General features: G+C 44.1%; 3 protein-coding genes across 10 annotated transcripts in view; 1 reads left to right on the forward strand and 2 right to left on the reverse strand.

The window, feature by feature from the left end:
• LOC121301560 (histone-lysine N-methyltransferase, H3 lysine-79 specific-like) overlaps window positions 1-23,295 on the reverse strand; it is a 34,462-nt gene extending 11,167 nt beyond the window's left edge. The window contains exons 1-24 of one of the 6 annotated variants that reach the window (XM_041231054.1): window positions 22,814-23,295; window positions 15,828-15,871; window positions 15,232-15,306; window positions 14,306-14,369; window positions 13,161-13,389; window positions 12,629-12,723; window positions 12,181-12,243; window positions 10,984-11,039; window positions 10,324-10,420; window positions 10,047-10,089; window positions 9,514-9,582; window positions 9,291-9,397; window positions 8,778-8,819; window positions 8,172-8,264; window positions 7,582-7,828; window positions 7,005-7,118; window positions 6,187-6,278; window positions 5,754-5,855; window positions 4,909-5,046; window positions 3,695-3,820; window positions 2,084-2,514; window positions 1,643-1,769; window positions 1,037-1,183; window positions 377-500 (exon numbers count right to left, since the gene is read on the reverse strand). In XM_041231054.1, coding sequence (XP_041086988.1) covers window positions 377-500; window positions 1,037-1,183; window positions 1,643-1,769; window positions 2,084-2,514; window positions 3,695-3,820; window positions 4,909-5,046; window positions 5,754-5,855; window positions 6,187-6,278; window positions 7,005-7,118; window positions 7,582-7,828; window positions 8,172-8,264; window positions 8,778-8,819; window positions 9,291-9,397; window positions 9,514-9,582; window positions 10,047-10,089; window positions 10,324-10,420; window positions 10,984-11,039; window positions 12,181-12,243; window positions 12,629-12,723; window positions 13,161-13,389; window positions 14,306-14,369; window positions 15,232-15,306; window positions 15,828-15,871; window positions 22,814-22,894 — 2,806 coding nt within the window. In that variant the 5' untranslated portion in view covers window positions 22,895-23,295. Of the gene's footprint in view, window positions 1-376; window positions 501-1,036; window positions 1,184-1,642; window positions 1,770-2,083; window positions 2,515-3,694; window positions 3,821-4,908; window positions 5,047-5,753; window positions 5,856-6,186; window positions 6,279-7,004; window positions 7,119-7,581; window positions 7,829-8,171; window positions 8,265-8,777; window positions 8,820-9,290; window positions 9,398-9,513; window positions 9,583-10,046; window positions 10,127-10,323; window positions 10,421-10,983; window positions 11,040-12,180; window positions 12,244-12,628; window positions 12,724-13,160; window positions 13,390-14,305; window positions 14,370-15,231; window positions 15,307-15,827; window positions 15,872-22,813 lie in introns of those variants that run through there. The other 5 variants (XM_041231050.1, XM_041231051.1, XM_041231052.1 and 2 more) reach the window with 5 other exon arrangements.
• A 4,705-nt stretch (window positions 23,296-28,000) lies between these two features.
• ap3d1 (adaptor related protein complex 3 subunit delta 1) lies at window positions 28,001-53,722 on the forward strand. Of its 3 annotated transcripts, XM_041230585.1 has the most exons (34): window positions 28,001-28,247; window positions 32,412-32,507; window positions 33,218-33,298; window positions 33,434-33,514; window positions 33,647-33,754; window positions 35,183-35,312; window positions 35,744-35,883; window positions 36,083-36,156; window positions 36,964-37,013; window positions 38,206-38,255; window positions 39,140-39,188; window positions 39,332-39,477; window positions 40,073-40,221; window positions 40,409-40,639; window positions 41,126-41,357; window positions 41,582-41,727; window positions 42,199-42,340; window positions 42,611-42,682; window positions 43,068-43,134; window positions 44,194-44,396; window positions 44,547-44,620; window positions 46,187-46,343; window positions 47,490-47,603; window positions 47,886-47,939; window positions 48,990-49,061; window positions 49,677-49,829; window positions 50,221-50,268; window positions 50,502-50,534; window positions 51,001-51,190; window positions 51,665-51,753; window positions 52,075-52,160; window positions 52,288-52,409; window positions 52,556-52,635; window positions 53,193-53,722. In XM_041230585.1, the coding sequence occupies exons 1-34, from the start codon at window positions 28,152-28,154 to the stop codon at window positions 53,289-53,291; spliced, it is 3,714 nt and encodes a 1,237-aa protein (XP_041086519.1). In that variant the 5' UTR covers window positions 28,001-28,151; the 3' UTR covers window positions 53,292-53,722. The 3 variants fall into 3 exon arrangements, with proteins under 3 accessions (XP_041086519.1, XP_041086520.1, XP_041086521.1); XM_041230586.1 differs by lacking the exon at window positions 50,502-50,534; XM_041230587.1 differs by lacking the exon at window positions 47,886-47,939.
• Window positions 53,723-59,206: 5,484 nt separating this feature from the next.
• Window positions 59,207-60,512, reverse strand: LOC121301202 (Krueppel-like factor 16). Its single transcript, XM_041230346.1, has 2 exons — window positions 60,501-60,512; window positions 59,207-60,318 (listed from the first exon to the last, which is right to left on the reverse strand). The coding sequence occupies exons 1-2, from the start codon at window positions 60,510-60,512 to the stop codon at window positions 60,034-60,036; spliced, it is 297 nt and encodes a 98-aa protein (XP_041086280.1). The 3' UTR covers window positions 59,207-60,033.
• Window positions 60,513-64,797: the final 4,285 nt, after the last annotated feature.

The following is a 64,797-nucleotide window of genomic DNA, read 5'->3' on the forward strand; positions in this document are numbered from 1 at the left end:
ACAAACTCTGGCTACTTGCCCAGATGTCGGCGGTTTTGACTTGGTTGCTCACTGTTCGGTTTCCAACCCTAGTTTTGGTTCTCTCTCTCACGCACACACACTGTGCTGAAGAGCTTGATCATGGTGGATAAACTGTTAGAAATGATGTGTGACGGGTGGATACGCAACGGATTACTGTATTTAGATTCACCACCACTAAGATCAACTGAATAGACCTGCTCATATCTCCAAGCGAGACTCGCTAATCTCCAACAGCTAGCAGGTGATGGGGTCACAGGTCTACTGACATCTCTTTGAAAAACAACACCCACATGACAAGCAGCCAACCCAGTTACTCGGAGACCCAGCCCCCCCACCTCGCCCCAGGCAGCCTTACCTGAGGTAGGTGTGTGCAGCAGTTTCTGTCCCGTCGCGCTGCCGTTGGTCTGGCAGGTGGAGCTGCTCAGCTTGTCAGGGTAGCCCGGGTCTCGGGTCTGTGGGACCGGACTAGGCGTGCTCCTCTGTAAAACCGGGGCAGACAACGTCACTTACCATCTCAAGATCAAGTAAAGGGGATGATGCACTTTGAAAGGGAGGAAAGTTTGCAAAGCACACTGCAAAAGTTAGAGTGCTGCAGATAAGAGATGAGATAACAGCTGCATAGGACTAAGGAGCAAGTAGCAGCAGTGTGGTTCCAAGTTCTGTTGCCAATATATTTTCTTTTTTTCTCCCCCACTAGTGTCATCTCTACAACATTGCAGCAATGGAACTTGAGACAGGGAACAAGTGTAGGAAAAAGGTGATGGCGAAAAGAGAGAAACAGCCGTTTAAGCCATTTAATGTTTGCGATACCACGCTGCATCAGCGGGGTGGGCGTGGCTGGCAATCGAGTGCAGTGGCAACTCACCAGTTTCTACGCACGAGGGAATACAGACAAAATGAAGATACGAATGAGGGGGCTGGAGGCAGTGCAGGTCCTGCTCAAGTTGCTCTGGACAGAACCAGCGTTGCCAAGGGTGCAGGGAGTAGGGCGATGGGATGGTAGCGACACACTCACCAGTTTCTCTGCACGGCTGGGCAGTACCACACTTGCCAGGGGAATGCTGACTGGCAGCTTGCAAGGGTGCACCGTGCTCAAGGGGATACTGATGGGGAGGCTGGTGATGGTGTCGGCAGCTCCAGGGGGGATTCTCTCTTTACAGCCCTGAGGGGATGGAGGAGGAGTGGGAAGGGAGGGAGGAGGGGAGAAGGTGGAAGACACATGGAGAGAGACAGAGGAGGGTGAAATACACTGATAAAACATGAAGCATTTCCATCCCTGCAAAACCGTGTATAATTAAAAAAAAAAAAAGAAAACAGCAAGCAAGGAAGAAGATGATTTCATTGCAATCATAATTTCGAGTTTGTACGAGAGAGACAGATATGCATTCAGTGTAGAGCTTAAAGTGTGTGTGTGTGTGTGTAACAATTTTACTGAAACGATTGTCCCAATTTGATACGTAATTGAGTTACTAAAACTGTATTGTGAGAATGGTGGACTGTTATACTGAATGAGAATGAATTGCTGTCCCCTTGAAAAGAACAAGAACTGCAACATTTTCTACAATGAAAAGGAAGCCCGAGTCTCATACAGAGTGAGACGGGACAGGCGCTCAGCAGGTACCTTGCTGTCAGCAGTCTTGGCCGCCCCGCTCTGTAGGCTCCCAGGTGAAGGGGGCGATGGGAAGGTTTGCCCGTGTTTCAGTCCCGGGGTGAGTGGAGACAGAGCCCCATCCCTTCCGGCCTCGCCTCTGCAGAGAGAGAAACCAACAAAATCAGACAGACCCTCGCACGATGCTGCAACTCTAATGTGTATTCTGAAAGAGTCAGGGGTAATAAAACTATTAAATTAGAACTAATTATATACTAACAAAAAAGACAATAAAATGTATTTATGAATGTCATTAAACGGTATTACATTTTATTGTCTTGGTTCAAACACATATACAGACATTTACAATAATAAAGCAAAGCAGATTTACACTTTACACACAAAAAAAAGATACAAATGTACTGAAAGCCCTCTTAATACTGTCAATGAATACCCCTCCCCTGTGCACCTCACCTGTGCAGCCCCAGTGCAGCTCTCTGGCCCCAGCTGGGCTCCTGGTTGAGGTGTCTCCGCAGTGCAATCTTGGCCGGTGAGAAGCGTGTGTAATCGGGCTGGGCGTAACTGGGCAGTCTCTGCCTGGCTCCGGGGGTAGGGGGAACGATGTCTTGATCGTGAGAGGAGGGCAGGTACTGCGAGACGAGCTCTGCTTTGCCCCCCCTGTCAAACCCGTCGCCCCCGTTCATGGACAGCTCTGGGCTCAGCCCGTTGACGGTCGGCAGGGGCAGCTTGGACACCTCCATGTCCAGGTAGGGGGGCTGCAGGTCCAGGCAGGGGGGTCCCTTTCCTCTGTAGTGGGTAGGCAGGGTGTCCTCACAGGGGCTGTACGACTTGAGCTGCATCAGCTCCTGTTGGCGCTGGCTCTTCTCCAGCTCTACAATGCTGATCTGAAGACACCACAGCGAAAGTGGATTAAGTTAAACGTTTTGATTATAAAATAACAAGTGGTGTTTGCATTCAGGTTTAAAGCAGTGTTGTAACTTAAGGTTTTAAAATCGAAGATCTTTTGGTTATTTTCTAGTTCCATATACTGCAATTAGGCAGATGGAAACAGGACTCCCATTGCATAGCAGTTTGATCCATTCCTGGTTTTATTAGGGGTTTAATAAGACACATCTGATCTTGTTACCTATAATGTGGCTAATCAAGCTTGTATTAACAACTGCCACGGGTGAAACTGCTGTGCAATAGGGGTCCTATTTCCATCCCAGCAGACAGTTTAAATAGAACGCAGAAGACGAAAAGTTTGTCAACTGCCCTCATTGGAGTACACAGGAGGCAATAGCCAAAGAGTTGTCTTGATTTAAACGTTTAAGTTTTGACTATGCAATGCCCTCTGTTTTATGGCGACAGTTAAAGTTTTGCACACATGGCTTTTCTTATTACAAATCTCAGGCCAGGGATCCCCAAGCTCCTTCACTGCTACTATTTAGCCCTACCCTCTGGAATGAGTCACCTTGGCTTTTACATTTTAAACAGTGCTTCCCTGCAGCTAGTGCCATTAACCACATCTTCCTCTCTCTTTCCCTCTCCCTGACCATTCTTGTCTGGTTCCAATCCTAACCCCTGCAACAAAAAGAAAAGGCCTCAATTCTAGTCTCTTAATCTAGACATGCCAGGGATGAAAAGAAGACTCCCTCTGCATGGCACTTTGATCCATTCTTGGTTAAATAATCCATGATTTTACCTCTTAGTAGGACTAGCAGCACTATGAAAAAACAAGAATATAGAAGGTGATAGAAGGCAATAATAAAGATTGTAAAACCTTGGCTAACACTCCTGTAATGCCAGCCAGCTATCTTGAGGCAAAGGAGCAGACCTGTGATCAAATGTAATTATAATTCTGATCCTTGGCACACCTGCGTAATTGTAATCATACCATATAACTGATAACTGAATTGCTCACCTTTCCAAGTGCAATCATTCGCATTTTCATGTTGTGTTTTACATTGCGCGATCATTACTCTCATTTACTGACCCCATTATAAAAAACAAGTTACAGTGTATGTTGGTTTTGCATGTTTCCCCTCTAGCTGCAACGCAGTGCTTGGTGTGAGCGCCCCCTACCTGCAGCTCGAGGCAGTGCCGCTGCTTCTCTGATATCTGGCTCCTTAGTGCCTGCTTCTCCTTCAGGAGAGACTCCAGAGACAAACTCGACCAGTCTAGCTTCAGGTCCTCACACCGGTCCTTCAGCTGAGAGACAATGAAACAAATGAATAAATAAAAAACAAACATCAGCCTGCGATTCACAATGAATTCTTACACCCTTATCGGGCTTCAGTCTTTACTCCTTTACGAGAGTAACGTGTGGTGTATCCCACTGGATGGTCAACAACTGAAATCAGTCTCAATTACCAGCTAAAAATTGCCAATTTAAAAAAACGTAATAAAAATTGCGACTGTCACCTTTTTAACTCCCATCAAATCATAATCCTCTCTCACCTGATCAGACTGCTTCCACTGTAAAGATTAAGTATTGTATTAACTGTGACCATTTTACAATTCTCTCGTTATAGTAAGACGGAATAAATCCTTAAATTCTCTCTCCCCCTATGTAACCTCGCACACAGGCAACAGGTCTGTCTAACCCAGGATAAGATCAGGTCCTTTTGATCCTTCAAAATAACCTTTGTTTTTTAAGTGTTGTTACCACAACACCTTGAGCTGGTGCCTGCTTCTATCACAGACAAGATAAGAAACTGGTTTGTTTTATGATCTACAGTATTGTTACCTCAGGATGAGAATCCTTTGTTCTTTGTTAATTAAAATACCGATTATGATCACGCAAGCTGGCTTGATCTTCAAAGACTTCGGCTGGGCGACTCCGAGATGGGGGACTGGTTTTGCCTTCTACTTAAACCTATGTATTTCTGTACTCTATTTCTCCAAGCTGGCATTGAAGGTTTTTCAATTGACAGAGAGAGTCCTGTAGGATACCTACAGTACTGTTTTGCTTGAAGATTTGTTGGTGCGGTTCGCATGTGGTTACGTTCTGTACTGTGTATCATCGGATTTCCTTTTAGTTCCAGAATTAAAACTGTTTTTATTGAAAATTGCACCAAGAGGACTGGAATTATTATTTTTGATAAACAAATTTTTAAATTCATGGACAATTCGGTTGACTACAGCAAGTGGGGCTGATCCTTCATAGCTTTAGACGAGCATCGGGAATGGGATTGTCGATGACACCATTATTGATTTTTCAGTGCAATCAATCAATCATAAAGGCTACAACAATCTCAGGACTGCATTGATGAATGTTCCAGCCCCGACTGACTCACCAGGCACAGGCTCTGCTCCCTCAGCTCCGACGCATCGTTCTCCAGCTGCTTGGTCTGCTCCTTCAGCTGCCGGTTGTGGGCGGAGATCTCCTTCTGCGCCTGGACCAAGTCCTCGTACGTGAGGGCCTTCACTCCCAGCTGGGGGGAGAGAAACAAGTTCTTAACAGGGATGGAAATAAGACTCCCACTGCGTGGTAGTTTGATCCGTTCCTGGAGTTTAATAAGACACACCTGAGCTTGATACCTATACATTGTGGATAATCAAGCTTGTCGCTAAACCTGGAATACATGAAACTGCTATGCAAGCAGCCCTCCCCCCATCTCTGCATAAACTACAGAACACCGACGTTAAACTGGGACAAACTCAAGGAAAAGCAGGTGTGCAGACCGATGAAGGCACAAGCCAAAACATATCTCTACTCGATTTAGTTTTGCCTTATATTGCGCATTTTGCAAGTTCTGGATCATGTAAAAAGTAGACTATGGTTTCAGATACTACCTGCATCACAGCGCAATGGATGACCAACATGAAAAGGCATGCAATCATTCCCCTCTCCTCCCACTCAAGCAGGCCTTGATAAGCGCACAGTAAAAAATGAAATGACTCAATTGCCCTGCGATGGGAGTCCAATTAAGTTTGCTGAGAGCTCTCCATCCTTTTAGACTGAAAGAGCCATTTCTAATGACAAAACAATAGCTGAACTGCACAATACTTCTGTGTTGCAAACTGGCTAATTAACTGGCTTTGCTTTTGCTCTTAAGCTTCTAACAAAAACTACTGAATATCCAGCCTTCCCCCTGCCATGGAGTGGGAGCCTGATTTCAGCCCACATGGAGGAACGTACCTCCTCGAGTTTGTGCTGAAACAGCCCCTTGGTCTTCTCTTTCTGGGCCTGGCAGAGGGTGTACAGCTGCTCAACCCGGCCCGACAGCTCGCTGTTTCGTTGCTAGACAGAGAGAGAAAGAACAATCATTAAAAGCCCTCCAAGAGAGTTTATTTTAGGGTAGGGAACCTAAGCAGCAACAAATTTAGAGGGACAACAAATAAAGATTTAACTTATAAACGCTGAAAAAATTCATATTATGACCCCAACGACGTTTCTTATGCCACTCCCCATTACTGTAAATCCGAAATCCCCAATGCCTTACACTGAAGGCGGCAGAGGCTCAATCGCTTGTTTACAAATGTATTACAGGGTCACCTTACACTGCAGGAACCCCTCCCCTGCAGGCTCAGCTCTGTGCCCCATAGCGTTACCCCTGCGTTGTTTCAATCACCTTCTCCTGCTCTAAGATCTGCTGCAGGCTGGTCTTGTACTGGGGAGTCTTCATGTACGCCATGAACTGCAGGTACTGGACTTTGATGGAGTCTGCGAGAGAAAAAAAAAAATCAACCACAGAGCAGCGCGTTATACATCTTGTCCATCTCCCTGTGCTTTTAACATTAGAACCCCTTCTCCAAAACAAGATGGTGCCGGCGATAAGCTCCACAGATGCTGCTCTGCCTGCAATCTGACAAACATTCTAGTATTTGCAATGTGCAGAGTACTCAAATATGCTTTTATCTGTAGACATGAGAAAGAGTTCTAGTAATATAATGTATCGGTTTTCCATCAGCATTTCTATATTCAGCCCAATCATACCTAAGAACAGACTTGGGGTCAATTACAATTACAGCAGCTTTACTTGCTGAAATTACAATATTTTAACTACAATGATGCTGCAGTAATTACAAATTATAAACTACAATTATACTAAAAAGTAACTACACTACACACATTAACACTGTATTCTAAATAACCAAGCAACAACCACAGGTATGAATACAGAAACATGCTATACAGCCTTTTATTTCTTTTCATAAACAGGGTTGCTAAAAGTGGTTGAAAATACGAGAATATGTGAAACGCAACATAGAATTGCACATGAAGCTTGGAAAGGGGTGGAATTCAACTACAATTGATTACTTATCTGGTATAATTACAATTATAATTAAGCAGGTGTGCGAAGGTTCAACTATCATTGCAATTACAAATCAGAGAACTCCCATTGTAATTGAGTCCAGCTCTGCCTACGAATGAAAGCAACCCTCTTACCCAGGAGCTGCTGCAGTGCAGGGGGGGTGGGGCTGAGCAGCAGCTGCCCTGACGAACAGCGTTGCACTTTGGGAGGTAGTTGGAAGAACGGACTGCGAGGTGATTTGTATGCATCTGAGTCAGGCAAGAGAGAACAGGTTAGTTTCCACATAAATCTATTATTAACATCACTGAATACAATAAGAATACAGGAAGGAGGTCAGCTCTTTGTTTAGATACAGTAAGATAAACTAGACCCCTTAGTGTGGTAAAGCATGTATACTGAGGAATTCTCCCTTAATAAAAACTCCCTTTCAAACAAAGTGGATTGTGATGCACTATGAAAGGCGCTATATAAAAATAAAAGATTATTACCCTTTATATTTTACACAAGAACAGAGTTCAGATGACATGTGTACGCATGAATGCAACAAAAAATAACAATTGAAACCCTTAAAACAATATTTCTTCCTTTGTCAATCTTACAAAAACCCTGCTTGTCTGCTTTACAGTGCCCGTGTATGAAAAGCATGGTGTCACATGCTTCACGTAGCTAAGAACAGATTTAAAAAACGCAGTAGAAGTAAGAGAAACACACTCCCATGCTGACCCTGAGGGGGCGCTGTCTGGGACACGGTTTTGGCGTGGAGCAGGTCCAGGGCTGACTGGCTCTTCTTGGCTTTGCGTTCAGCGGCGGCGACGAGATTTGCCTTTTTGGGGCGGCCGCGCTTCCTGCCGGCCATCTTGCGGCCCTTGTTGACGATACGGGCCTTGCGCGGCTTCGCGGGGGACCCCTTCTTGAGCAGGGCCACAGACCCCGACTTCTCATCTTCACCCCCAGAATCCTGGCAGAGGGAGAGAAGAGAACTGAAATACAGCGCCACCATCTGCTTGATTAAGAGCAGGGGGTTCCAGTCCCAGTCCTGGATGGCCAATCCACCCCAGGTTTAACAGATACAACTATATAATTATCTACTTCAGGGTCTGGATTGAATTACTTTAATTAAAAACAGGGTTGGAACAAATACCAGGACTGGAAGGGCCAACTTTGGGCACCCCTGATTTAGAGACATGCCAACGGACAAAAGAAAAACAAAAGATACACAGAGGACCAGTGGATTGCTCCCCGCCGTGACGCCCTACCCCCACGCCCCCGACAGCACAAGGAATCTCAGAAAGTTCGCTTACCTTGTGCTCCTGGATCTTGGTCGGAGTAGTCGTGTTGCTTTTGCTCTCTTTAGTTTCTCTTTGTAGCCGACGTCTAGCTGCCTCTTGTTCCTCCTGAAAACATGCAACAAGTTGGAATCCCAGCCCATCGACTTGAATGGGAAGGCAAGGGCTGGACGTGAACCACAAACGGTTCAAAGACCAATGCCTTACCACTCAACTAAAGAGCAAGCCCTGTAGTGGAGAGGAAAGCATGGGCGTCTTGCTGACGCCAGCATTATGAACTGATCAGCTGCTAGGAGATTGATTACAAACAGCAACAAATCCTAAAACAGAACCCTATTCTTACACTACCAACTGTCACAACAGCAGCACATGTGGGCATGGAAAAGACATTGGAGACAAGTCATGATTGTTTTTATCGGCACCTATTTTTTAAAACATTATTTATACGATGTTGTTGAACCCTACACAGTGTCAATATACAGCCCACCCACACAAAAGTTTGAACAAAGGATTTAAAACAACCAACCCTAACACTTGCCAGATATGTTTATACTGTACTTTTCTCCCACGCCAGCTCCCCAAATAAGATCATTTAAAAAGAAAAAAAAAAAACACACTTACCCTGAGTTTTGGATTTCTGAGACTAGAAAAATAGTTTTCAAGCTGAAAGAGACAATGATCGAAGGAGTTACATGAGTGACACGCTCAGTATGGAGAGATTACTACAGCACAGTCAGAGCGCTCTCTGAAGCACACCGGACCAACAGCTACCCCATTCATACAGTCACTTAGCTGAAGAGCTACAACAGCCAATATTTCCAAAACAAAGGATCAAAGTTTCTTAGATGTGGAAACTGGTTTTGGTTGGGACACCAACCTTAAACACATGAACAACCTATACCCCACGTGTACAAACTGCAGACGGACTTCAGAACATTTTACATTGCCGGGAAAATCGCCTTGGATTGTGTCAACTACCTATCTGTGGTTATCCAGGGATTCCCCTAAAAATAAGCGGTTGATGCAATCCTGGGGGAATCCCTGGTGCTGTAAAATGCTCTACAATGCTGATCAGATATCCTTACTTTCTTACCGGCATTAGCACTTGATAATTAGTGGTTTCAGTATACTTACTATGGTGCGGTCTATTGTATGCAAGTAGTAAGACACTGGTTTCCCTGTCCAGGATACAGAGCCCCTCAGCGGTGATAACTCCACAACCCTCATTATTGTGCCTATGTCTGGAAGGGACAGAAAGAGCACAATATGAAAAAAAGCACAAAATAACCAAATTCTACATATTACACAATATAACCATACAAATTGGGTGTCTCTCTCTCTCTCTCTCTCCACCTACCGCTCAAGTTCCGACTGTTTATTCTAAAGTTTAGAGGTGCAAAAGGTTTAGAGGATACGATTTTGCCACCTGGAACGAAAACAAGGAGAGAAAGGAAAGTTAGTTATACAGTGGTCAGTTTAAACTTCAGTGGTCACACCGAAGACACATTATCAAGTGGACTGTATTTGTCCACATGAAACAGGGGCAACTCTGTTTTGACCTGAAGAACTGGCCACTGAGTTTCGGAAAATATCGCTTTGCAACACTCTCACGCATGGCAGGTCTGCGGTCAATCTGAATTACAATCACAATTCTGTTCAATCAGTTAGTTATATGCTGCAGTAATTACAATTATAATTTCCATTGCACCAAAAGTTGCATCAACAACTACCCACATAAACACGTTTACTCTGTTTATTCTACATAACCCAGCAACAAATCACAGGTACAAATCCAGAAACATACTCTAGAACTTGAAATGGGGTCATACAAATTGACCTCAGGGCTGACGCATTGGAGACAAACAGTAAAAGCTGGGACAGCACACGCACCTTCTTTCATGTTTGCAAATCGTTCCTTCAGCTGGTGGTCCACCTCGGGACCAAAGGCAAAGTTATTCACAAAAATCACACTGCAAGACAACACTGTGGATTATTGGTATAGAAGGGGAATGATTCAGAGAAACACAGAGCAACACATTTAACCAGGAGCAGGAGAGGATGGGCAAGGGAGAGTTTAACATGAAGTCTGCATTTCAAAATCGCTTCCTGGCATAACCCAAAACAAAACAGAACCATGCTATGTCTGTATATAATGTGTGCCACATACTGTATCTTGTATGGTTCTACTTTTTACTGCATCGGCACGGATGCTGCCGGCCAGCAAGATGTACTTGTAAAGGAGATGTTGCATCTCAAGCACACCCCTGTACAAACAGATTTGAATACATAAATACAAATATTAAAGAGACGCCGGCACACAAAACAATACATTTAAACTTCTACATATCAACTTCAATATAGATGAAAGCATCATAATATAATTAACAATACAATTAAAGCTTATTTTTGAAGTTTGCATTGAAATAAGCTTTTATTATAAACATTATTATTAGTTTATTTAGGAGACTGCTTTACCCAGGGCTGCTTACAGAGACTAGGGGGTGAGAACTATGCATCAGCTGCAACATTTCAACAACATCTCACCCAAAAGACAAAGCACAAGGAGATGAAGTGACTTGCTTGGGGTCACACAGTGAGTGAGCCAGGATTTGAACCCGGGACCTCCTGGTTACAAGCCCTTTTCTTTAAACACTGGACCACACAGCCTCCTTGAGCATTATTCTTAATTACTAAAAATACATATCTAAAAAACAGTGCAAGAGGAGGGGGAGGGAGGCCAACAAAACTAGCCCTGTGTGGTCCTGTGCATGGTTGTTTATGAGGACCGTTCCTCCCCCATCAAACATGTGAAAACCAGCATCCTTACCTTGTGTTTGCGATTCTCTCCTTCCACTCTTCAGAAAGGAAATCCCCTCTTTCCAACTAAAAAATGAAATGAAATTAAAAACAGCAAATAGATTTCAAAGCTTTTAATAGCGAGCCAAAAAAAAAAAAAAAAAAAATTATAATCTTTCCCAGGAGATGGCGCCGTCTGACGGGTGTCGATGCCAGCACCGCAGATGGCAGCTACAGCCCCCGCTGATCTCTCACAGACAGAGGCTGCGGGAACCCCAGCTGCACCCTGGGATAAGCATCAGCATGGTCAGTCATCCGGGGCAAGCATTCTGCCAGAACGTCAAAAGAACAATGGCAGCAGACCCCACCTAGAGCACTGCCAGGGGCTTTCTCACACACACTCGTCATTCCAGCCTTTCACTCATTATCTCTATCCTGTCAACGGCGGAACACTTTGTTTGTCAGCATTAAAAAAAAAAAAAAAAAAAAAAACAACCAGTAAGGAGGGTGGCTTTCTGCATGCAAGTAAAGGTTTGACGTTCTAGATCAGTGGTTTTCAACCCCAGTCCTCGGGGTTCCCCTACCAGAGAATCAGTTTTGAAAATGCTTTGTAAGTACACGCCCCCTCTGTGAATTCCATGTAAACAAAAAGCGAACACGACAGGCTTGTACTCCTGGCAAACAACATGGAAATAAATTAAAGAAAACTGATTGCACATAGTTTGCGCTTCTCTAGAGTTTCAAAATGAACCATTAAACCTGTTTTTTTACATATCAATGTATGTTTTATCACTGTATCAAACATTGATAAAACGTGTTTATGCCGGTTCAAACGTTCAAAGCTAGATTGCAGTTAATCACCCCTTGCATTCCATGGCTGTGCACAAGCTTCCACTGAAAAGCAATGACATTAAACTAATCACGCAGGTTGGACAGGGGGAACAAAATTCTGTGGGCGGTACAATCGATATCTTTGAACGATTTTGTGTGTCCAATTAATCGATTGCTATTTGGAGGCTTAACTGACAGTCCTATTGTCTGTACACTGTGGCTAATCAAGCTGGTATTAAAACCTGGAATGGGTGAAACTGCTATGCAACAGGAGTCTTATTCCCATCCCTGATATGTGATGGGTCCTGTTAAAGGGCTTGCATACAGCACAAAAGACTTTGTGTCTAAATGTCAGTCTAACTTCCTTCTTTTAAGACTGCTATTGTTATAAACTCACCGAATATTTGCCATGCTTCTTTCCGTACCATTTCATCCACTTCATAAACTCCCAGTCCATCGCCTGCAAATGCAATCCCAATGAAAAACCATCCCATACACACACACACCAAAAACTTAGGTCAACCAAATAAATGAATGTATCATCATGCTACAGCCTTTTTTTTTGCCCACTTGGGTTTGACTAGTTTAAATTATTTAAAATGTTTGTTTGGTTTTTTTGGGGGGTGGGGGGGTGATGCCAGTGATGGAAATAAGACTCCCATTGCATTGCAGTTTGATCCAGTTCTGGTTTTACTATGACATTAATAAGACACACCTGAGCTTGTTACATATACTGTGACTAACAAGCTCGTAGTGAAACTCAGAATGGGTGCAACTGCTATGCAATAGGAGTCTTTTCTAGCCCTGTTCTGATGCCATGGAAGTCACAACAGATCAGTGCGCACCTCTGCGTATTTGGATGGGATTTCTGCTTTCTCAACTCCGTAGTAGTGTTTGCAGTTTGTCGCTGCAGCCACCTGTAGCACCACCTGGCCCACACCTGCAATCAAACAGCAGGTAGACAGAGAGAGAGAGTCAACTGCATGCACGAAGAAAACTAAAAATCTAACACTGAACTAGGCACCTGTTAAACAATTACAGACTTCTGCAGAGCCAAGCGACAACGGACTAAAATAAAGGTTTGTTACGACCAGAAATAGAATTATAGGGAGGCGAGAGTCTATGTAAGGGTTAAATCTGCAATGGCAGTGTGTAAACAGCTTTCTTAAGGTAAAAGAAGAAACCAGGTCAAGTGGACAAAGGTTTTGGCTCCTGCCTTCTCCTTGCTAAACTGTTTGTCTGCTCGACTTAGCTTCTAGTTTATACCGACTGGGCATTTTGGATAACGCTGTTGATTTTGACATGCCCATCCTACAGCCCTATGATTATCCACCAGGAAGCCCCACGCCGATGCTCCTGCGGGCCGCAGGTACTGACCGCTGCCCAGGTCCACGAAGGTGTCGTCCTCCATCATCTCGATCTCGTTGATGATCTGCGCCACCAGGTTGAAGGAGGTCTCTCCGTACACCTCTGGGGAGAAGGGCTCATAGTTGTTGAGCTTCTCTGGGTCGGTGACCGAGTGGTTGTAGACCTGCTGCAAGATGTGGCGGAGCAGCCCGTTCGAGGGAGGAGTGTTCAGCTTCATGGGCTGCGTCGTGCCTTTCCACTGCGGGGGGGAGGAGAGACAAGGGTGTGGTGTCATATGTATGCATGATACACACATTTGTAATTTTTTAAAAAGCTCCACTGGGCTATTTGGACCTATTCACAAGGCTTAGGAAGGTTTTGCAGGGATGGACGTCAGACTCCAAGTGCATAGCAGCTTCACCCATGTCAGGTTTTAATACAAGCTTGATTAGCCCTTGTGCCTCAGGTGTGTCTTACAAAACTCAGTGAAACCAATAATGGATCAAACTGCTATGCAATGGGAGTCTTATTCCCATCCCTGTTTTGTTAAGGACAGCTTTGTTTTTGCAAATTTCCAATCTGATCCAACTATAAAACTCTCAATAGTGCCAAATGTAAAAGAAAAGCCTTTCTTCTTGTCGAAACATTTGTCATTTAATTTATTTAGTTTTGAATTTCTTAAAATGTCCAATTTCATTAAATAAAACCAAGTTCACAGCTTGAAGTCTTTTCCAATTGCTGTTTTTAAAAGCAATGTTTAACCTAAGATTATAAACAGAAGCCTTTTGTTTGCACATATCAGGAAGGTTAAAATGATATCATACCCCTGACTTGGGTTTCTACAGTTTATAAACAATTCTACCCAAGCGTAAAGTCAACAGGAAGCAGTACAGTCAACTGTTGAATAATTGACTCTGGTGAGTAACAGTGAACAAATGCCAGCTGTACACAACCACCAAATTTCTGCATTCTGGCAGGTAATCCCCCCAAAAGTCACTACAGCCAAGTGTAATCATGAGACAAGTAAATCTCTTGTGTGTGTGTGTGGGTGTATATATACATACACTGTACACAAACAGCACTGCACACATTATAGAAGCACAGCATGGGGATGGCCGCTGTGTATAACCAGTACTGGCCCCTGCAGAGTGGTGTCTATCTTGAGGAATACTTACCAGCTGGTGAATACTGTCAATGGCTCTGTTGTACTTGTCACATAGCCTCTGCATGCTCTCGAAGCTGCAATACACACAAGCACAGATACAACATGAGCCGAATCCAGGGCTGCACCCTCAACGCTCTGCTAAAGCTGGATTAGCACAGAGATCAGCGACTTTACATTACTGCAGTTTCTCGAGCGCTGTACTGTTCTCATACCAACATCCCTCGTTGCTCAGCACATTGCACCCACATCCCACCGGCAAGCCGCACCTTCTACAATCAGTCAAACCCCCAGCAGACACGCAGGGAGGAACACAGGTTGCTGTTTCAATTGCTGGGACTATATGGGGTTTTCAGGTTTGACTATTCTTTTGGTTTTGGAGTACAATAAACCCAATGCTACCTCCAACAAACTACCTCTTAAAGACAGCAGAGACATACTCTCCTGCACAGGAGAATGTATGGGATTTGTTTCAGACGCTGGCATGCATTGGTTTCCTTTGCATCATACCTTTATAAAACGTGGTTACAAGAGCGAATGCAAACATGCTCATTTCTGACTACACTTGTTCAAACATTTGTCCCAGCACTACCCGAGTAAAAATGGCAAAGATACGGGTCTCAATGCCAGGAGAGATCGTTTGATCGCAAGCTCAGCCATTGACTTTGGATGATGTGCGGGTCAACGGACCTCCCTCGGCGACGCTACTTAATAACAGCTGGGTAAGAACTGGAAAAACAAGGGCTGAAGAAACAAGTGGAGTCACAGCTGCTCCCCTGGAGAGCTTCCCCAGACAAAGCACAGCAATATTTCCAGCTACTGTCTTTCATTCTCTTTCGCTCGTTCTTTCAGTGGAGGGAAGAATTTCTCAACCTGGTGACAAACTCTTGAAAGGCTTGCTCCCCGTCTCCCATCCCTCTCTGCTGTTAAATTCCTCACCATTTTGTGTCGTAGTCGATCAGCACGTAGTTCTCCATGGCCAGCTTCAGGTCAGGTATCTCCTCACACACCCACCTGTAACAGGACAACGTGGGGTTAACACAGTGACTGTTCACCTAATCTCATGGAGATGGAACAAGCAGACAGTTTGATATTAACATTTGCTGACAATTTTGTATTTCCAGAAAAACGTTAAAAGTACACCTCTAACGCCATCTTATTCTTGAAACACAGTGTGTCATTAGAAGGTGTTCTTGTCTGTGGTTATGGGGTAGAATCCAGTTTGTTCTGTGTGGAGAGAGGGAATTTGCCTAGCAGCTGGTGACACTGTTTTGTAAGAGAGTGTAAGAGAATGTCTCTCAGACAGTTAATCAGTCTTGTTGACTTTAATCAACAAGACTGATTAACTGTCCGAGAGACATTTCCTACAACATACATGAATGATTGAATTACCCTGACCTAATGGGCGCTGCCTGGCAAGGGACACGTTTAACCAGGGGTGGAAACTAAGACCATTATTGCACAGCAGTTGTAGTGCCTGCAATTACAGCAGAAAGGGGATCATGAGCCGATCTGAAAGGTTTACTAGTTCTTACCTGATTGTTTCAATGATTTCATGAGCAGCATCATGGTGTTTATCCTGAATGGAGAAAAACAAAATCACTGTGTTAAAACAGACTGTGTGTGTGTGTGTGTATAAAATATCATATGGGGCACTGTACTATATACAAGCCTCAAGAGGGCTGGTGAATGGGTGTAGATTAACTTGTCTATTACACAACCCTATGCTGTATTTCTGAATATATAGCTAACTTACACAAGAATAACTTTAATTATAATGCGACGTCCTTTCTATCCATGTGTGAAGATCAGCTAAAATATCTTAGCTGCTTCACAGTCAAGCAAGCGTAGGTCTGATTATTCGAGCACTACAAACATTGTCAAAGGTACAGCACACAGTGAAACAGAGGGCGCGCAAACAACGCTGGACTCGAGAGAAGGCTGGCTTTGAATCAGCTGTGGAAAGTTACACACAATTCAAAACACCGACTGTGCAGCGGATCAATCAACAGCGTTCAATCACAGGCTGGAGCCAGCAGGCTGTGGGGCTTTTTAGAGGAATGAGCTGTAAATATTTCAGGTCACTGCTTTCAGGAGACCTTCATACAGGTGCAGCTCCCAGACTTGGCACACAAGAGGACAATTGTCTGAATACTCTACACTTTCAAGCTGTGTAATGCAATAACACGAATGACCTAAAAATGTGGAGTTTCAGGCGAAACAAAAATGAGATCATGCACAATACAGAACAAAGGAAAATAAATGCATAGACTCAACACTGATGCCTGAAGGAAGAGTAGATTGTTAAGCACATCAATAAATTTAAATAGAAATAGATGTGTAGCTGCTGTACCTGGGCATCAAAAGCATATACAGGCAAGCGCCTCCACTGTTTGTTATCATGTACACTTTCCCTGGACAAAGGTTTGTTAAACTTGCTTGGCTCTTTTGAGATCAAAACTTGCATACACAGACCTATACAGGGAATGACAAGAGTGTGGGTCATGTGACCGACAGCAAAGGAACCAGGCTGCAAAGTCTAATCTACAGTGTGTTGGAAATGTTTGCATACTGTAATAGAATACAGGGGAACAGCAACAACAAGAAGTCAGTGTGAATAGCAATAACTTTTAAAACAGCTAGAACAGACATGTAGCAGCAATGATGCTAAAACCAACACTGGTTATTAACCAATAACATGGCTTACATTCCAACAAGAAAATAAAAAAAGACATTATGGTATATATATATATACATTATGGTTATATATATATATATATATATAGGTTGCTATATATATAATATCTATATATATAATGGTGGGGTGGCTATATATTAAAGCATGGTTTATAAAACAGCTGGTATTGAAGACAGTAAAGAGGCCAACAGAGATAGATGAGAGGCAGTGGCTGAGACCAGCTGAACCAGCAAGGCATTCCACTCGTTACTAATACCACCCCACAGATCCACTTTTAGTCCTGTTAAACTTAGCTGGTAGATAGCAGGTAGAACCCACAGTACAGACACACGCAGCAGCAAACCACAGAATAAACAGGCACAGACAGACAAAACAAAACACAGACTCACAAAACAAACACTAAGAATACAAACGTATATGACAGCCTATCAGGTCACTCACCCCTGTGCTATCAGCAGGATCTTGCCTATTTGTAAACAGGGTGCCACAATCGCGTTTAGTTTTACAGTAATACTTTTGGGTCTGTACCAGATCAGGGATTGGTATAACAGCGGAGGATTGGACAACCAGTATGCTTAATAAAGCTCACAGTGAAATCTCCAATGGATCAAACTGCTAAGCAACGAGAGTCCTGTTTCCATTCTTCTACGGTTAGCCTCCAGCGCATTCCACATAAATCAGAAAGCCCAAAGCTGACAGGTTGCTTACAATCCCCAAAAGGTAGCTTCAACATCTGCCCGCATTAAAATGGGTAAAAAAAAAAAAAAAAAAAAAAAAACAGTCAATGTGTTCTGCACTTCGCACAATGCTTTTTACTTTTGTACACTGACATGAAAAGAGCACGATGCACACTGTGCTAAACCACCACATGGTCAATGCACTGGGCAAATTCATTATAAACTAAACACAAGGCTGCAGTAGAAAAGGGTCTTTATTTCAGGACGCTCCCCACACGCACAAACACACACCTACAAACACCCTACAAATAGCAGTGACTGTTTCCCTCCTGCTCTAAAACCATGAGTCTTATGTGCATCTCAGAAGAACGACATGCAGCCTCCACTGCTGTAAATAAACAGGCACGATTAGGCATTGTTTTCTTCTCCAGTGGGTCACAGCCGGGAGAATGACTCAGAAGAAAAACATTGTCACTGACTCAACCTCACTCGCCCTCGTCACATACCCACACCCACACCCACACGTATTACTCAAATGTTTTTTGGCAAGCTGCTAGGACAGATTAATTAAGTGTAAAACGGTGACGGCATCCTTAACCACACCACACCAGTTAAACCTGTAATCGTAGACCTTCATAGATTTCCACCCAAACCATCACATAAGCTTGCTGTCCTAGTCGATTTCAATAGCCTGGCTTACTGTCGTCAGGGATGGTATTACCATTGAATAGGATGCTGATCCAATCCATTTTAATACGGGATTAATTAGAAACACCAGCTTGTAACCTGCAAGCCCTGTGGTGAATTAAGACCATCAGCAAAAAAACTGTTTGAACTGCTCTGCAAATGGGCTTCAGTTCTTTTTAATTGTAAATCAGAGGCTTGTGTGAAGCAGTAAGGTGTCACTCAGCCTGACCCTTTCACCACGCTGTCATGAGAAGTCACGCAGGGAGCAGCTTCAGCAATCAGGCTTCGATATGAATTCTGTAAGTGTGTGCAGTCACACACTTACAACCAAACAGCCTAGACAAGAAGGCACTTCTCTGTTTTCTACTGCGGTACAATGTACAATCTACACTCAGAGCAGCTCTCTAAACTAAACTGGATCCGTTCCCAGCTGGTTGAGATTAGTGACAGTCTACTTCAGTGATTAATTGAGCTAGCTTCTGTTGTGATTCCAGGACAGTTTGAGGAGTATCTTGCAGTCCCCTTCCTGGTGTGTGTGTGTGTGTGTGTGTGTGTGTGTGTGTGTGTGTGTGTGTGTAGGTTTCAGCATGCGAGAATCATTTTACACTATCTCCTCAAACCAGCCTCCCACCCGCCCAGCTGCTTCCAATCAAACCAGAGGAAGGAATTTGTACCTCCAACTCTTTTAAAATAACTTTGCTTTGTTAACAGACTCTCCTAAAAGTACAGTTGAGTATATTTCCCTGGCTGGCAAGCACGGTGTGAAGTGTCAATCCCAATAAGGGACACCTTTAGCCTGCCCTGTATCACCATATGGATGATCTTGCCAGCCTAACAAACATTATGTTTTCATGGAGTTCGTCTTGTTGCAGAGTGACTAGTGTAAATGATCATTCCTAGTCAGAAACTGGTCCTCCCAATGACTTCCAACCAAGGAAGAAATGGAGATAGCGCTGTGTGAATGTGTGACTTGACGTCAGTCCTGTGGGAGCTCAGTGCTTAGAAGCACTCGCACTCTCTCTCATACACGCCAAGATGCCTGAAGGCCAGCAAGGGAAACACACAAAGCCCATATTAACACACAATCATAAGGGAAGTCCCTTCTCTTAATCACCGACCGACTGACAGCAGGTCTCAAAGCTGTTGCGGCCTACATTCAAGTTCAGTGTTAATCTGTACTGCAATCTGCACTTCCTCAGAAAAGCAGGCACTGCTGACATTCCTGGTCTGTTCGCCTTGAGTTTCAGCTGCAACAACACAAGCAGCTTCTCTCTCTCTCTCTCTCTCTCTCTCTCTCTCTCTCTCTCTCTCTCTCTCTCTCTCTCTCTCTCTCTCTCTCTCTCTCTCTCTCTCTCTCTCTCTCTCTCTCTCTCAGAACACGCCTGCTCGTGCATTGAATCCCACACGACCAACACACAGAAAGGGGAAATCTCTTGCAAAGGGTTACGCAAGAATGGCGTCCCTACAGAGCCTGGTTTGGAAATTTCGAGGAAAAAAAAAAAAAAAATTTGCAAGATTGAAACCCAACTTTGTGGAAGCGGTAAAAAGCAACTCATAACTGAATAAAATCAACAATAGAGAAAGTCCTGAATTTTACACAACTTGACGTGGTCTAGAACTTGCTGTGGAGTGTCCATACCAAAATACAGCAACATTAAAACATCAAAGGGGGGAAAGCAAAACCAGTTCAAAGCGAAACCACGTCTCTCACTTCCTAACCTTATCTCTTCTCTCCTAAACGACGTCACTGACGTGTTACTGCACAAACATTTACATGCACCAACAACTGTGAAGTTCTCTGAAAGACTGCCGAGCGGAAATTTAGCGGAAACACCCACCCCACACCCCCAACCACCCACCACCGCCACTCAAAAAAAAACACCACCAACTTTTCTGTTTGCGCGCTGTCTAGATTTACTCACACCCCCACACCTTAAAACAACGCAGCAGCATGCAATCTGATAACTGCGCCTGCCATTGGAGGACTCCTGTTCTGCGCCCACGGGAAGCCCACATCCGTACAGCCCACACACAGCAAGCTGACGTCAGTGCGGGATAGACCACTTATTCTTGCAGCCCCTGAAAATGACAAGCAGGCTTGTAGTGAAACTTGGAATGGGTGAAACTGCTATGCAATAGGATGACTGGGTCGTGCGGGCGGGTACGAACCTAACACCAGCTGTGGGCACCTACCCCAAATCAAACGTAGTTAACAAAATGCTTTGCCTTAGCCTCCTGAATTTGTAACATCAGTAACAGTAACATTTCCATTCATAGTCCACGTCTACATTGGAACCTATTCTTTTTATTCAGCTTAAATGACTTGTATGTTTAAGTGTGCGTTGGCTGCCTCTAATCAAGCTGACCGTATACATTCTCTTTCAATTTGCATTGCTCCAGATCTGACACGGCACAAGAAAATATACGCAGCTTGACCTGAGGCAGCCATCAAACAGCCCTCTCCTGCATGAGTGTGTGTCCCTGTCACAGAAATGACTGAACCTTCATTCAGCTGTCCCACGATTTCAGGAAAGCAGGAGGCCAGCACAGCATCTACGTGAAGTGGGAAGGGGTTCTAACTGGGAAAACGTCCTGTCAGGCAACAAAGCACTGGGGTGAATTCCAGCCCCTTCCAAACCACTCAATTTCACCATGTTTGTTTAAAATCTGAACATTTTAAAACACACAATCCTTCTGTCCCAGACGCACTCAAACAAACCGTTACCTGCCAGTTTAATCATTCTGCGCTTGCCTCCAGTTCAAGGCAGAGGCGCTGGAACGATTTGTACAGCGGGGGTGTGGAAAGCCATTGACACACCTGTAGCCCCCGTGTATGACGAAGCCACCCTGCCGCAGCCTAGTCCCATTGCCCCTGGTTCAAGCACTGTGCCTACGCCAACACGTTTGTGTGCAATATCCGATTATTCCACTATGATTGCATTATCGTCACCATTGTATTGCCCCGCTGACTAGAAAGCTGGGCTTTCCTTCACGTCCAGTGAACGTGCACAAAAACATATTTGAACACGCATCTGAAACAGCAAACACTAGGTTCAGCCTTAGTTATTTAATAAGGCTGCACGCTGTATTACACTTAATTGGCAGCTAACCTTACATGACCCCCTCCTCCCCCGAAGTCGAGGCTTTCATTCAACAAATCGGTAATCGGATTACTGTACAAACCTTAATTTAGTAACAAGCTCATAGCTGCAACGGCCATCTGGAGTGAACAGTTCTTTTTTTTTTTTTTTATACACTGCAGACTGAACTGTATGCGTTTTATTTGACGGACGGCTGGCACTGGAGCCTAGCTAAAGCCTGCACAGTTTACAGAAATAAATAAATAAAACAAATGAGTGCCTGTCTGCTGACGACACAGTCGGTCATTCGCGGTATTGCTTTGATGTTTCGGCTCTTGCATACAGCGCGCAGACAGTACTTTACTGCTTAAGAAACCTAAATGCCACATTAAAATCGCAGGCTAATTTTATTTGGCAGTGGCACAGTAAATGCTTAGCTTTGATGGTATGTACTGTGGTGTGAGCCACGTATCAATGTACAGAGTCCACGGACTGTACATAACAGACCCTCTGTCCGGCTACAGACAATGCCTGCGGAATTCCACAGTGTGTGTGTGTATTATATAACCAATATGGTATTACGGTAACCAATAAGGTATTAATCAAAAATACGTCTACTACAAAATACAAAATAAAAATACATTACAAAAAAACAAAAACCCATCCGAATAATTTGCAGCGACAAGGAGATCTGTTTTGAATTAAACGTCGCTACAGTTTTGACAGCCGCAGCACAAACTCGCTAACTAGCATCAGTCACAATGAAACTAATGAGTATACACGATGTAGCTGACGAAAACCAAAACATCTCGCTTTATTTGACCGTATTTATTTTTTAAACAAGCTTGTTTTGATCATAACAGTCCACTGTGTATTGTTAAACAACATAACTAGTGCTTGAATGGAAACTAAACTACACGCCAACAGTAAATACACGAGTGAAGTATGTATTAAAACGAAGGGGGGAAAAAAAACTAAGTACAAAGAGATAGAGGTTTTAATTTATAATATCTTGCTGCGGTTTTAAACTCTGTTTAACTGTAAAAAACATATTTAAAAAAACAGCTAATGAGCTTTTTTTTTTCTACTAGACATTCACATTAGAAGCGAGTCAGATTACATTTCTATACAGCCACTTAAACATTAACTATGTTATTTATTCATTAAATCACAACTACTGCTTGTGTTCCGACCCTTGTGAATTGTATCTGTGCTGGCTTTTGTTTGGGATTTTATTTCATTGTGGATCTTTGACCAATCTCAAAATAAAAACACAAACAACAGTGAAATAATACAAGGCAGCCCGTCAATTTCCCGGTATGATCGTGCGGTCGCTGCGGGGCGATTGTAAATCACATTATTTCAAATTATTCACTCACATATACAGGTAAAGGCCAGGGGTATGTAGCCGGTTCGGCTCCTGCCGGTGATTTTAACCGCAGTTCCAGCTTCTCTCCCATCTCAGCACCGCGCTCCGAGCCCAGAAAACGACGTTAGAAAGCAAGCATTACTGACATTAACAATAACAAGTTCGGCACGAATTCAGACGGGGTTTCTCCGGCTCTCTCAGTCCTAGCGGCTCCTATCCTCCAGCGCCGCCGCCATCTTGAACCGGCGTGACAAAAAAACCCAGCACAGCGCGGCTGCTACCACTATCCAGATACGGGGGGTGGCGGCTGTTCACAGTCTGATATTTGTTTGTCTGTTTGCCCAAACCGCGCGTTTTTAAAAGCTTCAGCGGAGCGGTAGATTTAGGTTGCCGTTACTGTAGCCGCCTGCTTTCGCAAAACGTGATGCGACCGGCAACGGGTATTTATTTGGAAAGTCCAAGCCTGCGACGTTCCTGCCAATAACCGTCAATGGGCGGGACCGTACCATTTCCCGGGAACGGGGGCGCCACGACTCCGTGCCTGCTCAAAGGACAAAGCCAATACAGACTGCGCTGTTTCCACGCACGGAGGGGAATGGGTGGGCTTGCAGAGTCGTGTTCGTGTTTTTTTTTTTTTTCATGTTAATTGGAAATTCAAAATGTCACATGCTTGGTATACGTCGTGTGAGCTGGCTGCTGCTTGTGACATCACGCACCAGACTCTTGCTGGAGTCAGTCCAGCCCTGCACACACGCTGGGGGGGGGGTGGGGGTTCAGTGGAGCGAATGACACATTTACACGCCAACTGTGCAATGCATAATCTCCTATCGACCTCGTGTGACGTGCAGCTCAGCACGAATCGGGATATTCGTGTTGTGAGCATCTAATAATACACTCAGGATGCTGTCTTACCATAGAGACCGTGTGACTGGAAGAATGTTCACATCTCGTGATTTAGGCGAGTGACTCAAAAAAATATGTAGCAACAAAACCTGACTGGTATCTTTAATATCGCTGATCCAATAATATATTACTCAAAAAAAAAAAAAGCTGCAGTCTATAATCATGATCAATTCTTCATTAAAATGTCACACCTTGTCATCTAGCAACATTCGACTATAGTTTGACCTTCTGCATACTCTGCGTGCTGGATCAGCAAGCAGGCTTTGTTGACAGCCCTGGCTGTTAATTGTTAGCACCTCACTGGTAAATCCCCACAGTATTTGCACGGTCCGTAGTGTGGTTTCTGTTAGCCTCACAGTTCTCAGCATGGTCTTTTCCATATGGAATCATCATGCTCTGGTTAGCACTGCTGGCGTGCAGAGGCGTGTGAAGAAACTAGCGCTCTCATTTGCAGTTTCTTTTTGTTGGGTTCTTTGATAGGTGCAGTTTGAGTACGTGCCAGGGCGTGACAGTTTTGTAGAGTCCAGGGGTGCTGGGGTGCCTAGTGGAACCAGTATGGAAGGGATGGCTTGGTGTCTGGGAGATTGAGCAGGCTTGACGTGGGCTGACTGCAAGGCCTGTTGGGTATTATTATCATGATAATTAGGAAGATTTTAAGGTTTTTTTTTCATACACTCTAACAGTTCTGTATAAGGCCATCAGTTTTTGGTGGCACGACGAACTACAAGAATGGAGCGCATTGATGGAATCGCAGCATTATTGCTCAGTCAGAATTCTAAGACAAAGTGGTGGAGGGCTAAGCCAAGAAAACAAACGGTTCCTTCAAAAACACACTGAAGAAAGCCCCCAGCCGAAACGCTCGTCAGCTTAGTTTCTCGGAGTTGTACCTTAAAGCAAGATCTTTCTTAGACTGAAAGATGTGAAGATGCATTTGTGAGCTGGGTTTAAGGATTATAACTAACAAGAGCCTTCTGATCCCAAAATAGCAACAGCGGTCTTGTTTTGAGTGTGGGGGTCCCGGGACAAGTTTGCTGAATGAAACCAGGCAAAGCAAAGGCCACCCATATGCAAACCATTTAAAATGAAAAAAGATGTACAATCCACATGTTTACAATTTAGAGCATTTAAGCAAAAAATGTCAACAGCATGCCATACTGTATAAAAATAAAAATTGCAGTAAGTTTAGCAAAAACCAAACGCATTGCTAAACGTTAACCCCTGGAGGGACGCAAGGAATTGAGCGGCTGTTCAAACTTTTTCTTCTTAAAATACATTTGAGAGGGACTCAAGAATCACGAGGAGGAAACTGACAATCTGGACGACCTAATCCAACTCGTCAGTACATTTTAAATCCTGTTTCGTGCGCCTTATTGCAAAACTCAGAAAATAAGAAAGTTAGCATAACCTTGATCTTAGACACACTTTGTACCTTAAAGAATTAAAGGGATATAATCTACCATCATTGAATTTGATTTATGTAACACCCTCATTTGATCTGTAATGATTCCCTAGTGTTGTCTTAGGTCACATGCTTACTAGCTATGCCAGCAAATTATGCTTCTAAAAATACTCAGACTGTGGCAAAGAGAGTCAGGGGAAGCATATTTGCATTGCACATGATAAACACTAATATGCTTGTTGTACAAGTTAATCTAAGCAGAACTATCAACAGCTAATCAACACAGAACACATATTCTAGGGTGTGGAACAGATAAGGGATTGAATATTAGGGACAATTCCATCTCTTTATAAAGGGGAGGGACTGAAGCACTAAGGGTTAACATGACAAGTGCTAATACATGCTACTGTGCGCCCCTGAGAAAAATGCTTCAACCACCAAAATAAACTACTGGGGAGTGGCTGGGAAGGAAAATTAGCTCTCACATGTGAACAAGATATCACCCCCCCTTAGTGGGTGGGGAGACGTATTCAAAAGAGACCCCCCACCCCCCTGCAAAAGAGAGAGGGGGTGCGCTTACCCATTCCTTTCCCTGCTTCACTGTGCTTATAACACATTGCTTTGGCTATGTAAGATACCGTGCAAATAAACCCAAACGCAGGCAGCATAGTGAGTCCCAGGGAGCTGCATCTATGCATGCTTCTGCGTGGGCTCTTTGTGAGGAACGCCCTGATAAACACTGCTATTAATAAGTTTGCACATGGCGTGGCTGCCAATCAGCACCAGGCAGGCAGCGCCCGCACTTTCTGCAGGAGCCTCCTCGTCCCCCTGGTGGCTCTTCTCAGTACTACACCCCTGCCGTCCTGTGAAAGGACTTGAAAGAATGAACCCAGTTACTCAGTGTAGTAGTTAATATATCCTTTCCAGTTTGTCTGGGTGAGCCAGGCTGGCTGGCAGTGTGCCCCGGACTGTGGTGAGGGGTAGGAGGGTTATCATGAAGCATTCAACTCGCAGCAGGTCACATGATGCTGCAAGTCTGGCAAGAGGCCAGATGTGCTGTGCCTCCTGTGTGGGCGGGGCAGGGTTGCTTTGAAAGACACACACCCTGAATCACAATACAATGCAATACAATACAATTGATTTTGAAGTCTGATCCACAAATAAATGTATTGTCTCGTCTTGGCATCATCAAGCTGCAGACAGTAGCGTCTCATCGTACGGTTGTATCCAATTTCACTCTGAAATGTAATTCTGCCTCCTGTGCGCTTCTCTGTTTTCAGAGACGCTTCCTATCACAGGGATGGAGGGGGGAGCGGATGGAATGGGTTTATTTATTTATGTAATTTTTGTATTTATTTGTCAGACGCCTTTATCCAAGGCGATTTGCAGGTTTTAGAAGACAGTACAGGGTTACAATGCAAAAATCAATATTTGTGTAGCTGGTGCTGAACCGTTAGGATCCTGGTAGTGTTAAAACGTGTAACAATCTATCTATCTATCTATCTATCTATCTATCTATCTATATATATATATATATATATATATATATATATATATATATATATATATATATATATATATATTCACAGACTTAAAAGTGTGTTTCCCTATGGACAGCTGTGCGCTGTTTTTGAATTCTCTTCTCTCCCGAACAGGCTTTCTTCACCGGCGACACGTTTGGTTTGGATGGTGGGCCCTCTATGCCCTCTATGCTATAGTCCCTGGCTCCACGCTTGCCCTGGGAGGAAGGTGACTCATTTGCCCGCTGTTGGTCCTGTTGACACTAATGCAGTGTGCATTGTGCTGTGGCTGTGTCACTGTGGGTTGGGTATCACGTCCACACAGCACTCCACCCTCTGTTCAGTGTTAAAATTGCAGCATGCAATTCCAGTAATAGCCACACGAGGGCAGCTCTAACAATGCAAGCCCGAGTTCAATTAAAAACCAGCTAATAGAATGTGTAATCTGTGTGTGTAATATTTGCTTGTATAATATAATAAATAATAATAATAATAATAATAATAATAAACTGGTGTGTAAATTGTATTGTAGGTGGGTGATCATTTAGTTTCTCAGGCTGACAGTCATGTTCTGCACAAACTACATTGTGAATGCACCTCGTCTGAAGAGTATTCTTCATAACAAGCAATGTCTACTAAGAAACTTTTGTACTTAAATAAAGTAAAGTCATTTTAAAGTTTATGCATTTTTTTGCAGGAATTTGCATTTACACACACACACACACACATAATATATATATATATATATATATATATATATATATATATATATATATATATATATATGCATATATGCAATAAACATGAACAACATTTTTTGCAGTTTTGCAATAAAACTGAAGTTGATCATTCTCTTTGCAACACAAATGCATTCATTAAACGTTCAATTAGCTTCTCTGGCATGCACCTTGAATGTCAGAAGAATCACTTTGGCAGCCATTTCTTGAATAAATACTTCAGTTGACCTATTTCTTTGTTTTGTGTTTGCTACACCTTTTGTTGCTAGACCCTTTAAAAAAGTTTAATCTTTTTTTTTTTTTTTTTTTTTTTTTTTTTTGTTACATTAAAATATTTCAGCTTTTTTTTTTATCAATGAAATCCTATTTTGTCCGCTGTCGTCGTAACCATGACAAATGCGGTATAGCAGTAGCGACTCCACCTGTTTTTTTTTAAAAAAAAAAAAAATAATACATATATATATATATATATATATATATATATATATATATATATATATATAATATTAACCCTATATTCTTTTTTTCTTTAAACAGATATAACCCAGAGTCTTGAGTTACACAGTTATTTAAATTAATAAAGGGTTAGTTTTTATTGAGGCCTCCCCTGTCTTTGTGTCAGCTGACACGACGCCATTTTGTCAGCCATTTCCTCCCGGAGCAGGAGGGCTATTCGCCGCAAACAGAGCTCGGCAGCGCCTGGCTTTCAACCTCCCCCCAAAAAACACACACACACAGCCCCTTATAGCATGATAAAATAAGGCGGGTCCCTCAACAGACACCCCAGTCATGGCTCTGAAAATGGTAAAAGGCAGCATCGACCGCATGTTTGACAAAAACCTCCAGGATCTCGTACGTGGCATTAGGAATCACAAGGAGGACGAGGTAAGCAAATCGAGATGGACGTGGGAAGCTGCTTCGGGGGAAAAATAATAATGTCAAGCTGTCATTTTGAAATGTGAAATCGTAGCGTATTGTTAATGCAAAGCGCAGTGCACACGGTTGCCCACATCTGCGAGGGTAGCTAATGCTCTTTAAATTGCATCCTTCGCCGGTCAGGTAGGTATGTGTCAAAATTGAACTGGATAATGAAATTAATAGTAATAATCATAATAAACATATAGTGATGTGTCTGTTTACATAAACCTGTACCTGGCTGTTGTATTTAAATTAATCTCCAGTCTCTGATGCGTTTGCACAGGTACCAGTAAACAACGCTTTGTGGGGTTTTTTTTGTTTTTTGTAAACATTAGCTACATTTTTCTGTTTAAGTACCATACAGTTTCGTAGGCCTGTGTGGGATGCACGATATGTCATTGCATATTGCAAGGCTGTATTGATTGTGTTGTTCATGTTTGTATTGTTACTGTGCAGAATGCATTTTCCTATTAACGCTTAGTCGAGGTCTCACGAAAAAGACGGAATGACGCCGGTATGTGACAGTGACAGTCAGCTGGGTGTTGGTCGATATTGTTTTATTGATATTATCGTTAAATTCTGTGCAGTTTTTTTGAATGAAAAGTTTAGCCAATGTGGAAATGGTTCTTTGAAACGACCAAGGAAGGGGGGCAGTCAACTTTTGCGTGCGTTTGAATTTATATCCCGGTAGGCTAATTCTGTTTTCAAAATCTGAATCACTTTTGTGGCAAGAAGGTTGTAATACAATACGTCCATGCTTCGAATACAGACAGACAAAGTGAAATAACTTTTATTATGTGGAGCAGCATTGTTTTTCATTATGTTCCCTACCTTTATGATTTCATATCTTGTTAACATTAGCTCACTGGGCTGCCTTGCAGACAGTTTTATGTTAAATCCACGCAGATTACTCATTTTACTCGCCTGTGGTAAATTTCAATGCTTGTGTTTAAATGGCATTTCTATAAGGCAGGGTGCAAGTTGTCAGGGAGAAGGGCGCTGCTCCACACTGCCCGATGTTTCCAAGATTGATTGATTGGATTGATTCTATGTAGCCTATTTGCTGTTAAAAGTAATGACAAGGGAGTGACTCAGTTCTCAGTTGGATAAAAAAAATAGATGAATAGCCTGTTCTTAACCCCCCCCCCCCACACACACACACACACAGAGGAAGAAGCATGTAAGTCAGCCCCCTGCTTACTAGTTGTGATTTAATTAGTGATCAGCTTGAGTTGGGGGCGGACTACTGCCGTACTGCATCCAGATCTGTGTCTAATCATTTTTTACACTCATGGTGTAACGATTCGTCTGTGTCCTGACCCTTTATTTCCGTGACGTATGGTAGTAGAAGTCTGTACAAGACAGCTTATTGTAGATCACCAGGTGGTTCTTGAATAAAGAATATTGTAGGTGGTATGGATACATAGACTGTCTGTCTTAATTAATTGTTAGCGTTTAACAAAATGGTCCATCATTACTTATTTGGTATTGTTATGCATCATGCAAGTAGCCAATCAGGACAGTCATGTGTCATGATATCCATGGTATTGCTACCTGCATATCGTGATATGCATCGCATCGTGATTTTAGTGTGTAGCTACTCCCACCTGACGCATTAGCCTGAGTGTGGATTTGCACCGCATTTTGAAAGAGCTGCTCCCCCTTCATACTGACCCCATGCAGCAACTGAAACGTCTGATCAGTCTGTCTGGGACCGGGGGTGTAGTGGCTGCTTTTGAAAGGGTGAAGTCCGTTCTCATGCCAGGGAGTTGTTACCCAAGACACAGCATTTGTAGTTTTAGGATTTTGCAATGTGGAAAGTAAAGGCAGGTCGTGCGCATTGATATCCGGGTGCATTAGATTTGAACTTTGTGAGTTGATTGCTACAGTTCCCTGGGGGTGTTTCGTGGCATGTTAGTCAAAGTGCATTAGATTGATGCAGCTTGCTTCTCAGAAACCAGGCTTCAGAGGCGCTGTAGTGTGGGAGTGGGTGCCACAGTCTCTTTATTTTACTACCAACCAGTGCGATGGGTGATGGGATGAGCATCTCATAGTGGAGGTGCTGGGTATCTTAATTATGGGTTTAGCTATATCTTGAGAGAGAATTCCAGAGGATATCATTGGCCCATGGTTGCGTGTTCTGGCCTCTGATTGGTTCAGCTAGTGAAGGCTATATTTTATGAGAAACTAGCTCAGGTGTAAGCTAGTCTGCAGGGGGAGTGCTGTTCAAACCTGGAGTGGCTTGTTTATCATGGCAGCTGGAACTGACTGCATGCCCTGTATTGCACACCAGTTTCCCCACAGATATTTGATTAACCACATTCTTGAAATATCAAGATGCAAATTAACACACACAGTTAACAACACCCGAGGCACACAAGCTCGTCCAACCAGTCAGCCCCTCGTTGTTACTGTGTTGGGAATTGAATTTCTTTTCAGCTCCATACTTTCTTTATTTTGCGTATTTCATGCTTCAGATGTTATTTATAACTAGAAAACCGCTCATCCAGTTCTAATGAAACTTGTAGGCACCCTGTAGCTGGCTCGCCTGCCTGCTCTACATGCTTCGAATCCACAGCGCAGCCAAAGCCAGCCGGTCCTAAAGCACAGTGCTGACGGGCAGTGTAAGAAGATCTCCCAGGATAGATTGGGTGACACTTGTTTCTGTGCACAGCAGCACATCCCTGAAATATTGATAGCTGACAAGTGAAGCTTTTTGATTCGTTGCATTTTCTTTTGTGTTTTAGATTGCATCGAGTGTGCTTAATTTGCGTGGCGCAGGGGGCGAGTCTTCTAGCGAGATGTGTGTGACGGTTTCAGGTTCATATCTTTTGCTCAGATGATGTGCAGCCGGCAGCATCGAGAGAGAGAGAGAGATACCTTCTTAAACAGTGAATCAAATCCTGTATTACAATCTTTACAGTGATGTGCAAGAGCTCCTGTACATTTCACTCTGTGTTCAGCCTAGTATGCATTCCCACCATGAGCCTGACTGAATGAAAAGGAAATGAAAATCTCTCTCTTAGTAGAACAGCGCAGGCTGATCGACATGCATGGCCTCGTCTAGAGTAACAACCTTCTGTTATTATTACTGTACATTCTTACTGTCTGCTATTATTGTATATTATTATTGTCTACTCCAGGCTGATCTATTTGTGCAACCTTCTCAGCATTCAGGGAGCAGAATCAAAGAAAATTAATCCATCCCCCATCAGTTGTTGCTGGGAGAAATGATTGAGAAATGTAATTAGCAGCTATCACCCCCCCCTCCCCTCCTAGCTACAGTGTCCCATGACTAAAGACACATGAGCAGGCTTATCTTTATAAGTGTGTGTGAGTGTGACAGTCCCCACAAAACCTCTCTCCACTACTGTCTGTGTACCTGCAAGTCTCTGTCTACTGCCTATATTCACACTATTAGTAAATGATGAGCATTGCTAGGAAGTTGAATGTACTGGAAGAATTCTAGTTTTGAGAATACTACTGCCCTTATAAGAGCTGACCATAGTTAAAGCATAGCAGAGTGTAATAAATAAAGCACAGTGAAAGCACGGTAAAGGATAGGGAAGCATTGTAAAGAATAGCGAGGTATGGTAAAGCATATTAATTAACATGGCAAAGCAGGGTGCACTATGGGAAACACATAATATAACCGTGGGCAAAGCATTGCAAAACTGTAAGAAGAGTGCGGTAGACTTTTATACGGGTCCCATCGTGTAACATTGTGGTTGCACTGTAGCTGTCTTGAGAGGTAGACTGGGTTTCCCTTTGATCCAGTTTCTTTTTTTGCAACTGACTTTGAGTAAGCGTCAACGTTGTGCCCCCCTCACCTCGGACTGGACAGTGATGTTTCTCCTGTTGTGCCCCCCTCACCTCGGACTGGACAGTGATGTTTCTCCTGTTGTGCCCCCCTCACCTCGGACTGGACAGTGATGTTTCTCCTGTTGTGCCCCCCTCACCTCGGACTGGACAGTGATGTTTCTCCTGTTGTGCCCCCCTCACCTCGGACTGGACAGTGATGTTTCTCCTGTTGTGCCCCCCTCACCTCGGACTGGACAGTGATGTTTCTCCTGTTGTGCCCCCCTCGCCTCGGACTGGACAGTGATGTTTCTCCCGTTGTGTTTCCCGCAGGCCAAGTTCATCTCAGCATGCATCGACGAGATCAAGCACGAGCTGAAGCAGGACAACATCGCGGTGAAGGCCAATGCTGTGTGCAAGCTGACCTACGTGAGTGTGCTTTTATACTGGAGTCGGCTTCTTTCATCATCGCAGTGTGGGGAACTGAAAGCATGGACCTGGAACCAAAAAAGCCACACTGTTTATCAAATTTTTATTTTTAGTTTAACTCCCCTTTTGAGTCGACTTTTACAAGCTTGTAGTGACTAGTAAAGCATAATATCATTGCTGTGATTCATTATTGTGAAACTATGTGAAGGGGATCGTCTACCCCTGAACTGACATCCTGGACAAAGGTTTAGTTTAAATAAGGGCTGAATTAACATAAGACACCCCCTCCCACTCCCCAGGCATTTTGCACTAAAGAGGGATGGAAATAAGACTCCTGTTGCACTCCTGTTTGATCCACTTCTGGTTTTACTATGACTTTCAATAAGACACACCTGAACTTGTTGCATACACACTGCAGCTAATCAAGATGTATTCAAACCTGGAATGGGTGAAACTGCTGTGCAGTAGGAGTCTTATTTCCATCCCTGGTGACGGGCACTGTGAAGAATGCTGGTTTTAATGCTGCCCACTCAGTCAATACCGAACCGGGCTGTTGTTCAAAGTTCAACACCTGACTTTATTAATGTAACTGACATGGTTAGAACAGGAGCCTTGCGAGTGAGGGCCGCTGATCTGCGTGGCAGCAGTGATACTGAGGCCAGTTCACCAGCTCTCCCCCATGTGTTAAAGGTGTCTTGTTTGTTCTGCAGTTGCAGATGCTGGGGTACGATGTCAGCTGGGCAGCTTTCAACATCATCGAAGTGATGAGCTCCTCCAAGTTCACCTTCAAGGTACGACAGGGCTCCTGACTTTGAGGGAAACCGTTTCAAAGTCCTTAAGTCCTCTTTAATTTCCATTAAACACTTGGGACAGTTGGTCGGAGTAGGTGTTTGACTGCTGTTCCCTGTCCATCTCTCTCTCTCCAGCGGATAGGTTACCTGGCTGCCTCTCAGTGCTTCCACGAGGGGACTGATGTCATCATGCTGACAACCAATCAGATTCGCAAGGTGAGCTCTTTGGGTCTGTCGTTGCAAGCTTATCTCGATGTGCTGGACTGTTTTGAGAACTTACCGGCTTGGTTCTGTGCTGTGTTTGGCTCATGCCTTCGTACCGTAAGCACCCTGTTTTTCTGCCCGCAGGACCTCAGCAGCCCCAATCAGTACGACACGGGCGTGGCGCTGACTGGGCTGTCCTGCTTCGTGACCCCAGACCTCGCCAGGGACCTGGCCAATGACATAATGACGCTGGTGAGTGTTAATAGTGAGAGCTTAGCATGGCCAGTGAGTGAGTCAGCAAGCAAGCAACCCTGATCCAATTATATCTTCATAGAAAAGATATATCAGGACACCATATATATATATATATATATATATATATATATATATATATATATATATATATATATATATATACACACACATACATATACATACACACTCCCATGTGGGAGTGACTGGCTTTTCACTCTGCGTGCAGCTGTGACCTCGAGACAGATAACACTTTTGTTTTCGCATAAATTCTTTCTGCTTAACTGTTTTGAGCCTCTATACAAACCAATTGAAACACTACTGGAACACAAGCTTTTTCTGATAACCACACATCTTGCGTGGGGCGGTGTACACACTGTTCCAGTTACATGGCACAAGCTCTTATTGTTTCATCAGCCTTTGTTCCTTTTCATTATACAACCCGTTAATTATGCTTCCCATTGAAATGATGAAGGTGAAACTGTTTGTAAGCGTTGTGTGATTTTCCTGGGTTTTAATGTAAGCTCTGAATCAACACGGCTTGAAATGAAGCTGTACACAGCCGGTGCACATCAGCCGTTTGCAATCACTAGTCTTTGTTGTTCGACCTTGTGATGCGTGGGCATAGCGCTGTGCTGCCTGTGAGAATTGAGCAAAACTCATAGGACTGTTCTTAAGTGTTACTTCTTGTTATCTGGGTTTCTGCTGACATTGGTAAAGTCAAGAAGAAGCGCAAATGTAACTTTGAATATGCTTTGTCCCATGCTAGGGAAAAAAAGACCGAATTTGATCAAGGAAATGACGTAAGCTAGCTGTATATCTGTGATGTACGAAGTAATTTCTTTGCAACAGCTAAGAAACATGTGCACTGATGCAGCTCAGACACGAACAAGGTCTTCTGTATGCTGCATGTTCTCTCTGACTTGCTTGGATCCTGTTTGCATTTTGATTCCTGAATAAACTATTTTTGATTAACTTTACCTGAAGAAGAGTTTTTTTTTTTTTAAAAAGAAATCGAACCTCTTAACATATAGATACATATTTTAATATTACATTACTGCCCGGAGCTGTTTTCATCACAGCCTTGACACAACGTGGCATAGACTCCACAAGGTGCCTGGAGGAGTCGAGGGAGCCACGCATGAATATTTCCTGCAGTTGGAGCTGAAGGGTAGGAAGAAGATTGCTCCGATGAATGCTTTGGAGGGTTCGTCCTAAACATGCTTGTCCTAGATCATCCCAGTCCTGCTGTGCTCCTCAAACCATTCCAGTGCATTTCTAGCATGGTCCGACTTGATAAAGTGACCAGTTTCATGCATTAATTGAAGATCTGCTGTGTTCAAAACCCAGCGTCTGCTGGTCTCTGTAGCAGCAGGTTTGGTTACAGTGTGCTCCTCCTCTGATAGATTCTGTGTTTCCTCCCTGCAGATGTCACACACAAAGCCCTACATCCGCAAGAAGGCAGTGCTGATCATGTACAAGGTGTTCCTGAAGTACCCCGAGTCTCTGCGCCCCGCTTTCCCCCGGCTCAAAGAGAAACTGGAGGACCCCGACCCAGGTTAGTATCCCTCATAGTAACAGTGTCTATTGTTAACTCCTGGTCATTACCCTGATACTGACGCTGTCTCATGAGACATGTCTTATTGTGGACCCCCAAGTCCTATGAGACAACACTCTGACTGCTGTCTATTCTGCACCTCTTGAAATGACTACAAAACACTGCCCTGTGCTGTATCGGATAAGGTGACTGCTAAGAGAGACCCTACCATGTCAACACCTGCATGTCTCATGAGTCACAGTTTATCCTATAGGACAAACTGTACCATTGTACCTTGGCAGTAGAGGCCCTTGCTGACAAAGTGATGAAATTATTGCAGCTAGCGGCAGAATGTTAACCAGTAGTACCCTGCGGTTGAACCTGTCTGATGTAATATCTCTTGCCTTGCTCTCTCTCTCTCCTCTCTCTCTCTGTCCTTCTCTGCTGTTCAGGGGTACAGTCAGCTGCTGTGAATGTTATCTGTGAGCTTGCCAGACGCAACCCCAAAAACTACCTGTCCCTCGCCCCACTCTTCTTCAAACTGATGACCTCCTCCACCAACAACTGGGTCCTCATCAAGATCATCAAGCTGGTGCGTACCGCCGAAAAACACTGGGGCGACTGGGAGGGAAAGAAAGCAGAACCGATTTTTTTTTTTTTTTTTTTTTTTTTTTTTTTTACAATGTCTTCAATTGAAAAGTAGAAAAACACTCCCTAGTTGAAACGTATAGCCCTATTGAGGGGTTTTATAGGTGCAGTAATGGATGATTTTCTCCCCCCATCCCCTACAGTTTGGAGCCCTCACTCCACTTGAACCCAGGCTGGGAAAGAAACTAATTGAACCGCTAACAAACCTCATACACAGGTAAGAGAGAGACGCTAACAAACCTCATACACAGGTAAGAGAGAGAGACGCTAACAAACCTCATACGCAGGTAAGAGAGAGAGACGCTAACAAACCTCATACACAGGTAAGAGAGAGAGACGCTAACAAACCTCATGCACAGGTTAGAGAGAGAGACGCTAACAAACCTCATGCACAGGTTAGAGAGAGAGACGCTAACAAACCTCATACACAGGTTAGAGAGAGAGACGCTAACAAACCTCATACGCAGGTAAGAGAGAGAGACGCTAACAAACCTCATACACAGGTAAGAGAGAGAGACGCTAACAAACCTCATACACAGGTAAGAGAGAGAGACGCTAACAAACCTCATACACAGGTAAGAGAGAGAGACGCTAACAAACCTCATACACAGGTAAGAGAGAGATGCTAACAAGTCTCCTGTGTGCATTGCAGAGCAATCGGAGTGGAGATCAGCCTTGTTTTAAAAATATATATTTTAATTAATTGAATTTAGACTTCATATCTGAATATTTGTCACTAAAGGTTTTAAAAAGAAATCTAGCCAAAGTTGTACCCATGTCTTGCCTCTCTGATCAGGTCACTGTGCTGTGTATCAGTATTCTGCTGCGTGCTTACATCAGCACCCCCACCCCTACACTTCTAGGGTGTCTGTGCAGTTTCGGGTTGGGCTTTGATTGGGTTACTTGTTTTCTGAACTGCGTGGGGCTGGATTGTACGCAGCCTGCTGTAAAAATGTGTTGACCTGTTAGTAATGTTAACTGTGTTGAAGATGTTCATAACGTTTGCAATCTGTTTCCTTTGCAGCACCTCGGCCATGTCCCTCCTCTATGAGTGTGTGAATACGGTCATTGCAGGTCAGCAGGGACTCCTGTTTTTCTTGTGTCTGTTTTTTTGTTGCCTCTTGAAAGTGACTGGGTCGATTAGCATGAAAAAAATAATTTAATCTCTGTACACAAAGCGAACATCAGCCAGCCTGCCCTGGGCTGGAGGGAGCACCTCTTACAGAGGGGAGAGAGGGAGGGAGCAGTTCAGTCTCCATACCTCAAGCTTGCCCTGGACTGGAGGGAGCACCCTTTCTCTTAGGGGTGAGGGAGGAAGGGAGCAGTTCAGTCTCCATGCCTCAAGCCTGCCCTGGACTGGAGGGAGCACCCTTTCTCTTAGGAGTGAGGGAGGAAGGGAGCAGTTTTTTATGGACAAATCAGTTTGTCTAAAAGAGAGAACAACAAAAGCAAAAATAAGTTTTATAGAGAATAACTTGTCAGTACAATAAATAACAAAGACTAAACAAACCAATAACAACACAATACTTGCTTATTGTTCCAGCCCTAATTCAGTGATTCATATCATCATATGCACAAGCAATGCATCACTCTCCCACAGAAGTTAGACTTGGTGTGCACGGCACACAATAAGAAATATGGGCATGTTTTAAATTTGGATTAAAAGAAATCAAAAGCAGGTCCATTGTGCGTTTAGAGGAAGCGCTAGTGAAGAAACAGCTGAACCTCTCCTGGCCCCTGGCAGAGAGTACTTTGATCGCATTCCCAGCTAATTCAATTGTAGGAACACAGCTGTCCTTTTGCAAGCCCTAATGAAACGCAGCCTGGTGACTGCACAGCCAGGGAGGCTGGCAGAGGAGCATTCGCTGGGGTATCCGTCTCCCTGGATTAATGTTTTAAATATGTATTTCCTTAATTCTCTATCATATAATTCTCTAAGACACACCCATTATGGTACGTGTCTGTGTGTGTTTTTTATGGTATTTTTATTTAAAGCTGTTACTGAGTAACATTTACGCAGGATGGAAATAAAACCCCATTGCATAGCAGTTTGATCCATTCCTGGTTTTACTGTGACAAGCCTGAGCTTGTTACTTCTATACTGTGGCTGATCAACCTCGTAGTAAAACCTGGAATGGGGAAAGCGGCAGTGCAACAGGAGTCTCTTTTTCCAGAAGCATCTGTACAGTTTCTTGGGGGTGGCAAGCTGGAGAGGGGTACTTATTTCCTTAGACCTCATGAATTATTATTTTTTCTCACTTCCCAGTTTTAATATCCCTGTCTTCCGGAATGCCCAATCACAGCGCCAGCATCCAGGTAGGTCCCGGTCTGTCTCCCTGTCTGTCTTCAGCGCTGTACAGTGTAACTAGGGGTGAAACTGAACACAGTACTATAGACCATAGTAGTGCTGCACGAACCGATCCTAACATTGTTCAGATCAAACTCTCCACAGGTGAGGGTCGAGCGGGCTGATTTACCATTCCGTTAGTGTGGATCGCTGTTCTCCACATTAAGAAAAGCAGCAAACATTACAAATCCAAGAGGCTGTTTCTTCACTCGTTGCACCTGGAATGGTAAATCAGCCCAGATTGTCAGCGCCTGATTTATTACACTGTTCTGAAGAACACAAGAGCGCCATTCATTTGATCTTGTGACTGCGACTCCCAACTGTAGCGTTATAAAAAAGGGGGGGCACTATTTTGGTGCCGTTTTTAAATCATTAAATGAAGGGTTCTTCAGGAGCGCCTCTAAAGATGTGTGTGAGTCTGTCTTGTAAAGTAAGTTTGGACCCGTTTTTACAGTTTTTAAATGATCAGTTGAATAGACCCCAGGATTGGTCCACAAAGTCAAGAATCCTAACCGTTTTCTATTGCATGTATGCCTTGGTAAACACAGGGGTCAGCTGGATTGAGTTAGAGCATTTTACAGCACTTGTTTGCTGCTGTTGCATTCCTCCCTCCCCCCCCCCCCCCCCCCCCCCCCCCCCCCCCCTGGGACCCTTTGTCTTTGGCCCCCCCCCCCCCCCCCCCCCCCCCCACCCCCCCTCCCCCCGCCCCCCCCCCCCCCCCCCCCCCCCCCCCCACACTTGACCCACTTTCTCCCCCCTCTCCCTGCACGACCCTCCTCCTAACTGGCCCCCCCCCCCCCCCCCCCCCCCCCCCCCCCCCCCCTGTTTGACAACAGGTTTGTTCCATTCTCAGCTGTGTGTCCAGAAATTGAGAATCCTGATTGAAGACTCTGATCAGAACCGTAAGTATTCAATTTAGAACATTTCAAATGTTTCAGAACAGAAGCTGTTTTTTTGTTTTGTTTTGGTTTTTTTTGCACCAATGGCAGTTTGCAGTTCTTGTCTTTGGGAATCCAGTTGAATGAATGTTGCCCGTGTGTTGCAGTGAAGTACCTCGGGCTCCTGGCCATGTCGAAGATCCTGAAGACTCACCCCAAGTCTGTGCAGTCCCACAAGGACCTCATTCTGCAGTGTCTCGATGACAAGGACGAGTCCATCCGGCTCCGAGCCCTCGACCTGCTCTACGGCATGGTGAGTACAGACAGGACCCCCAAACTAACTGACTGTAGAGACAGGACCCCCAAACTAACACTGACTGTAGAGACAGGACCCCCAGACTAACTGACTGTAAAGACAGGACCCCCAGACTAACTGACTGTAAAGACAGGACCCCCAAACTAACACTGACTGTAGAGACAGGACCCCCAAACTAACTGACTGTAAAGACAGGACCCCCAGACTAACTGACTGTAAAGACAGGACCCCCAGACTAACACTGACTGTACAGACAGGACCCCCAAACTAACTGACTGTACAGACAGGACCCCCAAACTATCTGACTGTAGAGACAGGACCCCCAAACTAACACTGACTGTAGAGACAGGACCCCCAAACTAACTGACTGTAAAGACAGGACCCCCAGACTGACTGACTGTACAGACAGGACCTCCAAACTGATTGACTGTACAGACAGGACCCCCAAACTAACACTGACTGTGCAGACAGGACCCCTACACTACTACTTTGATGGGCCAAACAGCCCCTTTGTTGTGTTCTTATGTTGTGGAGTTAGTGACTGAACGAGTCAGTCTATCTCTCTCTCTCTCCCCCCCCCCCCCCCCCCCAGGTGTCCAAGAAGAACCTGATGGAGATAGTGAAGAAGCTGATGATCCACGTGGACAAGGCGGAGGGGACGACCTACCGAGACGAGCTCCTCACCAAGATCATCGACATCTGCAGCCAGTCCAACTATCAGTACATCACCAACTTCGAGTGGTAGGCTCCCTCCCTCCAACTGCTGCTTTTAGAAAGATGCAGCTCTCGTGTGCCTGCTTTCAGTGCGGGTTCAGTAAGCTTTTATTCCGTGTCGCTGTTCTCGCCCAGAATAATTACCATCTTATCCTCGTCCTTCAGTGAGATTTTTGGGGAGATCTTTGATTTTCTCCCTCTCTCTCTGTCGCAGGTATATCAGTATCCTTGTGGAGCTCACTCGGTTGGAGGGGACTCGGCACGGCCACGTCATTGCCTCTCAGATGCTGGACGTTGCGATCCGAGTGAAGGCTATCCGCTCCTTCGCCGTGTCCCAGATGGCCATGCTGCTGGACAACGCACACTTGCTGGCCGGGAACACGCAGCGCAACGGGATCTGTGAGGTCCTGTATGCGGCGGCCTGGATCTGCGGGGAATTCTCAGAGTACGTACGGACACATGGACACTCAGTCAGACACGTAGACACACTCTCTCAAACATTAAAGTGCACAAACGGATACACGCGCATCTTCACTAACTCGACCTCTGCAATGAATGTTTACTTAGATATCATTTTTTTTGTTTTAAATATTATTGGGATGCTAACAGTAACTAAAAATAACTTTTTGCTTTTACTGCTTTTCATGTATATCTAGATTTAGATATTTCTATAACAAGCTCAGGGATGGGAATAAGACTCCTGTTGCATAGCAGTTTCCCCCATTCCATGTTTTACTATCAAGCTTGATTAGCCACAGCATATAGGTAAGAAGCTCAGGTGTCTTATTTACATTCCTGAAGCTTCTCAGTAAATGGCTTTTTTTGGAGGAAGGCTGGTCACTCCAAATCCACTTTTCAAACTAGAAACATTGAGACACACTGCAGTGGGAGTGCCAGGAGTCTCTAACCCCCAATCCCCTCCCCTCTCCAGACACCTGGAGGAGCCCATGCAGACTCTGGAAGCCATGCTGCGCCCCAAGGTGACCACCCTGCCTGGGCACATCCAGGCCGTGTACGTACAGAACGCCGTCAAGCTGTTCGCCACTGTGCTGGCTCGCCAGGAGGGGGCAGGAGATAGGCAGGCCGCGCAGGAGACCACAGAGCTGCTCATTGAGAAACTGCCGCAGTTTGTACAGAGCTCAGACCTGGAGGTGCAGGAGAGGGTAAGAGACGGCTTGAGATGACCTGGGCATGCACTTTGTCCACCACCTTTTTTTTGTGGGGGGCAGGATTTGGAGGAGAAAAAAAGTTGAAAACTTTTTTTGTTTTTTTTTTCTCTTGTATATCTGGATTTCTGATGGAGCCTATACAAATATATTTATTTAGAAAAATATGGAGCATGGCGCTCACTGTGTCTGTCTGTCTGTCTGTCTCCGTGTCCCTACAGGCGTCCTGCATCCTGCAGCTCATCAAGTACATCCAGAAGCTGCAGGCGAAGGAGGTGAGCGTGTCCGAGGAGGTGAGCGCGCTCTTCTCTGGGGAGCTCAATCCCGTGGCCCCCAAAGCGCAGAAGAAAGTGCCCATCCCAGACGGGTATACAAGGACTTCTTTACCCCTTCGCTCCGCTTGATCCCATTGCACAGCTTCAAACCCACGCCAGCCCTGTCCAAGTCCTGGGCTTCAGAACTCCTCTCGGCGAAGACTGTTCTTGAAATGATCAGGAACCAGGTGTTTGAGCAGGGTTAGAAACTCGCACTAGCCCCGCTGCCGCACCCAGTCCTGGGTTTCAGAACTCTCCTGGTTTAGGTGTATTATTGAAAGGATCAGGGGCCCATGAGCAGCCTGGTAAATTTGCTTTGAATTAACTACACTTCTCATCCTATCATGAAGAAGTCACACTTGAGTCTTACTGAGGTTTAGCAGTGACAGGGCACAGCTGAGCCATGCTGTTACATCTTTTATTCTTACATGTTCTGTGTAATCAGTGAGCTGCTGCTTCTCCATGCTCCTGATGCTGTTGGTTCTTGTTGTCCTGGTTCTGACCCATCTACCCCCCACCGGCAGGCTGGATCTGGACTCGTGGATCAACAAGCCCCTCCGTGAGATCGAATCCGAGGACGAGAAACCCAGAGCCATCTTCCAAGAGGAGGAGCCACAGCACAGCCGCCCCAGACTGCCCGAGATAGACGAGAAGGAGCTGGCCAAGGTAACGCCCCCTCGGGCACACACCCCCCCCATACAGCACACATATACATAGAAGCTGGCCAGGCTAATGCAGACACTCAAACACTGAAAAGCATCCAAACACAGCCGATCAACAAGAGCACAGACCAGGGTAACCCAACGTGCACCACAACCACTGCTACACCCCTTTGCAGCCACGCATTCGCACACCAACACACGTGTAATTCCCTGATCTCCACGTTGCATTCCCCTCTCCCACTCTCTGACCCGCTCTGCTCTCCTCTCGATCCAGCGCCGTGAAGTCCGGAAACAGGAGCAGGCCAGCAACCCGTTCTACATCAAGAGCTCCCCGTCCCCGCAGAAGGTAAAGTGTGCAGAGCGAGGCCGGGCTTTTATCCATGCAGTTCATCACAGCACAGGGGTCAGCAGGCATTGTGCTCGGCAGCGACGTTTGATTCATGTGGTAGTTTTGTGTTTTGGTTCTAGTTGGGGTGTGGCTCCCCAAAGTTGGACGGTGTCCTCCAGAAGCACGTTCCTTGTTTTGCAGAACCAGGCTGACCCCAGTTCCTAGGACCATTAAATTCCGGCACTGTGCTCAGTGCCTGCTACTTGAAGTGGATGTCACTGTTTAAAGCCAGTTTGTTGATTCTCAAAACCTGTTCACTTTTAGAAAGCATCTACTGTTTCCCTTACCTCTTTATGACATTACATTCATTCTGTCTGTGTCTCTCTCTCTTCAATGCTATCAGGAGACGGCCAGTGTCGATCACATCCCTGTTGTACAGATCGACCTCTCGGTGCCCTTGAAAGTGCCGGGTGAGTGTAACCTCCAGAGGTCTTGGTAGCCCTGCAGTGTCGCCTCCAGTCCTCCAGAGGTCTCTGTAACCCTGCAGTGTCGCCTCCAGTCCTCCAGAGGTCTCGGTAACCCTGCAGTGTCGCCTCCAGTCCTCCAGAGGTCTCTGTAACCCTGCAGTGTCGCCTCCAGTCCTCCGGAGGTCTCGGTAACCCTGCAGTGTAGCCTCCAGTCCTCCAGAGGTCTCTGTAACCCTGCAGTGTCGCCTCCAGTCCTCCAGAGGTCTCGGTAACCCTTCAGTGTAGCCTCCAGTCCTCCAGAGGTCTGTGTAACCCTGCAGTGTCGCCTCCAGTCCTCCGGAGGTCTCGGTAACCCTGCAGAGTCGCCTCCAGTCCTCCAGAGATCTCTGTAACACTGCAGTGTAGCCTCCAGTCCTCCAGAGGTCTCTGTAACCCTGCAGTGTCGCCTCCAGTCCTCCAGAGGTCTCGGTAACCCTGCAGTGTAGCCTCCAGTCCTCCAGAGGTCTCTGTAACCCTGCAGTGTCGCCTCCAGTCCTCCAGAGGTCTCGGTAACCCTGCAGTGTCGCCTCCAGTCCTCCAGAGGTCTCGGTAACCCTGCAGTGTAGCCTCCAGTCCTCCAGAGGTCTCTGTAACCCTGCAGTGTAGCCTCCAGTCCTCCAGAGGTCTCTGTAACCCTGCAGTGTCGCCTCCAGTCCTCGAGAGGTCTCCTCAATTGGGTGTTCCCCAGCTTTCTTAGCTTTCACCTCCCCCTATGACATTTATTTGGCATCCTGATTGAGGGCACTCATGAGTGAATCTACAGACACTGAAATCTTGCATAATGGTCTATTCTGTTAGCCTGGGCATTGGAAGTGAAGATTGAGCCAAAGTCAAGGTAGTGAATGCTGCATTAGCAGACCACAGTAACCTCCTGCACCTAATCAGTAAGGTTAATTTCATCAAATGGGGCCCCCTGTTCTAGATTGTTGCCCTGCATTGTAGCCCAGTCTGTAACTGTGTAGTACCTCCTCCAGACCCCTAGGTGTCCCTCTAACGTCCCCTCTGTCCCCTGTGTGCTGGCAGGCATGCCCATGTCAGAGCAGTACGTGAAGCTGGAGGAGGACAGACGGCAGAAGCAGAAGCAGGACAAGAAGAAAGACAAGAAGAAGAAAGAGAAAGAGAAGAAGCGAGGGAAGGGGCGGCGCCTGGACTCTGTGCACACAGAGAGCGAGGAGGACATCCCGCCGGCACAGAGTGTGGACATCATGACGGAGGAGATGCCTGAGGTGAGGGGCGAGGGGCGGAACTCTCTCAGTCCAGGCCTGGATAACGTTAAAGACGATTTTCTGGAACAACTGAGAGTTCAACATTTTCTGATCTCAAGGAAGGAGTAGGAATATGCTGAGCTGGTGTGTTTGTGTGCCCCTGTGTTTCAGAACGCGCTGCCGAGCGACGAGGACGATAAAGACCCCAACGACCCCTACAGGGCCCTGGATATCGATCTGGACAAGTAGGTGCTGACCCCACTAGTTGCGTAACACTGCCGCAGCAACAAATACAGCTCTCACAGCACGACCAAGCCCAGGCAATACTAATCATAATTAACACTCCCAGTGCGTCACAGTCTCAGCCAGTCCAGGGTTTCCTGCGAGCCTTCATTGAAAACGACCAGTACTAGAGATCTGTGGTGTGTCTAGACTTAAACTGCTGTTTATACCTGATCCTAACGAACTACAACGAAAGCAAGTTAGTGCCAGCCATAGTGTGCTTGACTTTTATATTTTTACCTTAAATAATACCTTCATTGTATTTACACTACAAACTAAAGTACCTTTACATTTTGTCACAAAGTCTACAGAAAGCTTGTAACTGACACGGTGCTTTGATGTATGGAACACACTGTATCAGTGTTTTGCATATGAACTGGATTTGAAAGTGAAGAACAACATGACTGTTTGCTTATGGCTTGCCGCTGGCCTCTGCATGCATGCATGTCTGTCTGTCTGCATCACTGTCTGCAGGGCTTCAATCCTGAAACACAGGCTGAAACACACTTGTCATATTTTTATTACAATCGAAAGAAATGGCCTGAACTGCAATATCTAAAAACAGAATACTCTATCTTCATGCCACCAGCAGAACACCTTTTGTATTGTGTTGTACAATCTCAAGAGGGTTAAGCAAACTGATGTTTGGTTCTGGCTTGATAAAGACAGTCGGACGAGTTTCTTCTCCCCACCCCAGGGGGAGATCTGGCAGCGTGTTTGTGTTTAAGTTGTAGCTGATGTGTTTGTTCTCCCTCCTCTCACCCATTCACCATGTCCCTGTGTCTCTACATTCCTTACCATCTCGATCCCTGTCTGTGTGTCTCTCTCTCTGTGGCTCTGTCTTCCATGCACGCTTCTGTCGTTCAGTTTGGGGCCAGGAGGCGGAGCCTGGCAGTAAGTGCTGCAAAGGGTTTGTTAAAATCCATTTGGGAGTGACTCGAGGATCACGGGGAATCGGACAGTTTGGAGCACACGGTCCATCCTGTCAGTAAATTCTAAACCCTGTTTCATGCACTTCCTTGCAAAACAAATCATTTGTATTTGTGGGATGCACGTGTCCCTTTTGCTGTAAAGGGTTAACCCTAAGACAGGGCTGTATAGCCCCCAGTCCTGGTCTGTACAATCCCTGGGTACTGTGTCTCGGCGAACATGTATTTGTGTCAGTCTGGGCAGTTAATAACCTTGCAGGAATGCATCTCAATCAGTGCTTGTCCAGTTCCTACTCCGGTCTTACAGGATCGCAGTGATCAAAGTCTTTCAAATCTTAAAAGTAGTTGGCAAAGCTAACCCTAACTAAATACTTAAGGCACAGCACAGAAACCAGGACCTGAGGACACAGTTGGAGTGGCGAGGGGATGGAACGGGTTACCTTGCCTGGTTAGTGATGCTGAAACTAGGAACCGGATGAGCATTGATTAGATCTTAAGTTCTTCTGTTCTAAGAAGGTGCTGTACAGGGACATGACCAGAGCCGCAGCACGGGGTATTTGATCCCCCCCTCTGTCCTCATGTTTTGGTTTGGCCCTGCAGGCCCCTGGTGGACAGTGACAAGCTCCCAGTAAAGACTCACAGGCCCACGGAGGGGCTGAAATCCCCCGACCCCGTGGCAGGAGTGGAGGAGCAGGACGAGAAGAGGGGCAGCAAGAAAATCAAGAAGGACAAGGAGAAGAAGGACAAGGAGAGGAAGGTACGAGGGGAGAGGAGAGAACTCGGTGTGTGGGGCTGAATACTGCTTGTGCAAGACTAATCTCAACCTTCAGGTCAGGATAAATATCAATACAGTACAACATCGCACGTCCGACCCCCTGTGGACTGGGGTATAGGCAGATATGTGAAAGTCGGATTTGTGAACAGCTATAGAAAAAGCATTTACACATCCAGAAATAGGTTAGTGAACAAAAACAACACACACTGCTTTAAACATGGGGACATTTTTTGCTTTAAAAGTAAGCAAACGTAAACAAGATTAATTAGGCTACAAATACGCTGTGTTGCTGTGCGGTTTGCTATAAGCCATCACAACACAAAGCATAAATACAAAACGGTAAATGTACAGTAACCTGCAGCTGATGGCTTCTTTCTTAACTCTAGAAGTCCCTGCCTCCCTGGTTCTGCTTTCTTAATATCTCTGTCACGGTACTTTGTGCTCTTTCTTGATATTGCTAACAGCCAATAAGCAGCTCTGTTTTGCTTCGGCTGTTTTAAACAGACTGCCGGTAAGTATTGCGTTTATGAAGCTTGCTTTGTTAAATTCAGATGCATTTAAAAGCGACAACAACACGCTACCAATATCTGCAAGCGTGTGCCTCCATCACATAAACACACTGCACAGAAAAAAAAAAAAAAAGATTTCTCGACTGGTGTATTGAAACACGCAGCTGACTGACACACACACAGCCCGCCTCTCTTCTGTAACTGTCGGGCTTGCAACGTTCCACGTTTGGTAAAACTCGTTCGAAATGAGCACACGATGCTTTAGAGGAGTGCCTTCATCAGTGTAACAAATGCTTCTTGTACTTTTAGACTGCAGAAGGCACAAGCTCATTCTTCTCTACTTCAGTTTTTCATGTTCTTGTATTTATGTAAACGACAGTAGCACCCTAATAGAAGGTCATCCCATATAGGACTTGTTTGCTGGTAGTAGAGTAGGGTTCTGTTTCCGAGCGATCGGTAACATGTAAGGTGCATGTCCCAGCCTGCTATTCCTGCTGCCCGCCACGTGCAGTGAGGGTACGGGTGTATGCGTGCGTGTGCGTATGCGTGTGAGGCGTGTGTATTTCTTTTTTTGGTCAGCGGGACCTCTGACAGTCGCGTTTTCTTCTCCCGTTTGCAGAAAAACAAAGAGGAGAAGAAAAAAAAGAAGCACAGGAAGTCTGCTCCTGGGGAGGAAGTGGAAGAGGAGGGGCAAGTTGAAAAGCCCGCCCCTCCAACAGCCCCGCCCACGGAGGTAAAACCAGGAAACGGGCACCGAGATCTGGGGGGAGGGACTGGGATAGTACAGGCAGGGAGTGGGTGGACACGGTGCCACTGGAAGTGAGTAAAAGGATTAAACCCATGCGAATGATAACCTGTTTTTGTTGTGTAGAAGCCTGGTGTTATCCAGTCCCAGTACTGTACAGTCCTGTCTTGTTTGTGATCCCAGTGCAGATCTCACAGCCTCGCCACCGCCTGCCCCTTTTTGGCCAGAAATGACTTCCCACCTCACCCCCCTCCTTATCTCATTTTCCAGGACTCTGATTTGGATTTCTGGCTTTCCAGCGCTCCAGTGCCCTCTCAGTCCCAGGTTGGAATTGTGTTTCTGTGCCATACTGCATGCAATCACTTCATTTCTCCATGCAATTCCCTATTCTCTCATTGAAACTCACACTGTCAGTATGGTGGTTTAGTGGCGTTATCCCGACAGTTAGTTATATAGGAATTATGACTTTGTATTGTATGGCTATACTGTCAAGGGTTCTCTTCTCTTTTGCATGGTTAGAGACTCACACAAGTCATGCACCCAGCCCTGGGTTTTACAACCTGTTTCTGTGTATTATTGAAATGACCGGGTAGCAGTCAGGCCTCCCCTGCAAAATGTGCTGTGAGCGGATCCCACTTCTCATAACAGCACTGTGTCTGTGGGCTGATTGCTGAAACTCCTGGCTCCTCATCATTTCAATAACAATTGAGGGTAGCTCTGAAACCTGCAGCTGGGTGCAGGGCTAGTGTGAGTGGCACACCTGCACTTGTGTACGACTTACTGATTAGCGACACAATCATGTAAATTATAATTTTAAAAAAGTACACAATTGCGTGCACTAGAGACACCAATGATTTGAGGGGCTTCTTTCTGTCATGGATTGACATGAAGCCCTTATGAAACCCACTTGGTCACGTTTTTAAGTATCTCTAGAGAACTGTTTATGCAATTGTGCTAAAACTTGGTAAGGACATTCCGTAGCGCAAACTATTGAGAGTTTCAGAATCTGAGGTGTATGAAGGCGCCTGTCCTTTTGTTCGTCCCCCTCCTTCTCTACCTACATGCGTACAGTACTGATGGATTTGTTTTTTTTTGCAGTCGGAGAAGCGGGTGTGGTATGTATGTGTGCATGTTGCAAACATGCTTGTTCAGCCAGGTCTAGTCTGCCTGCAGCACAGTCTATCTGTAGCATGTGTGAGAGTGGGTGTGTCATCGCCCCCTAGTGGGCGTGGATTAACACTGCTGGCTTTGTTGTTTGATTTGTTGCAGTCCCTTCAGGTGGCGCAGGGACTTCGCTGCTCATTCGTTTCATGTTTAATTTTTGGGTTCATGGTGTCTGTTGCTCACGTGGGATTCTGCTTTCTGTTCCCGCAGCCCGAGCTAGTGGATCCTGCCCCCACGTCCGAGCCGGAGGAGCCCAAAGATGAGGAGGAGAGGGAGGAGAGCGTGAGTACCCAGTCCCTGATCATCCAGACATCATACAGAATATCGTATAGGGTGACCTGGGATGGAAATAAGACTCCCGTTGCATAGCAGTTTCACCCGTTCCAGGTTTTACTACAAGCTTGGTTAGCCTCATAGTAAAACCAGGAATGGATCAAACTGTTATGTAGTGGGAGTCTTTAATTTCCGCAGCACCCTATAAAATATACTTCAAATGTGAATAATTGTATCAGACAGAAGTCGTATTAAGATTAGCTGTACAGTCTGTCTATGTTCCTTGTATCTTGACAGGGTTTGTAAACGCATCAGTATCAGGCTTTGCTACTGTAAAAGATGTTGAGCAGCTGGCGTGTTCTGGTTTGCTGAGAGCTTTGCAGGGATGTCATTGCATGACAGTCGTTGAGTATCTGGGAATGGTAAAGATTGAAACCGAAGTGTCACTCTCTGCGCTTCAGATAGTAAAAAATAGTAATAATAATTTATAGAGACGCCAAGGAATCGTTGTTGTAAAACTGAACTGTATCGCTCCGACTTTGAACCCATGTGTTGGGATTTTTTACTTTTTGTTTTCTCATTTCATAATCAAACATGTTGATCTCTGTCTGTTTTAAACTCCAGAAATCTTCGAAACACAAGAAGCAGCAGCACAGGAAGGAGAAGGAGGAGAAATCGAAGAAAAAGAAGAAGAAGAAAAAGCAGCAGCACCAGGATGAGGGGGAGGGCGAGTCTGTGCAGAACGGGACCCTGGAGGAAGAGGAGGAGCCCCTGCCAGTCTGTATTCACTGTCCTCACCCCCCCCTGTACACCTGCTCCTTATTCTTGTCTCCACTACCTTAACCCTCACTGCCCTCCACCAGTGCATATCCCCTCGCAAGCACTGCAGGGCCAGACGTGCATGTGCTCCTTCCTCAAATTCCCACAGCTGGTCTGCACACCACATCCTTAATCTCAGTCCTTTAAGATTGTGGGTTTATTATAAAAGTCACTCCACGTACCTGGCCTTCAGAGATACTACACTTTAGGAACCCAGCAAACGTGATGATGTGTTTGCATGCTCACCGTGCTGATTCACATTGTTTGATGTCGCTCCCCTCTGTTAATGATGTGTGGGTTTTTTTGTGTTTTTGACAATGTGCTGACACACAGCTCTCTTCTTTTCCAGCCTATGTCCAACTACTGCCTTCTTGCTGAGAACTCGGACATTAAAATGGTGAGCACAGGGGACAGCAGGGAGCTCGGGTGGTTTAGATAAATCACCTTCCCACTTCTTAGAATTAGAGTTCGGGTTAGAACGCATTAAGTTTCTGAACCCTTAACCCTCTCTAAGTCTATCACTGCTGCGTGTTTGATAGGGAAGGATGACGTCTCAGAAACGGCAGAGTTCTTGTCCTAGGTCATATAAGGCATATCATCATTTCATTGTAATATTTTTTGTTTCTTAAGTTCACAAAGGAGCAAGGACCGGTACCTGGAAAGGTTTGTGTGCTGTTTGTAAAATGCGTGCGGGGGGGGGGGGGGGTGCAGTTTTCATTTCAAATTTTTCTGTAAAGGAAAAGAATCGCATGTGAGGTGGGGGCCTAAAAACTATTCTTTTTTTGGTACCAAATCAGAGCCTGCTCCTGCAAATACCTGGCCTGTGTGAAAATTGATTGGCTATTTGCCACCAGGAGTGGGTTGCGATTGGTTGGTTTTCTTTTAGCCATACCTACCCTGTAACGTGATTGGTTTGATCCTTGAAATGTGATGGGATTGCTGTAGATAGCTAGAGTTACCTGATTGGTTTATCCTCCAGTGGCGTGGCTAGCGATTGGTTTGTTTCTTCTGCAGGTGTGTTAAGTGTGTTTTAGTTAGTCTCTTATGTTTTGTGTGGTTTGTCCCACGTCCGTGTGTGATGTCACTGCCGTGGCCTCGCCAGTCGTGTGATATGATTGGTTCCCTGCAGGTGTGTGATATCCAGGGGAACCTGCAGGACGGCAGTCAGGTGGTCGTGTCGATCATCTTTGAGAACAAGGGCAGCAGCTTCCTGAAGTCCATGGAGTTCAACGTGATGGACTCTCTCAACGCCAAGCTGGTGCGGCCTGATGGAGCCAGCATGCATGACGGAATTGCAGTGCCCTTCCAGCTGCCCCCTGGTACGAGGGGGGGGGGGGGGGCAGTATACTTACGTTGTTGGGGCCCCCGTGTCAGTCATCAGTCAATATCCGTCCTGCAATCGTCATTCTCATCATGTCATTTAATTACATTCATTCCCCCCCCGGTCGTTCAAAACCCCCACCCGTCATACGTCATTTCTCAGTCCATCAACCCCCCCACCCCGTCATGTCTTCCCCCCCCCCGTCATCAAAATCATAATCAGGACCCGTCCATTCGTGTCTCAAGCAATGTCATCGTGCTCAATTTAAAGAAAAAACAATGAAAGTATTTCTAATAAGAATATAATACAAGCGAGGTAGGAGTGGAACAACAGTTCTAGAATAGATGCATCTTCCAAGAAATTAAAAGATCTCTTTTTGTCATTGAATTGATGGCGTTTCTTTTGTTCCACTGTGTGCGGTATCTGGGTGCGCTGTACTGTAGGTAAGAGCAGTGTGTGTTTCTGCTCTCAGGTGTCTCGAATGAGGCCCGCTTTGTGTTCACCGTCCAGAGCATCATCATGCCTCAGAAACTGAAAGGAACCCTGACGTTCATCGTGAAGGTGAGCACAGCAGTGCGGCCGCAACACTGCGGGTCTTCATGATCACTCTGTGTAGCTAGACCAGAAATCAGCAGCAAAAATCACTCCTAATCTAGACAGTCCACACTGTTGGTATGTCCACAGCAGTATTCTACTGCGTTGTAAACCGTTCAAAATGTACTAACTTGTATTTTATTATAAATGGTACAGATCTATACTCCCTAAGCTATTAAATACTATAGAGACACCAAGAGTACTTGTTGAGGTAGTTGCACAGCAAAGCAAAAAAAAATAATGATGATTCATTTTCTTGTTTTATTAACTTTTTTGTTTTTTAAACAGACAGAAGACGGATCATCTCATGAAAAACTTGATTTCAAACTGCTCTTTACATGCACGTCGTACCTGATCACAACGCCCTGTTACAGGTTAGTAGCATACTTATCTGCTCCTGTGTAGCCATTGAAAGAGCGCAAATGTAAAGATATATAATAAAAGATATATAATGTATGTGTTCTTTTTTTTTTTTTTAATTATATTAACCTCCCTCCCCAGCGATGCTTTTGCTAAGTTGTTGGAGTCTGGTGAACTGAAGACGAATTCTTTGAAACTGGAAGGAATAACCATGCCCTTCCACCACCTCCTTGCAAAGATCTGCTTCCACCACCACTTCTCAGGTACGAGCTGCAGAGAGCGCGAGGAAGGCTGGAGTGAAAGGTTCCCTTTAGCGTTGCGCTGTTTTTAAGAGTTACGGACGCAGGTCAGCTTGCTGTCCTCGCTCAAGAAAGGGAGATTGAAGCGTGGTTTGTTTTCCCGTTTGCAGTGGTGGAGCGGATCGACTCGTGCTCATCGATGTACAGCCGCTCTATCCAGGGGCATCACGTGTGTCTTCTAGTGAAAACGGTAAGTGCCAATCGGAGCCACACCCACGCTGCCCTGTGAACTGGGAGCCTCATTCTAAACCTCATTATCGCAGGGTGGCTGCGCTCCATTGAATTTCCTAGTACTTCCCTTTTTTTTAACAAGCAGAGTTTTGCTAGCAGAAAAGCAAGCAGGAGTTGCTGTCTAGGTTGAATTTCAATGGAATTCATATTAAATCTGAAATGAATTAGTCTTGCATTGCAAACTTACTGCTGTGTAAAGAGCTAGGCTGGTTTCGCAGACTAACCTGGGATTGCCTTGTCTGACTTTAATTAGATAGCCTAAGGTTAGTGTTAATCGAGGTCTGTGAAAGGGGTAGCGACCTTGAAATGATCTGTGCCCTATGATCTGTGTCAGCAGTATTGACTGATGAATATTTTGTGGCTGGGAGCGCTGACTGTTGCAGATCAGTGACCCATATATCTGGTACTAGCTATCTGATACAAATATATTTTTAGAGGGCTGTATCACATCAATACGAGCGTCTGCAATGTGAAAATATATATATATATGTATATGTATATTTTTATTTCTTGCAGGGTGACAAGTGCGTGTCCATTGATGCAAAATGTGACGATTCGACCCTCCTCAGTAACGTGCTGGGTGAAATCAAGCTGACGTTTGCTGGGACGTGCTGATTGTCTTATTTGAATTCCGCAACTGTAAAAAAGATAAATAAATAAATACGTTTTAAAAAAAAAATCAAAGAGAAAGGCACTAAATCGAAACAAGACGAGACCCGCTTGCCTCTCCCCGCGCGCATGCGCTGTAACAGGCAGGCGCTTCACTTTATACGCAGTCCTTTTGCGGTTTCAGCATTCTCAGTTTCTGTTTTAAGAAGAGTTTTTTGTTTGTTTGTTTGTTTTTGTTTGTTTTTTCATGCTTTTCTCTGGATGTTGAACCTTTTCCAACCCAGGTTATTTTTTAGTTTGTATTTTGTCACATCCCCAGATTGCTTTCTCTTTCTTTCTTTCTTTCTTTCTTTCCTGGCCTTGTATCCATATCTGTAACTCACTCCCAAGCAAGCGACACAGAAATCGAAATAATGCCTGTCCTAGAGTATTAAAAAGAACTAATCCCTTGGTGGTATTTTTGTTATCTGAGACAGATTGATAGCTCTTTTAATAGTGCATCTTGCTTGAATAAATAAGGGTCTCTTTTTAAATCCTTATTTTTTGCAGATAAACCTGGCATACACACTACCTGTTACCTGAGCTGTATATCCGTGTAAACTGATAACTGGAAAGCTGTAGTGTGATCTGGGATTACAGAGGAACAGGGATAGCCTTAAGATAGCCCACTCTCTGTCACTGTAAATAGCCAGCCGAGAATTGTTAGGGCTTTCATTCAGCGTTATAAGAGGGTTGCATCTATAGGAAAAAAAGGTTTTGTGAGTGACAGTCCTGGTCTTAATTAAATGGATTCAGATCGCAAGTGGCCAGCATGGTGCCTGTTTCCATGGTACCTGTATTCTTGTGGTAGATTGTGTGATTATGATGGTGTGCACTAAAACCTGCCTTAAAGATCTGATCTATAAGTACCCCGTCATTGCGCTGGAAGTACACCTCCTGGTTATCTGTGACTGCATTTTCTTGATCCTAATTGTACCTACCTGGCACAGTGCTTTTAGATATTAAGACATGTTGACTGTCTTTTTTAATTCCACGACTGGAAGCAGATTCAGTTGGGTGTGTTAATTGCTTCTTTCACTGCTGTAGTAGAAAGGTGTGGATCTAGTACTAAGATCACTGGACAATAGCATTTCCATTGTAAAAAAATAAAAACGTGTTCCTATTTCTGCCCCGCAGTTTGACAGTAAAGCTGTTTTGTTGATGCTGTCTGCACCGCTGGTAATTGCTGTTGAAAGTATGTGGGGCTGGGGAAAAGTGGGGTGAGTGTGTTGGAGAAGGGAGATTCAGTCAGCTCTGTGGATAAACATCTCTTGAAATGAAGAACTACATCTTAAAGCAAGCAAACACGAATGTGTCCGCGCCGGTATTGGTTGTGATCGTCTGTCGATGGATACACCTCTCATTTTAGCCTGTAGTGTTTTTTTTTTTCTCCATTCCAGAATCCTCTGTGGTGATTCTATACATTTTGAACTGTATGATGTGAAATTCATAATTTGCTATCCACATTCCCTTTACGATAATAAAACATGACAAGCTGCTGTAATTTTTGTTTTGTGTATCAAGATGAACCAATAAAAATATAAGCACTGATACAACCACCTGGCTGTCTGCATTTTTTTTTTAAAGAGATTTGTAATATGTTACTTTTCCAGGACTGGGTCTAGAAACATCTGCTCTGTACTACAGAGAGCAAAGGGTAATGCAGATAGATTGGGTTATATTCATTGAAATAATTAAGGTACAGTCCTTCTGTTCTAGTGGTCCTGAAAGTGTTGTGTTCTGATAAAGCCATTTTCTCTCCATGTTTAGCTAAACTACTTATTCCAAAATGTTAAAATAAATTCTACAGCCATCCATATCCATGTAGGCTATTTTATTTTTTTGCCTTATAAAAATATTATATTGATAAAGCGTTTGATCAGTGGAGACCAGATTAACTGAATTTGAAAGTCTGTCCCACGTTAAAACATGGACATCTTTGCCGATTCAGAATGGAGTTTCCTCTGTTCTATGTGTTGCATTTAAATTGTTTTGTTTAGCTTTTAAAGGAGATATAAAATATACAGATATAGACAGATAGATATCTATATATAATGAGATATTAAAATAAAAGGTAATGCATACGTAAATACATTAAATGAAAAAGTCTTTGAAACAATTACTCCAAGCTTAAGTTATTTTTCGTATACATTTTTTTAATTAATATTCTTTAAAAGAACCATTGACTGTTAAATCAAATCATAAATCCAGTAAGACCAATTCAGACACGGATATTTACACCATGACAAGCTAGTATTAGAAAAAAAAAAAAACCTTATACAGCGAGCAATGTCTGTGTTGAATTATGACACAAGCGCAGGGTTTGTGCAGACACTCAAACGAAATACGATTGAAGCACAACACAAAACATGGATGGGAATTAATTCAATTAAACAGAACAGAGAATCCCAGGCAAGTACAGAAGCTGATCTACTTGTTCAGCACTTTTTTGTTATTGCATTTGATTAGAGCTCAGAACTTCTTACTGGCTGGAGCGAATGTACAGTCTTTGCTGCTCTTAGTGCATGCTTCTTTTAACTCAAGCAGCTGCAGGGGTGCAAGTAAGACTCCCTGTAGCAGAGCAGTTTGAACCATTCCAGGTTTTACTAATTACCCACATTGGAGCTTAAAATTAGGAAAAACCATCAGGACCGATTTAAGCTCAAGGTAAAACCTGGAACTGTTCAAACTGGACTGAAGATGTCCCGGCACGACACTATAGTTTATCATCGCAGACACGGGACGGTCCTGCCAGCGTTCACCGGTGGCTGCAGTACTTGACATGAACAGGAGGAGGCAGTGTGTTATTAAACTTGGTGTTCTCTTCAATGCTACTTCAAGCTAAATGTAGACAACATGAGTCACAGTTACTCCAGTCTTTCACATCTATTTTTTTTAAAAAGGAAAAAAGCATTCTAACTTCAGACATCAGAGTCAAATAATCCAAGTTCTCTTTGAGCATCTCAAGCCGTTTGTTTCTTGGCTTTGGGTATGGCTGTTGAATGTTCTTCTAAATCAAAGAAATAAGAGTGAACATTTTGAAAATACAGCCCTTATTCTTGTGAATTTTAATAAACACTCAATTCACTGGACATGAGTCCTGGACTGATTCTCTCAATCACCAATAGAATAGGACCCCCTATCCTGAAGTCATGTCACTTTATAATAATTAAGGCAACTGCCAGCAGTTTGCCAAATGTCTACAGTATATTAGAGGGATAAAGAACAACACATTACTGTTATCAGATTTCACAACGTTCTGATAGTTGAATTTGTCTGCGTCGTCCATTTAGTACCTGGAACATTGCTTCAGTTATCTGAACGTTTAAGAAAACTACATACTTAAATACAAACAAACAGAACACACCGCATTCTGCAACTGTGTGGAAATTGTAAATATAAAGGATACTGCAGTTCGAGACAGACAGATCTGCTTATAAAAATAACTACAAATGATAATAATAAAATAATAATAATAATAATAGATTAAACAAAACACACACACACACATCAAAATTCTTACTGTCTCCAAACTCATTCATATGAAACAAATGCAGAAAAATGACTGATTCTCATCCTGAACTGAGAACAGTAACACCTGTTTTATAGATAGTGGCTGAATAACACACACAGCTGGGACGGTAAAGCATTCTCAATGAGATGTACAGAAGTTTTAAAAAAAATACAATAATGGAGAGTAGTTTTGAAATATGGCTTCAGAAAACATCTATTTAAAAGCAGCTTTACGTCATAGAAAACAGACACGCAGAACTGCTTCTATTGAAATGTGTGTAGCCAGAATAACACATATCTGCAAACAAATTTACAACGGACCAGAAGAGGTCCACGCCTACACAAAATCAAAACAATCCCTTCTGTAGTTTTTTGTATTTATTTTTTGTGCAAGTATTAACGAACAGTAAAAGTCTGAAAAGCAGGAGGGCCCAGTGACTAAGGAAGAGAGTGATCTCGGAATAGTCGAAGAGCCACCAGCATCTATCAGAACAACGGGAACAAGGCTTTGGAACGGGACAAACAAAGTAAATAAATCTGTGCCACGAAATGAATGGGTTGCCAAGAGAATCACGAATAAAGGTTCTGAAAGTTCCAAGCTGTGCTGCGATAGTGATAAATTTGCATAAGCTGGAACACTTGTTAGCGAATCAGATTGCTCCCTCTAACTCTTGTCATTTGATAAAGAGTAGTGAAAAGTTTTGCTTTTATAAAACAAGGGCAGAATTCAATATTGGGTTAATGGGACTCAAGTTGTTTCTAATTTAAAAAAAAAAAAACTCCCAGCTACCCTCAGGTTTGTTTTTCCTTTTTATTTATTTATTTTTAAAAGTGTCCATCTTTCACACGGCTCCTTCTGCTAATCAGTTTCCGCTAAACAATAATAATAATAATAATAATAATAATCTCATAAATCCATGCATTTAAAGTAGCGTTATTAATGGAAACTAGACTCCGGTTCTAGTCTAGCGTTTTCCTGCATTTTTAAGCATGTAGTAACATTCAGAGCGGCCCAGACTGCTCCGTGACAGTGTTCCCGTTTTGGATCCCTGAAACTCAACTGGTGGAATGTACTCCCCTTGTTTTACTAGCAAACTTAACATTACAACAAGCTCAAACTATTTCAAAAGTTCACTACAACGTTGAGAAACTCAAATGCTGGACAGCTGAATCCTGATCAGGGACGGAAATAAGACTCCCACTGCATAGCAGTTTCACCCATTCCAGGTTTTACTACAGGCTGCAATGTACTGGTAACAAGCTCAGTGTGTCTTATTAAACTCATAGTAAAACCAGGAATGGCTCAAACTGCTGTGCAAACGGGAATCTTATTTCCATAGCCTCCCTTTTATTTCTTAGTAGTGTGAAAGCTTCTCCATGGTGTGTCAAGTGAAACTGGCAGCATAATTAAAAAAATTAAATAAACAGAAATGTGCAATATTGTTAATGTGCTGATTATATATATTATATATATATCTGTAGAAAAATCACTCAAACATTTAAGGTTTTTGCTGTGGAATTGAGGTATTAGTTAAAAAAAAAACACATAATTTATGACACCTGAAACAGCTTTTCAATTGTTACATTTTTGCAGAAATTTACAATTTAGTTAAGAAACAGAAGGAATACACATCACCCTAATATAAGGACTATGATAACAGGAGAAGCTATAAGCTTATCTGGAGATCTGCACTGAGGAAAAAAAGATTTTTAGATTTTTATATATATATATATATATATATATATATATATATACACACACACACACACACACTTATTTTTTCTTGTTACAGTACATGCAACATGCTCTGTGCATATTAGTATGTAACTTGCTGCATACAGCACCAGACCCTGAGACACTAGAGGCTCTATGTAAATGACAGAAGTGTCGAAACAGGCACATCACAAATGCTTCTAAACTGCCTAACTGAGTCTCCAATAAGCTGATTCAATATAAATCAAAACCATAGGGAGAATGGGGGGGGGGGGGGGGGGGGGGAGTAGTCCTGGCCAGTATGCATATTTTTAGTACTCAGTATTAAAATTTGCAATTGGGGAATGTTGTTCTAGCTCTGACCACTAGGTAGCGCACTCTGACTGTATGGCTATAAGTTTATCCATAGCTTTAGTTGCTCAATCAGCGACACTAAAAAAGAACAGCTGATCTTGTGTTCCAATGTTAGAATTTTATCAAAATTAAAACAAATCGTGTCAAAAATGCAGCCAGCTGAACAGGCTCACTTATTTCAATAGCCGTTCATTCTCTCTTCTTTTTTTGAAAGGACTTCAGGAAAGCTGGAATTATTGGTTTAGTTTATTTGCTTCAAAAGGCTGTCGTCCCCCCCCCCCCCCCCCCCCCGCCCCCCCCCGCCGCCCCTCCCTCAGGCTTACTGCACAGTCTCACTCAAGGTTCAGTTTCTGTTGAAAAGGCTGCAGGACCACCCCCCCAACCCTTTGATCTGAAATGACCCAATAGCTTGACCAGAGGGGTGGCACTCTACCAGTCTCAGTGACGTCTATCCCACGAGAGAGTGGGGATAAGCTAGTGCCAATAATTCAACTACAAAATTTAACAAAGCCAGCACAGCGCCTGAGATTGCAAGACATCGCTGCTTCCTTTTTTTTCTAACTTTAAAAACTAGTTGCATGCAGAAAAACATTTCAACCAAATTGGGAGCGGAGAGGCCGAGCGTGAATGTATGTCCGTTACTCAGGATGCAATCCGAACGGACCGGATTTCTATACTGTGGAGTCCCACTGAAGACCCAGGGTACGAGAGAGCCCTGCAATCATATTTACAAGCGGTTTTAGATCAAGTATAAAGATTGCAGATCTCTGTTTGAACCGGATTGGACAACACAAACCAGAAAGCTCTGGTCAACCAATCCCTGCCAATATAAGAGGAAGCGCTCTGCAAGGGGAACTTCTGGTACCAGAGCTTGCGCTAGATGACCACTACCTAGATTTACATCCAGCTGTCTAGTACACTTGTACATCCCACATACCAGGGATAAGAAAGGGGGTTTGCTAATAAACTTTACAGGGGTTTCAGCAGACCCCGCACACACAGTATTGCTCAAAGGGGGGAAATGCATTTCAAACACGCTGCTGCTTCTTTTAAATGTGTTTTCTAGGTGGACCATGGGTGATGTTCTTGAAGGGCTCCAGTCTGCTATGTGGAGGGGCTGGGTCTTGCCTACAGGAAGGCGGTGGGGCTGGGCAGGGGGCTGGGCAGGGAGCCCGTGGGGGATATGCTGCGGCTGCCGGCCCGGGGGATCATGTTGGGGTGGAAGTGGGGGTGGCGGCGGGCGTGCTTGATCAGGTGGTCGCTCCGCATGAAGCGTTTCTCGCACAGCGGGCACGGGAACTTCTTCTCCCCGGTGTGGGTGCGCGTGTGTCGGGCAAGCTCGTCCGAACGGGCAAACTTCTTGGTACAGGCCGGCCAGGTGCACGGGAAAGGGCGCTCTCCTAAAAAAAAATCCTAATTAGAATAATAATAGAAATTAAGCAGTTTACACCTGATCTGAGGTCAGTCAGAATTATAATTACAGCACAACTGTGCGCTGAAATTACAATGACAATGCTATGTTGTTCAATTATAATTAGTTATAATTATGCTGCAATAAAAACAATTACTTTAAAAAATTAACATAAAACAACTACCTTCATTAACATGTTTACTCCATTCTAAATAACCAAGCAATAATCACAGGTACAAATACAGCAACATACTATAGAACTTACTAGAAAATATAAGAATAATGATCAAATGTCAAATAAATGCATAACTGACTGATTATATGGCATTGCAATGAACTCTGAATTGCACCATTCCAATTATAACTGCCTTTGTGTGCTCTTGTGGCTCCAGTTTTGCGTGTGTAACTGCATGCACTCTCTGTACTGGACCCCCGGGGCAGTGAAGAATCAGAACCTCCAGGATTCTTTATACATTGTCTGAAGGATGGATCTACAAGAGGGACGAGCAACAAAACCAACGTGGCTTCGTTTCAAGATTCATGTCCGAGCGTTACAATAAATGCAGACCATGCATGAAATTATAAAATACAGTTGCCTTCTTTTTATTAAACAATAGCTACAGATGTCCTCTGCATTGCAGAGACAGATCCGTCCATCTGCCTGCCTCCTGTCCCCCCTCTCCCAGCAGCTCAGAGACTGGGGTCCAGGTGCAGGGATGAGGGGGTGCTTCCTCTAAGCTTGTGCCCAGACATGCAGTGATAAGCCCTGGCTGTGAGAGAGGCACATGTTCACTGCCGGAGATGCCAGTCTGCAACAGATAGCCATGCCCTTCCTCAACAATGGCTCATCTGTCTTCTATTGATTTTCAATTACCACCTCCATCACGGTACAATCGGCAGGCAACACGTGTATTAATGTAGCAGAATGAATGTTGCGAGTTTTAATTATTCATTTTTAAGTAGATTCGTGTTTTGATCCCTCTTTGTTATCATCCTCGCTCTTCTGTTCGTTCTCTCCTTAACGATTTGCAATTAACCCATTCAACGCCTGACCCGCTTCACTGGCCCCCAGCTTCCTTTACAAAGCTACGCCATGCCTCTCTCCCAGGCTGTGTGCAGCCCACTGCTGCCCGCCCTTTGAGAAGTGCCAGCCGTTAGGTATACGACCCTTACACAGAAAAGCGCTGAAATGAGTCAATTCACTGGTCTGCGTCGACAAATGTGTAGGAGTTACTTTTTTTAATGAACAAAAACAGACATTTAATTCGATATTTGACTATCCATTTGTATTTTTGAAAATAAAAATGTTCTCTGTGAGACAGAAGAAGTGCTGTACTGTTTCAAAAACGACACAAACTCTGTGTCCCCAAGTAACCTGTTTGACCAGCCATACTGGGAACTATTGTAACCGACACCACGGTGTTACTCCCATGGAAGTAACGGAGAGATGGAAGTGGACAGAGGGAGCAAGGAGAAGGAAAGCAAAAAAAAAGGAGAGGGTAGTGAGACAGAAATTTGATAGAGGAGTTTGGACTAGGGTTGCCAACTGGACCCAGAATTCCAGGACGCTAAGACAGGTCAGGTATTTATTTTATAAACTCACCTCAACCACAAATAAGTCGATTTTAAAATCAACAAGTGGGTGTGAATTGCGTGAGGGGTTTCAAAATAGGGTTGAATTGTTTAATTGCTGTGGCGATTCTATCTGGAGAGCATATAACAACATGTATTAAAATCATATTGCTTGTAATGTTATATGGTGAACAATACCTATCAAAATAGTGCAATTCCTCCATTAGAGAGAACGTTGCACTTGCCCGCACAAACACAGCGAGCTGTATCGCTGTAACGTTCAATAAAATCAATTCGCCAGTCATTAGTTCACCGTTTTCAATCTTTCAGGTTTTCAGATAGAGAGAGAGAGAGCACAGTGCACACGTTAGACTGGTTTTTTACACACAGTCTGATTGTCTGGAGACTCGATCCCCACATTGAATGGAAACTATTTTGAAGCTGGACCCGGGTTGGGATCGTGATGCAAACTCTGCACACTAGTTTTCGGGTTCAAAACAATTTCAGGCTCGACCCCTATTGCATAGCGGTATGATCCATTCCAGTTACTCTCCGAGCTTGTTACATACACCACAGCTTCTCAAACTCGGTCCTGGGGATCCCCTGTGGCCTGCTGGTTTTCATTCCAACGAGCTCTCAATTACTTAACTAGATCCTTAATTGAACTAAATTTGCTTAATTAGACCTTTTTACATGTTTTCAGCTCTTGAACAGTTGCATATTTCAAGTTATTTCATAAGTAACTTGAACTGCAACTGTTTAAGAGCTGAAAACAAGTAAAAAAAGTCTAATTAAGCAAGGGTATAGTTACTAATTGAGAGCTTGTTGGAATGAAAACCAGCAGCCACTGGGGGTCCCCAGGACAGAGTTTGAGAAGCCGTGCTACACACTGTGGCTAATCAAGCTGGCATTAAAACCTGGAATGGGTGAAACTGCCATGGAATAGGAGTCTCCTTCCCATACCTGTGCAAGCAAGCGTAGTCATTGTACAAACAGCTGAGGTGTCTCTTAATTCAGAGAAGCTTCCTAAATGCATTTTGAATAGGAAAGAAATCCCGGAAAGTCAAGAAAATTAAAACATAACCGTGTCAGCCACGCTATCCTAATTCAAGCAACTGGAAACGCCCACAGCAGCAGCGCCTGAGCCATATACAGTAAATATGTAAATATACTGCGATTTAAAAGAGCTGTCTTGTGACATTATGGACATTGTTTTACTACTAAACATATCTAAAACAACCAACAGAAACTGCAGACTCGATTCAGTAAGTGGAAATGGGATTTAAAATAAAAATAATCAAATAAAATCAAATCTGTGCTTAACAAAACATTACTTAAAAGGAGATGTTTTGCGAATAGGGCCCCTGACCCATCTTTCAACAGAAAGCAACGATTTGTGGAAATGTGGTTTGGGTCAGTTTGCATTGATACTGAACAGGGCGGTACATTACATATAACTGCTCCAAAAAGACTGTAATGTTTTACTTCTTATCAATATTAAAGAGAGTCATATTTGTAGGCTGGGGCCTTGTTTTTCTCTCTAAGCGCACGGGCATATTTAAAATATCCGCACTGTGTTGCAATGTCCACAATAGTTTCGGCATATAGTTAAAGTTAGTTATACAGGTGCTTACAACTAAGAACGACGAATTTTACTTTATAATAATTCAACAGAAAGCGAGGCCGGTTCATAATTGAAAGTGACTAAAAACCAACAGCCTTTATTTGGGCAACTTGACTGTACAACGGCCTAAGCAAACATCTACCAAGGGAAGGCGGGTCCCAACGTGCTGGCAGAGGGCCAGTGCTTTCAAATGTTACTCATCATGTATTTTTATATATATATATATGTGTGTGTGTGTGTGTGTGTGTGTGTGTGTGCTGGTTATATTTATGTGTTGTATACGTTTGTCGTCCCGTCCCCAATACACGTGTGATGCTGGTATATATCATAGCACATCGTACACATCTATAGAAAACGTTTGCCCATGCTTGATATTGGGATAAGGGCATGAAAGACGTCCTGCAAGTATACTGAAGCAACGTGTGTACCGCATTGTGCTACTCAGTAGCATGGCAGCTTGAGGATTGCTGTACACAAACCACTTGTGGACTGTGCTTTATCATTTACAATATCGTTATTAATAACCTACTGTACGTAAAGCCTTATGCGTACAGTAATACCAAAATTACAGCAATGCGTTGTTGGGTTATGTTACAAGTACATAATGACACTATTTTAGATAACAGTACTGTTGGTAAGGTATATGTAGAATTGAACAATATTAAAAATGAATGCTGCTCATTTAAAAGCAAATGTGTTGAGTAAAGTGTGTTCACACGTACATACTGTCCGGAGATACTGAATGTCGAAACAGATGTAACGTCTAAAGTAATGATAATAATAATGATAATAATATAGATCGTCAAATTGTATAACTTATGCGCCAGCACTCATGTTCAATTGGAGTGCAGTTTTTTAAAACATTTTTTCCGCCGTTCTGCTCAAAGTCTTTTGTTCTAAGAGAGTTTATACCAGTTGTCTTTGTTCACTTTGTATTGTACTATATTGCTTGGGATGATCCCTTCCCCCGTCGCGGACAAAACGTAGTCGTGTTTTTTTTTTTCCGTTAGAAAGAAGGAAAGAAAGAAAAAGAAAGACAGAAAGAAAGAAAAACTTAATTGACCCGCGATTTCATTATAAAACCAAAACTACACTGTCGTAAAACAGAATCCAAAAGAACAGTTTCTTCAAAAACACAGCTAAATAAAACTTATGAAATTAGTCGGTCTAATTGCAAATTAGAAAGGCAGCGACTACTTTATAGCACATTTAAAACGAATATTATTACACGTGAAAAGAGGCAGGCGAATACAAACACAGTATAACAACGCACGACTCTGCGTAC

This window comes from Polyodon spathula, chromosome 27 (genome assembly GCF_017654505.1).
Source record: "Polyodon spathula isolate WHYD16114869_AA chromosome 27, ASM1765450v1, whole genome shotgun sequence".
Taxonomy (NCBI): domain Eukaryota; kingdom Metazoa; phylum Chordata; class Actinopteri; order Acipenseriformes; family Polyodontidae; genus Polyodon; species Polyodon spathula.

Bases quoted from the DNA above. Each gene is read 5' to 3' on its own strand.
- ap3d1 (XM_041230585.1), top strand. From the start codon at position 28,152: ATGGCTCTGAAAATGGTAAAAGGCAGCATCGACCGCATGTTTGACAAA. The intron at 36,157-36,963 runs GTAAGAGAGAGA...TTTCCTTTGCAG, and splicing joins CTAACAAACCTCATACACAG to CACCTCGGCCATGTCCCTCC. The intron at 52,410-52,555 runs GTACGAGCTGCA...TCCCGTTTGCAG, and splicing joins CTTCCACCACCACTTCTCAG to TGGTGGAGCGGATCGACTCG.